The sequence below is a fragment of the Uloborus diversus genome, chromosome 5 (assembly GCF_026930045.1).
Source record: "Uloborus diversus isolate 005 chromosome 5, Udiv.v.3.1, whole genome shotgun sequence".
NCBI classification, from domain to species: Eukaryota; Metazoa; Arthropoda; class Arachnida; order Araneae; family Uloboridae; genus Uloborus; species Uloborus diversus.
In genome coordinates, this window is record NC_072735.1 from 99762044 (window position 1) to 99834132 (window position 72089).

The window sequence follows — 72089 nt, forward strand, 5'->3', positions numbered from 1 at the left end:
AAAACAAATTTATTGCAGTGGAAAAAAGAGAAAGAAAAATTCCCGCGAAAAAACCCCATTGTCCAACATTTTCCTCATATTTATGTCATTATTCCACATTATTACAAGGTCGTCGAAATCCGGATTAAATAAAAAACGAAAAGCGGAAAGTGGATTTACCTGTTTTCCAGAGATTTTCACCTGTTGAATATCATGTTCTGGTCGCTCTCTAGAACTATAACGTTGAAAACATTAGGTTTCCCTTGTGAATTTATTTCACAAAATAGAACAGATGACAGAAGCACGCACAGAATACGAACTGAACAGCTGCTCTTTCGAATACGGGACGTTTAATTTACGGCTAGTCGAAACAAATGCAGCAAAAGTTGACTTTCATTGAAACACATTCAGCGCCATCTTTCGGTCAGTCAGCTTCAGCAAGCGATATGGTTGTAAAAAATCTGCTGGCAAAGCATGAAATCCGACTTCATAAATTGCTGTTAACATCATATAAAACAGCATGGATTCGGATTCTCAACCGTTAAAACGGTTGAATGGCACCGGTTCACGGAAAAAAAATTGACTGGCCCGCAAAGATACTTTTTTCGCCCGTACATAAATATTTCCTTTCTCAAAAAATAATAACAATGATGTCCGAATCGCATTCTTCACATCAACTTTGAGATTAAATTTCATTATTTTCTATGATTTCCACATTGTATATGATGTTTTTTTTTTTTTTTTTTTTTTGTATACTCATTACAGTAACTATTTTCATTTTCAAGCGCAGCAAAGTTTTTTTTTTTTTTTTTTTCAAGGGAAGGAAAAAAAGACTCATCAATCCGTGAAACAATTCCACAAGTTTTTACGGTTTCCATTTATTTATTTATTTATTTATTTATTTTACTTTATTAATTTATTTTTTTCTTGGGGGGGGGGGGGGGGGGGTACTAAAAGAAAAGAGGAACTCACGCGCAGGGCGGTGGAGACGGAGTCGGACGAAGTTGAACTGAAGGGATAATAGCTTTTCGAAAACTTTCAATAGTATTGAATCTAGGACAAGTTGTTTTCTCTGCATTTTGTATGTGCTAGGAGAGAAACAACTTTTACAAAATTCATTTAATTTTATTGAGTTGGCGACCGTAGGTTGATTCATCCAACGACATGTTTCTTGAACAGCGAAAGGTCATCTTTTGTTTTCAACTTTAGGTTTTTAACAAAATCTAATTTGCTTTTTTTTTTTTTTTTTTTTTTCATAATCAAGTTGAGGATTGAAGTTGTTCATCATAAAATGTTGTACGGACAATAACAGTAAAATTACTGTTCCCTTTCTTATCTTCTCTAAGGCAGTAAGTAATCACAAGTTTTAGAAAGCAGAGTTACAGTATTTAAAAAAAAATTGAACAATATTTTTGTTGTCATTTTTGCTTGTATTTACCCGCAACATTACCTGAAAGTCATTTGAATTACACAACACCAAAATTTTTAAAGGGCAATGTAAACCATAGTATTTTTGATTGATAATGATATAATATTATGTATTTGGGAGTAGTATATCAAAAGCCAGTTATACTGTTGACGTACATTTGATTTTTGCCTGAACAAAAATTACGATTGGGGGAATAATCAAGATCTTTCTTTTTTTAGTAAAATAATAAAAGAAGCAAATGTCTAAAATAATATTCATTCGCCACTACCACTATCAAATCATTACAATAAAGCTATTTTCATGTTTATTTATCGTTATTGATACTTTTAAGTCCCCCCTCCCCTTAAGCATTGTTTACAAAAGGTGTTTGTCGGTTGAGTAAATGCTTTGTAATCAAAATACAGTAATTACTTCCTTTTACAAAAAAGGAAGTATTGTATTCACGAAAAAAATTTCACTCAAAAATCGACCTTAATTTCCATTTTGCTCACCCCGAATGAATGTTGAGTTTTTTTTTTTTTTTTTTTTTTTTCCGACTCGACCACACGTGGAAAGTGCCTAAGAACGTATAGACACGCGAATTATCCATTTTGGCGATTCCCGAATTAGTTACAACGAGTTTTCTCGTGACGTCTGTATGTACGCATGTATGTATGTGCGTATATGCGGATGTGCGGATGTGCCTATATGCGTATGTGCGTATGTATGTCGCATAACGCAAGAACGGTAGTCCTAGAAAGTTGAAATTTGGAACGTAGACTCCTAGTGGGGTCTAGTTGTGCACCTCCCCTTTTGGTTGCATTCGGGTGTTTTCAAGGGGTCTTTTGCCAATTTTTAGGGGGAAATCGTTGTTAATTTCGATGTAAACTCAAGTGGTGTTACAATTTGGCGGACACTTGGCGATATATCGCCAGTCTTTTGGTCGCCAAGTTTTGTTGCCAACTTGGCGACAAATTTGGCGTGTGTTTTTTAATTATTTTTTTTAAGTCTGGTTTTAATTTGGCTATTGTTAGTAGGGGTAAGTGGTGTACCTCGGACATATGTGTACCTTGGACCTAGGCTAATTATAGCTCTGCTTATTAAAATATTTGAAAAGCAACATGTGCAGTTTAAGTACTTACCACTAGACGTCTCATTGCATACCTTTCTGTTTTATTGAAAGCTCATCTGATGGAAGTATCATTAAAAAAAGAAATATACCATTCAAAAGTAAGTTTTTCCAGATACTTTTATGTATTTTTTATTATGAAACAAATATTGTTTATTCTGAAATGAAGGTCATGCATTATACAGTCATGTTCCAGCTATAACACCATGTGCTTGAAACAAAGTTAGGTTTAACTGTAACATGATGGTCAGCTATTTTGTTTTTTATAACCAAGTAGTGTACCTCGAACCCAATACAAGTGGTGTACCTTGGACTGGTCCAAGGTACACACTTCTGCATAGTTAATACAACTTCTAAAATTACATGTTCTCCAGTTTGTTGGAATAGTTGGACGAGCATTCCCACTGGCCTTCATATTATCAAATATAATCAATGGCTTTAAGGTCACTGGCTTACATATACTGAATGAAAATATTTCTCAGGATTTTGATTTCCTCTTATCAAATGTCACTGATCTCTCAATGCAATGGTAACGAGAAAATAACATACAAAATGATTTTACTGGTGTGTCAACATCAGAAGCTAATATTTCTTTGCCAAGCCTTGTCACTCCTGAAGAAATAAGGCCATATCCAAAGGCACTACCGAGAAAACAATTTCATAGGAGGAGACCTAAAAGAAAGTTTTGTATTTTGACCGACACACCAGAGAAAGAGAATCTTGAAATAGAAAAGTAAAACAAACTAAAACAGTAAAACCCCCTACCAAACCCCAGGTAAAAGAAAACTTTATTATTCCTCAGAGTCTGAACCTGAGAATATCAAAGATTTATATGAGGATACCGATATTTCAGATGATCATTTTAATGAGCTAGAAGATCCAGATAACGTCAATATTCACATTGGTGCTTTTATATTGGTGAAATTCTCTGGCTAGAAAACTATCAAATATATTCTTGCAGAGATTATTTCTATTGCTGATGACTTATATGAATGTAATATCTGAAAAAAGATCCAAACTGTCAAAAGTTCACCAGAGAAGATCCTACCCTTTATGAAGTTGACAAAAAGGATATCATATTCAAGCTACCACACCCAATACTAACTGGTGGATCTTAAAGGCAGCTCGAGAAGTTAACATTTGGGATTGACTTATCCAATTACAATCTTAGTTAGAAATAAGTGTAGCTGAAAAAATAATCTTTAGTATGGTTTTCAGAAGCTAGAGCGTCTTGTCATTTTATTAAAAAAGTGAACCGTAATAAGATAATAAGATCTAAATTTTTATTTATCATTGAAACAAATAAAAAATGTATTTCTGAAATTATGTGTAGTTTACTGATTGATAAATAGTGATGTTCCTACTGAAAATCATGTTTTCTTTACTTGTTAATCATTGGTCCAAGGTACACCATCCCAAGACCCAAGGTACACCACCGGTGGTGTACCTCGGTACTAATTGCATTCTTTTGTTTTTTCTTAAAAATGTAATTGAAATAAGTTAAATAAATTTTTAAGAAATTTATATGTTGTGTAAAAAATCATAAAGTTTTAACTAAAAGTATTTGGATTTGGATTTGGCAAATAATTATGAAATTAAAAATTGAAAAGTGAAAATAGGTTCGAGGTACCCCACCTTCCCCTAATATTTAGAGAGTAAACTATTGAATCACATTAAAATTACCAATAAGGGGAAAATGACATTAAATTGGAGTAAAAGAAAGTCATGTAAGGTACACATTAGCTCGGTTTTTTTTTTTTTTTTTGGAAAAAAAAGCTTTCTTTTTAAATATAAGCGCATAAGTTACTTTTTCTTTACCTTTTATTTAATAAAATAATATAATAATAGTAGTGATAATTATATGGTACAATTTGTACAGCTGTGGGAAATAATAGTTGCATTTAAATTTTTCAATTTTAATTCTCATGAGTTACAAGTTTATCACTTTCGTACCTTTTTTAAGGTTCTTGTCTGCAATTTTCCTGAAATTCGTGCGACTTGACGTTGATATGCTTTCCTTTTTACATTCGCACAGATATTTCTTAAATTCTTAAGTATTTTATTATTATATATATATATATTAATTCCATTCATTTACTATTTGGAATAACTTTGGATGGCTGAAAGTTAAGTTTCTCAACAAATTTCTGTTAACGAACTTTTTCATAGAGAAATTGTCTTACAAAACATTACTCTATATTTTCAGTAAGTTACATCCCTACAGCCCAGGCAGAAATACATAAAATACACCGCCAGCTCAACTATTCCTGAACTGGCGGCAGAGCATTTTTTAAGGAATTTTTACTAGGCGACACAAGTTTATCATAAGAGTAAAAATTATTGAGAAGGTTACAGCCTTTTTCTCAACAAATGTATGCATAATCGGTGCCTCAAAGTGGTATAACTGTAAGTACTGTTTGTTCTGTGGCGGCTGTATAGATCTTCTGATTTAAAAGGAAGCCGATACGAACCAAACTTTAAGAATAGTATTAACTCCGAAGTAAAGGGGGTCCGGGGGTTTCTCCCCCGGAAATTTTTCGAAATTTTTAGTCTTGAAAACGCATTTTAGACGATCTTTGGTAATGTTAGAATTGAAGAGGTTCGGTGTCACTCACCTATCTATTTTTCGAACTTCTAGCTCTAAGAATGCAATTTTAGACGATCTTTTTGATGATGTTAGAGTGAGGAGAGATTTGAGGGCCCATATCAAAAGAAAATTTTCTTTATTTGTAATTCTAACTGACTTTCGTAATATTATGCGCTCCGGTGCGACTCTCTCCCCACGCCCGTTTTTTGAAATTGAAACGTTCAAAACGCAAACATTATGTCCAATAATGTTCAGAAGAGGGTGGTTCGGGGTTGTCAGGCGGATTTTTTTCTGCAATTGCAGTGTTAAAAACGGAGTTCAATACGCTCTTTTTGTGATATGACGTGGAGGAGTGATTCAAGGGCCCGCCACAAGAAATTTTTCTAATTTGCATTCTTAAAGATGCATTCTACTTGTCTTTGATAATGGTAGGAGAGAAGAGGTTTGGAGTACTCCCTCGGAAATTGTAGCTCTAAAAAATAAAAGATGAAAAAACTGAAACCCGACTACGGCAAAAAAAAAAAAAAAAAAAAAAAAACCTAAAAGATAAGAAACAAGGTAGGAGCTGTTTAATATCATCGTCCTATTGAGTAAAACCAGTAATTTGATAGGTTAGATACTCCTGTTTATTTAGTTCTATTGAAATCCTCTGCCACTTTCGCATTAATAACATTATAATTCAATTCAAATGCCGTTGTCGTGCGTTCTCAACTACAGTTCTACAATACCGCACGACTACGGTATTTGAATTGAATTATGTTATTAATGCGAAAGTGGCAGAGGATTTCAATAGAACTAAATAAACAGGAATATCTAACATATCAAATTACTGGTTTTACTCAATAGGACGATGGTATTAAACAGCACCTACCTTGTTTCTTATCTTTTAGGGTTTTTTTTTTTTTTTTTTGAGCAATCACGATTGCTTATTGTTCTCACTTGACTGTTTTTGACGTTCCTTTGATTTTTTCCCCCGCCACCCTCCGAACCATCACCGTCGACAGGCTCCTCACGATCCTGCTCATATAGCGAAAGCCGTCTCCAGGTTGCATCCATGTCCTACACGCACGCGCATACATACACATCTACACACACACATACACAAACACATACACCTACACACACCTACACACACATACACAAACACATACACCTACACACACCTACACACACATACACAAACACATACACACACGCATACATACAGACACCCACACATACACACACAACAACATACACACACATACACACAACTACCCACACATTCATGCCTGCACACAGACACAAACACATATGCCTACACACACACACATTCATACACACAACTACCCACACACTTATGCCAGCACACAGACACAAACACACATGCCTACACACACATACACATAACCCGTACACACAAACACATACCCCCACACACAAACACACACGCACATACACACACTCGTAATTGCGAAAAACATAATTTGAATTCAAGATGTCAAAATTCAAATTAGTTTTTTTTATTTATTTATTATTATTATTATTTTTTTTTTTTTTTTGCCGTAGTCGGTTTTCAGTTTTTTATTCTTTTATTTTATTTAAATATTTTCCGTTTTAATCTAAGATGGACAAAAAATAATAAGCGTAAGCAATTTACGGTAAGCATTTTAGTTTGATATACAAGAATATCATTAACTTAAAACTCCAAAGGTAAACTTAATTTATTGCTATTACATGAAGCTGATAGAAAATTTAAACAATAAAAGATTGATTTAACTTAATAAGACTATAATAGTAATCAACACCAAACTTGTTTCTTACCCTTTGTTCCCTTAGTCGGGTTATTAATAAATTTGTTTAAAATCCACGCTAAAAAAATCATTGAAAATCGAATTTTGCAAGGTACATATTGATTTGTTTAAGGATAATACAATACTAAATTATATTTCCGATGCAATGATGTCGTTTTAATATAAATTTAGTATTTTAATTGTAAAACTGTTGAAGATTGTACTTCGATAATACCTATCTCATTTTGTTATTTTCTGTGCTGTTTATGTATAGAAAATACTGATCGAAATTTTGTTTACTGTTACGGTATTATTACTTGAAAACTTATTAGCGAAATGCGCAAGCAAATTGAAGAAGAAACACCAATGGTGATTTCAATGCATCCCTCTTTGCAGGGTGCAATTTAAGAACTACTGAAAGACAGCATTTCTTTTTCGTTCGGCTTTCTTGTCAAACATGCTATACGTTTGACGCTGATCGACATTAACAGCCATTGTTGAGGATACTTTTTGTGTTGATTGCATTTAAAATATCTCCTGGTGGTTATATGTTGTTAACCATTTTCATTTGCTTTGAACCAAGGTTCACAAATACCGATATAGTTGAACCGAATTACTTAAAGATTCGACGTAAATCAAGCAATAGTATAAAGAAAATTTACAAATTCCAAATTGGTTTGATAAGGATCATAGAACATTTAATAAAATTTCTGTTGCAAGGATGAAATAGATGTGGTTTTAATAAAAGTAGTCTAATGTTGAAACAATCGAAGATTGTACGTCAATATTGAATGCAATACTATTACCTTACTCATGTTTGTATTTTCCTGCTATTAACGGGATAAACACTGATCAAAAATTACACGAAGCTTTACTGTTGTGGATTTTATAATTAAACAATATTTAAAAATTATAATTAAACGGTAGCATTCAAATTAAATAGCACCATGAGTAGCATCAATGGACCCCTGGGGCCTCGTAGGTCGCAGTTTAAGAAACGATGCACAGCATCATTTGTTATATCTATGGCTTTCTCGCCAAACATGCTTCAACGCTCATCTCTGAACGGCATTGACGGCCATCGTTTAGGAAACGTTTTGTGTTGATTGCATTTAAAATAGCTCTTGGTGGTTATATGTTGATAACCGTTTTCATTTGCTTTGAACCAAGGTTCACAAATTAAACGATTAAAGTCAATCTTTGAAGAAACTTCATCTAGGGCAGTTTTTTACGGGCTTTTCATTTAGACTAAATTCATAACTATACAAAAATTAGTTCGTGCAGAAAAGAGCAATTTTATGACTCAAAATATGAAATTACACCTCTTTGGGTGTTTTTAAAATTCCAAAAATCGCCTATATGACTTCCTGAGCAACAATTTACCTTTGTGCCAAATTTGGAAGAAATCCGACGAAAACTGTGGATTTGTATAAGGAACACACACACATACCTACAAACATACATCCATTTATATATATATATATATATATATATATATATATATATATATATATATATATATATATATATATATATATATATATATATATATATATATATATATTTTTTTTTTTTTTTATTTTAAATTTTAATTAGCAAAGTTAATGTAACATAGTGGACATTTTGTTACTCAAATTTACTATCAGAGACAAAGAATGAGTCTTTCCTTGCTTTTTGATTGTTGAATCCACTAGGGTTAACTAAACATGGAGTTTTTACCATCTGGTCATTTCAAAAGTATTGCTAGTTTTTTTGTAAAAATATTTTTTTATTCTTTAATAACTGTAACAGAGTGGCTGGACATTTCCAAATTTGTAAACTGTAGGGACAATTGTAAATTCCCTGCATTTTCATTGAAAAAATATTTTTCTGAAAAAAAATTATTGTTTATATTGTTATAATAAAGGTGTTGCAATATAATTGGAAATTTTTTTGTTATTGCATCTGAGCAATTACTTAAATCACTTTTTAACTGTCACTGTTTTGAAGCTGGGACATCAAGATTTTGCCTTTTTGACTAACATAATTTTTTTTAAAAAAATTCCTGAATCAAAATATTAAAAACAAAAAATACCTCATGATACAAAATTGCATGAAGAATAAAGAAAAAAATGTGATTAATTCACATTAACTATCAAATTTTCTGTAAAAAATCCAAAAGTGTCGGACATGAAAGGTACCATTTTCGTCGGAATGACCCATACATAAACTAAAATTTACTGCATGTGCTAAATAATGTTTCGTTACCAGATCTTCTGCGTCAAAATAAAGCCATGTCCCCAACCGGGGAAATATCAACAACAGTAGCTGATTTTGGGGGCAGGGGGCCCGTGCCCCCCCCCCAAAAGGATGAATTGATTTCACTATTTTATTTATTACATTTTGATTGATCTTTCTTTTGCATTTTTTACGTATTTAATTAAAAAGAACACAAAACACACACGGCATATTTTGAATAAAAGCATTTTTGTTTGCAGAAGAAGTATTACTGGAGTCAGAGGCCCAGAGTTGAAGAATACATTTCACTCACTGGTTTCGAACTCAAGAGGCCGTATTATCGCTATTCGTCTTCTTTGATAGAATCAATAATTAACTTTTTTTTTCTTTTTTTAATTTTTTATATATAAATATGTAGGCGCACCTAAAAGAGTCTTTTTGATCCATGAAGCTATTTGCGAAGTATAATAGATTTCTTTTTCAGGAAAATCATTGACCTGAAGGAACCCTTAAAATAAATAAATAAATAAATAAAAATAATAAATTTAAAAAAAACCACGCACATTTAAAAATAAAGTCATTAAAACTTTGTTATGAAACATCAAAGGTGGCGGGGGGGGGGGGGGGGGAGATCAATTCAATTTTCAGTGCCCCCTCCAAAAGATTTTTCTGTATACGCCCCTGGAACAAAGCACACCAGAGGATAAGGGGCAGGGCCCCAGGTGCCTCAAGCAACGAACTTATATTTCCGTGGAATTATGTTCTGAAAATTTTGACATTCTGCTTTTTTATGATTTCAAGTTTTGGTTTCTAAATTGGAAAATAAAATAAATATTTTTCCCAAAATAGTGAGGAGCGGTTGTCCCCCCCCCCCCCGAATCACCGCCACTGATTTTAGCAAAATAGCTAACTGATTTACTGATCGAGATCGAGAAGCAATCACAAACTAGTTTTCAATTCTTAAATATGCGAGTAATATTTTCATAGAGAGATCGAAACCACCGTTAATAACCTGCATTTGACGAAGCGACTTTACTTTACTATCTTTATTTTGACTTAATGTACCTTGCGATTGACTAATCATAAGAGGAGGTTTTAAATGAACTCGCTTACAAAACAGAGAAAATGGATATAAGATTAAAATAAAGGGAATGATAAATATACTATGCTCCCCTCCACCCTTTTTCTTTGTTTTAAAGTCATTTTGATATCAATACGAATTATTAATCACTTTTACGTGCTAGGAAGGAATGAGAAAGAAAGCAATATTTTTTGATTTTGAAAACCCCTACGAGATAGTTTTTCTGACTGTGCTACTGGTTATGCCACAAAGCATGAAAAAGTAATCGAAAAATGAATCGTCTATATGCTGATGACTAAAAGAATAGTCACTTTGAATTACCGATGTGTTTAAAGTTGAATAATAAAATAATAACGTGCAAATAAACAATCGAAAAAAATTGCACAAAAAAAAAAAGAGAGAGAGAGAGAGAGAGAGAGAATGACAATTATCGTATGCGAAAACTAATTCAAAACTAATTCAAAAATTAATACAGAAATAGCTAAAAAATTAGCACAATGAAAAAAAAAAAAAAAAAAAAAGTCGGAAAGCGAAAAAGAATTTTTCATGAAAATATGCAAATATGCTCCAATGCAAAAATGAGAATCTTGAACGGTGAAAATACTCAATCGGCAACAATAGGGTCGTTTCCGAAATTAAAAAAATATTATTTTAAAGAGCATTCTTAAAGCACCATTAAAAATATGACCATTTTTTAAATAATTTGACAAATTTTAATATTTTTTTAAATAGTTTAATCGGTGAGCTTTCATTTTTTACGCTTCTGCACATGACGTCACAAATGATGAAATGCCATTCACTGCTGCCATTAGCGCAGAGCGCAGTATTTAATTTGCTTCTTTACTCACATGTACTGACAACGATATGGTTGATAGCAAGCGTAGAGCGCAATATTTAATCACTACCGTAGAGGAAAGAAATTACGTAGAGAGGTCCCACTATACTAAGAAATTGAAGCCGGAAGTTGCACCGCTGTATCCCAAGATCCTTAGCTTCTTGCTAAATATCTTGAGATATATTTTAATTCAAAACATTCCATTTCTTAATCTCAATTGATAGTTAATTTAAACTGAGATATTGTTGCAAGTTTATGAAGCACGTTTTTGAAATTGCATTAAAATATGAACTAAAACGTAGCCCAATCCGCCAGCTACTTTATTCAGTCCCTTCGTGAGGTTGGTGAAACACATTTTCGCAAAGCGACCAAGTTATCATTTCATAATCCCGCCTATCAATGCACCGCTGTATCACATAACTCCGGTTTCAATTGCCTATGAATTTTCATAACCTGGAAACGCGGTAGACAGCAAGGGGGTAAACATTCAGCCCGTCAGTGAAACGTGCTAAAGTACATCACTTCTGATGGCATAAAGACCACGCCCTGTTTGAAAAATCGAACATTTAAAAAGATTAATTAAAAATTAAGCCTTGGGAAAATGAAAGTTTTTTCTCTCTCCATGTTTTTTTTTGCTCATTCTATTAATTTCAATGATTAAAAGTATTACTTTTGACTGAAGGAAACACCCCATTGTATTAGATAAAGTTTCAAAAAGGTGTTCCGTTTGATACTGGTCGATCAAACTTTACCCAAAATTGGCTAATATTCTTTTCCGACATTGACCAAAAATGGATTCAGTATTTGCAGCACAGCACTCAGGCATTCGCCAAAACTGAACACAAGTACATGAAATACACCGCCAGCTCAGTCAATTCCAGCCGAGGCCTGCAGTTTCGTACTTATTAGCACTCATCAGCCCAGCATAGGAGTGACTGAACTGGAGGTAATAAGCAGGAAACTGCAGTAGTCGGCTGGAATTGACTGAGCTGGCGGTGTATTTCGTGTATTTCTGCCTTAGCCCTGGCTAAGGGGCAGTAACTTTACTGAACACAAGTATCTGCCATTATTGCAAAAACTCAGTATAACCCGATATTGACCAATCTTCTAAATGTTTCGTTTTTGACGTTGTTCAATATTGTTGCGGAGCTAGGGCTTTGGAACAGTTAGAGCAAATCATACATAAATAAATAGCAATCATACGCCAAACAAAAATTTTATACAAAATTATAACTCGTAGGTTGCGTTCGACGAGAACGACCACGAGCGACCGGTTAGTTAATCACGTGACAACTAATGATCACGTGCTCCAATCAACCAATCAACAGCTTAAAATGGTAACCGGTGAGGTAACCAATAGATGATAGAACGCTGCGGTTTTTAACCGGTTGCTTACCGGTAGACTGGTGAGGTTTGTCGAACGCAACCTTAGAAAATCCGAACGGGCATCTGAGCACAAATTCAAAAAGAAAATGAAAGAAACTTTTAAAAAAAATATAAGTAGTAGTTTCAGTGGTTGTCTTAGAACATATGATTTCGATCGTTTGATAGAAAACTTATAAATTTTCTTCTTTCAAAAAATTTCTTTTTAAAGTTTTCATTTTCCGCGTAATTAACTGTAGTTGTACCTACAACCGGTCAGACTGTAAAACTGCAAAATAATCGCAATGGCAGACAGCGATCGTTCTCATTTAATTGAAGAATTTTGCAAAGTTACGGGTACTGATCCAACCCGAGCACGCATGTATTTAGAAGCTGCGGGATGGAACAGTAATGTAAGTGTTAAATTTGCTTCATAACTTTTATTGGTTGAATTTTTATGAGTTTGTTAACTCTCAAATCGAAGCATTGGGATTAAAAAAAAAGACAGAACTTTTCCTAACTTATTGACTGAAACATATTGCTGCTCGGTATTTTACTCCTCAAAATTTCTCTTTTTGGGTTTTTCCTATAAATCTTGAATTTCAAGAATCTTCATTTGTTCCTTATTGCCTTTAAATCATCTGTCAAAAATCAGTGATGTGGTAGAGTGGCAATATGTGTTTCAGCAGATAATGATGATATTATATTGATTCAGTGTATGGATGAGTGAAGTATAATTCGTAACGGAGTAGTTGCATGCGTATCAGAACTACTGTGCCCATTTAATATCAGCACAGTTTTAAAACATTGTTTAACTGATGTGTTACTTTTGAAGTTAATAAATTTATCAAATAGCTAAAAAGCTCTAACAAAAAGAAAATATATACCATCGTTCCTCTCAATTGTTATAAAACGTAGCTGGAATAATGAACGTTAGGGTACAGTGTGTTGGAGGATTGGAGGCTGGTGTTCTAAACAAGATAAGCGTGTGGTTCAAAATAAGTGAGAATAGGGGACGGCGCCTTGAAACTGTTTTTTTTTTTTTTTTGTAAAATCGGGCTATATAGTTTAATTTTAACATTACTGATTAAGTGGCTTCTAAAGAACGTGGAATATGCTCAAAAATCTGAACGGATGACCAAAAAAGACTTTCAGCTTGACATTCTAAGTTCAAGTCTTATGAAATAACATGATAAAAGTCATTTGTTTAGAGTTTTTAATATTGTGGGGTAAATCAATTCATCGAGAAAAAAATATTTTTTCAATCAACCATTCAAAGAAGGTTGTTGCTCCCCCCCCCCCCCACCACCACCTCCGTACAAGTCCCTAATGTGTAGGGAGCTCGTTTAGAAGAAAACTTTATACCTGCAGTTAAATTTGATATGTAGCTTAAATTAATTTCATCACAATATTCTTTTCCTATTAAACTTTACAAACAAATAAATTTAAAAAGTTTCAGCATAAAATATCCTTTACTTATCCTTTATGCAGGGGTGGTCCCCCTAAGGACAAGAGCCCACCCCCCTCAATATTTCAGAACCTCCCATCCCCAATGCAAGAGCCCCTCCCCTCCCCCAAAATGAGAAAAATACCCTCAAAACAACCCTCTGTAAAAATTTCTATGGAAGTCTGCGCCATGACCCCCTCCCCCCCCCCCACAGGTGGGCCCTGCTTTATGGAACTGTTTTGTTCATATTCGACTGTATCGAACGACTGAAAAGTAATGTCATGTTTTTTAGACAACTTTTTGAAAAGTTTTCATTATTATTCAATGATGTAATGGTCCTCATTATCAAGAATTTTTGCCATCTAGCGTGCAAATGAGTAAAATGTTTACATCTTTGAAATTTTCAATAATGACTTAGTAGAAACCGAAAGTTTCAGTTTTTAATCATGATGTGAACATTACTTTGAACATTGTAGGAATTAACAACAGAGTAGTAGTATATCTGATAGGCACGCAATTGTTCCATAAGGAACTAGACTTCTTTCGACTAACTGAAACACATGTTGTCACCTCTGATTTTACTGAGTAACAAAAATAAAGTAGTAAAATTTGTCAATACGTGTGAGTGCTTATTTTATGTGACACAATTTTTGATTTATTTCAGCTTTCAAAAATAAAAAGAGAATTCTAATTTAAAATTGCTAATTTTTTCTTAACTTGAGCTTAAAATGTTATCCTGGTGTCTTAAATCTTAAATCTGATTTGAATCATGCATTTTGATTGAAATTGGTTTATCATTCTATACTTGTCTTTAAAAAAATAGTCATTGCCTTGAAAATAGTTTAAAATATTTTTTTTCGTATTGATTAAAATATCAGGTATTTTTTATAAAAAGTGTAACAATTAATAAAAATCAAAAACCCTTTCAGTCTTTTTTGGATCTTTTAAATTTTAGGACAAAGTATTTAACACTAAAATTACATTGTGACCCCAAGCAAACTTTTTTTGCCAACTGCTCCTCTGTATTTTCATAAAAAGCTTAATTCGTCCTTGACTTTTCCTAAATACTTGTTGTATATAATAGTAAAGCTTTCAATAAGCATATAATATAAAACATATTATTTTTTTTAACTCAAACTACCGAAGAGTGTGGGCGGGTGTCGTTCTGAACCTTTTGTGAAAGGAAGAAATGCAAATACATTTACTGATGCAAAACCTAAAAAATGCCTCATAATATAGCATTGCAAGAACTTGAAGCATTTATAAAATTTTTGTACATAAAAAATGGCATTGGTCACTAGTTTCTGAAGTGCGTATGAAACAGCGCTGATTATTATAAGGGTTTTTAAATTTTTTTAAATGCTTCATTATCAGGGTTCGCCTATATATATCAGTCGGTATAGATCACGATATATATCACAATATATATCCATTATTTATTTTGAAAATATCATGATATTTTGATATTTATTTTTTAAACTATGGTATTTTAAATGTAAAAATTATATTAATCATAGTAATATTGCTCATTTATTATTAAAAATAACCAAAAATATATACATTATATTTTTATGATGTGTTAATGCATCATTAATACAGCAAAGTAATAAAATATATATTTTTTATTTTACATTCATTTTTGCTATTTGTAATGTAACAATTTTAAATTATATTAAAAGTGCCTAATTAAATGTTAAACGTTTTTCAGAAAAATAGAAAATGTTTTATGACTGTTCACCAACTAATGCATATTTTTTTATTTCTGAATCATATAGCTGTAAAAGTAGCTATCGGAAGAAAAATGGGTAAAACAGCTAAACTCATTTCATTAAAATTGACAAAAATGTAAAATGAAATAATAGATATAAATTAGGAGAGAAAACTTAATTTTAAGTCTATATATTGTCACGACACTCGTTAAGCATTTATGAAAATGGAATCATTTAACTTTAAAAACACGTAAGGGAACTTGCATCTTTCATTCCCATTCCGGAATGTTCCCTCTATTTGGTCTTGATAAGATTAAACTCGTAACCTTCGGAAGCTCATGTAATTCACGTGCTGGGAAAGTCACGTAGAACTTTCCAATCAATTAAGGAATGTTTGGATTATATACACGTGTAACTCGCCGCACCCTACACGTAATCAAGGCGAAGTTGAAAGTTCGGGAAAGATTGAGGTGACAAGGGTCGCTTTTCTGGGAATAAAACTCCACGTATTCAAATTAGAAGAGAGATTCCATTCCACTTTTTCCGAGAGAGTTAGGTGAGGAGGCTGAACTACGCTGGAGAAATGCAGCGGCTTGAAAATATGGGTGAGTAAATCTCCATCAGCTATTCCCCCTTAACTTTAAACTTTAAATTGAATTGTGAGACCAACATATGCACACTCATGTCCTGCCCTATTTGTCCAAATAAAGTATTTATTTAAAACTATACGATCGGCCTATTTCCTTGCTAGTTCAAAAAACACTAAACCGCAAGAGATGGGGCGGCGTGACAACTTGGTGCCGTGTCCGACAATTTGCCCCATAAGGGACAACTTGGTTCCGAACCAACAAACAAATTAATAACTTGATTGTCAATTAATCCTGTAACGGACACTTTCTGCCGTTATGAACAAATGTGCATGTGGTGTTTTCACTTTTCAATATAATTTTGAACAGTTAGACAATTTGAAAAATTGCTATGGGTCACCTAAAATCTTTTGAGTTTCTCTTATGGTTTTCTTTTGTTATTTGTGTATGTGTTAAAAGTGTGTTTAGATCGTTCTGAAATGCATATTTATTTCCCCTCGCACGAGTTTTTTTAGTGAGTTTTCGGTACTTTTCCTTCTTAAATTGTGAATTTCAATTATGCCAGACACGCCAGAACAGAACCAGGTTCCCGGAATGGAACAAAACCCTATTCTACCTAATCCAAATAAGATAGCCGGATATCAAAATTTAGTAACTATTTTTGACGGAGAAATTTTTACTAATGTGGAGTATTTTGTCAAAAACTTAGAGGATATTGGGAAAATTGCACGATGGAATGATTCTGAACTTATCGCAGTTTTGAAAAGTAAATTAAAGGGTCCAGCTTTACAGTTTTTCATGAACGATCCAGAATTAATTAATGAGGAGCTATTTTCAAACATTAAAGAGAAGTTTATTAAATTTTTCGAAAATAGAACGACCTTAAGTCATAGGCAGCAACAGTTCTCCAACTGTCGCCAAAATCCCGGCGAGTCGGTGCGAAAATTTTCTTCGAGGGTCTCAAACTTAACGGTGAATTATTTTGGCCTTCAAAATTCTAGCAAAGAAGACGCAGGACCAATTGTAAATCAGACAAAACTAGCAAAATTTCTAGAGGGATTACAAACCCCTCTTAAACGGTTGGCGCTCAACAGAAATCCATCCACATTTGAGGAAGCAGTTGAAAATGCTCTCTTGGATGAAATAAATATGCAGTTCACTGATGATACCGGAAACTGTAATAATTGTGCAATAGAACCCCAAAGTGCAATCCAAAATAAGCTAACAGAAATCCTTGATAAGCAAGCAGAAATTTCAAATCATATGATTAGTACACTAACAAACCACATACAAAAAATGAGCATACAGGAGCAATCGCCTCCTCCCCGTTACCCAAGCCCGCGTAACCATCAGAGAAATTATCTGAGACATCAGTCATGCATTCACTGCGGCCGCGATAACCACCCATCGCGTTCTTGCTGGTTTCAGCCTAATCAAACATACTCAAATAATTATCGCTACAATCGCTCGCGAGTAAGGGGAGCTAATCGAGGTGCACGAAACATTGCAAACAGATCTTATGAAAACTCGCATCAGCCGTTTGAGTTGGACAGGGAAAATTTCAGCCCTTCTTATCAAGCTAGGTCATTCACCCGTGGTGCAGATAGGGGAAATGCGAGAAACACAGTCTCCGGGGATAGTAATCTTTTAAACTACCCAAGGAACCGATAAATCCCCGCCGGCTTCCTGAAACTTCTAGGGGTTGTTTTATTTCAGCGGACTATGAAACAAGCAGTTCTAATTTACCTGTCATTGCTCTGAAGGTAGCGAATACTGAGTTTTGGGCGCTTTTAGATTCGGGGGCAAGCAAATCCATTTTGAGTAGCAAAGCATTTCATTTATTGTCGCCAAATTGTGTAAAAACTGCACCTACTAGTCCTAATATCAAAATTCGAACTTTAAATGGGCATGAAATTAAAATTAGGTCCTCTGCGTTAGTTTCAGTTTCTATAAGTAACAACACCTTTCGTCATGAATTTTTAATAACTCAGAATAATTTTTGCTTTGACTATGATTTTATTCTTGGGTTTGATTTTCTCACTGCATTTCAATGCAAAATTAATTTCCATGAAAAGGTTGTTTCTTTTAAAGGGGGTGAAACTGAGATATACAAATATGCTAGTCAAACCGTTAATGTGCTCTTTAAGGATACTTATGCTAAGCTATCGAACAAACTCAAGCTTGAACCATTTCAATCGACGGTAGCAAAAGTTAAATTAAACAATGAAATTCCTATTGGCACTGATATAATGTTAACACCCTTAATCACTCGTCACGATATTGAAATTCATCATGCAATTTCTACCGTCACTTCCGATGGTACGGTACCGTTGCTAATAAATAACTTGTCCCACAAAACCCTTCATTTGAATAAGGGAATGAAAATTGCTCAAATTGAACCGGAAATCGATGTTCAGACGGAGGAAAATATTACGGACAAGCGAAGAAGGGAACTAAAAATAGAGGATTTTGATTTAACTAATGTTCCTTTAGAGGTGAAAAAAAAACTAACTGACTTGATATTCGAATACGCGGATATTTTTAGTACTTCACTGAAGACAATCGGCAAATGTACGCTGGAGGCTCCGCCTATAGAAATAACTGATCCCACTCCAATACAATGCCGACCATTCCCAGTTCCAGTCGCTTTACGTGATACTTTGAAAAAACAAATTAAAGAGTTAGAAGACGCGAAAATATTGGAGAAATCAAAAAGTAGATTTTCGTTTCCACTAATTTTAGTTAAGAAAAAAGAGCAAGGCGAGTATCGTTTAGTCATTGACTACCGGAAACTAAACCAAATTACGGTTTCCTCCACATATAGATTGCCTTTAATATCGGATATTCTCAATTCTCTTCGCGGAGCAAACTTTTACAGTACATTAGACGCTAATTCATCCTTTCACCAAATTAAATTGCGTGATGAAGATAAGCATCTAACAGCATTCTCGAGTCCGTATGGAAACTTTCAGTATAAATATCTTTCATTTGGAATGAAAAATTCTCCTCAAATTTGGCAAGAGATAGCAGATAAGGTGCTAAATGGTTTACAAGAGGAAAACATTTCAGTCTACATTGATGATATCATAGTACCCGCTAGTACAATTTCAGATTCTTTGCGAAAACTAGAGTTGGTCTTTGAACGTTTCCGTCAATACGGTCTTACCCTAAATCCAAAGAAATGCAAATTTCTTCAACCTAGCATACGATATCTAGGCCATGTAGTTGATAAGGACATCATAAAACCTCTCCCCCAAAATATCGAATCGATTAAGCATTTTCCAATACCAAATACAGTACGAAAACTGCGACGCTTTCTTGGATTAGCGAATTACTATCGTGATTTTATTCCGGGATTTTCTGAAATCGTTGTTCCTTTAACGGATCTCACGAAATCAACACGGAAGTTTAAATGGACTTTTGAGGCACAAATCGCGTTTGACAAAATTAGAGAAAAACTCTTATCGGATGTTATGTTGGCACACCCCAATTTTGACGCCTTATTTTACTTAAACACCGATGCTTCGGCTACAGCCGTCGGCGCGTCTTTACTGCAAAAAGATGACAAAGGTATATTGCGACCGATTAGTTACTTCTCGCATAAACTTAAACCTCACGAGAAAAAATGGCCCGCTATACAACTCGAAGCTTACGCAATTCTACTCGCTATTCGACATTATAAAATGTATCTGTTTGGAAGGAAATTTAAAATTATTTCCGATTGTAAATCTTTGAATTATCTAGTTAAGTTGGAGTCGCCGGCAAATCGTCTTTCTCGTTGGCTTCTTGAATTGTCGAATTATGATTTTGACTTTGAGTATATTAAGGGATCCGAGAATTTCTTGGGAGACCTTCTCTCAAGGGATATCACAGAATCAATTAATGTAGTTAAAGTTGATGTACCAGATTTGGAAACAATTAAACAGGAGCAGAGGAATGACCCCTCCTTAAGAAATATAATTGATTACTTAGAAGATAAAACATCTGATTGTAAGGTCCAAACTGATAATTATTTTATGGATGATGGAATTCTAAAACATTTATCACCTCGGAGTAAACACGCAGTTCGCGATGACCTTCTTGAACAAATAGTTATTCCAAAAAAACTCATTCCGTACATTTTGGAAGGTTCTGAAACAGTGCATTTCGCATTTTCAAAAAATTATCGTTCGTTAAAAGAAAAGTATTTTTGGAAAAACATGTTCCGTGACATAAAGAATTTTTCTACAAGCTGCAAGTTATGCATTGAACGAAAAGGTTTTAGGCTAACAAAGTCACCTCTACAAAATTTCACGATTCCATCACAACCGATGGCTCGTATAAGTTGCGATATTCTTGGTCCGCTTCCGCTGTCCGAGCAAGGAAACAAATATGTACTTACGGTAATTGATCATTTTTCTAAGTACTCTGTCCTTTTTGCCCTCAAAGATATTAGAGCTGAAACTATAGCTCCAAAACTTATGGAGGTTATTGTTACTTTTGGTGTACCACAAGCTATATTATCCGATCTTGGGTCAAATTTCCAAAGTAAATTATTTTCAGAATTAGCAAAAAAATTGCAAATTAATAAACTTAAAACGACGCCATTTCACCCGCAAACTAATGGCCAGAGTGAATCTATCAACTTGCCCCTGAAAGCAAGCTTAACATGTCTCGCAGACAAAGTTAGCAACTGGGATACATATCTGAGTTACTACAATTTCATCTATAACAACTCATACCACGATACGACCCACGAGAAACCGTCATTTTTGATGTTCAATCGCGACATTAACCTGCCTTTCCACCAACTAGAGCAGTCACCAAACATGCATTATTTTCCTTGCGATAATTACATTCAAGAAAATCTAGCGAAAATGCGATACGTATATCGTAATGTGTATAAAAACTTGGAAGATTACGCGGAAAAACAAGCTCAGGTTCGAAGTCGCATTGCAGTATCTAAATCCTTTGTGCCAGGTCAAAATGTATATTTACATACCCCAGCAGCAACCCAGAAAACCGGTCGGGCGTTAGCAAAAAAATTTACAGGTCCTTACAGAGTGGTTGAAAAACATTCCGATTTAAATTACTCCATTCTGGATCCTAAGAAACCCTATGCGAAGCCAACTCGTGTTCACGTCGATCGCATGTTTGCTTTCGTCGAAAGAAGGCAAGACCTTCAATTACCAATAGAAAAAGACAAATCATTACAAACTACCCACTCCCAATCGCAAAGTTCGCCCGGAAATCCGAATCGAGAAGCGCATCATCCTACTTTCTATTCTGAAACCGAAAGCGATACTGAAGATTGCGTCTTGTTTACTTATCCTCAGCCTACCATCCAACCGCACCCTGTGCAACCCGCCGCAACCCAAAGCGATAACAGCCCAATTCCGCAAAAACTTACTTCTCCCGATAGTGGAACAGGAGAATCAAGCACTTCGGAGACCGCCCGGATAGAAAAGAGTGAAATCGTCGATAATTCAACAAGTTTGAATTCGGAAACAGAACCCCGTTATCCACTGCGCTCCCGTTTAAACAGAAACGTCGCGAATCAAACAACCAGCGCTCCTAATGCATCCATTTCAAATAGAATACTTAATTGGGCAATGAATACGTCCCCAAACTCTGATAAGGGGTTGATAGATAAAGTGGCAGATGCTCTGTCTAATTCTTTAGCTGCGAATCTTGGAAACAATACTGATCAACAAATTAATAATATTGTATACAAACCGCAGAAAACTCGAATTTTCGTAAATAGCAGTTTGTCTGTTTAATTCACTACCCATTGCTCAAATATTACAGATTTTCTGTACATCGTATCATCATTTCACTAGTAGCAGTTTAGTTTACTTTCTTTTGTGTGTATTTTTTTTTTCTCTCTCTCTCCCGTCTTATCTCGTACCGAGCAAGGTGAGTCGACCGCCTTGTACTGTACGTTATCCAGCCTGAGCTTTAATTCTGGTGGGTCGCGCGGGCGCGCTTATCTCTTCTTTGGCACAGTTCTTGATAACACATAGTAAAGAGAGAGAGGGAGGAAAAAACTTTTTTTTTTCATGAACTAATCAAAACAGTTTCTCGACTAAACTAAACCTGAGAAAAAAAAAATAGAGAATGAATTTTGTTGGTGTTTTTTTTTATATTGAAAAAAAAAAAAAAATGAGTAGCTAAATTAATGAGAGAAGGAAAAAAAAAAAAGCCTTAAGAGATCTCAATGGATGAGCCTCACTTACAGCAATGCTTTTTGAATGATAATGAGATAGCTTTTCGGCCAAGATGCGCCATTCTTTCCAAATCGCGGGGCAAACTAGGAAGTTGCGCTTGGCGCTTATTAGCGTCGATACACATATAGAAATATATATATGTATATTAACAGTTTTTTTTATAAGCATCTTAGTTTGCAAAAATGAATTATGAGGAAAATTAATATCTCAGAAGAGAAAAAAAAAAACTTATGTCCTTCTTTTTTTCGATGGAGACACTCCCCGTATCTTTCTTTCCGCAGCATTCCTACTACTATGGATTCTAGTCCTCACCGTCGCCGATGCCGTTCGCATTTGCAGCAGGCCCCCTGGACAAGCAGCCCTGGTCTGCAGAAATGCCACGTCCGCAGAACTAGCAGATATCGATCTGCCTCAAGATGCATGCACTGCTCACCGCTGCAGAAGGTGCACCGTGGTCAAAAGAACATTACTGTACACCGAGGGGAGCCTCAGCCAGCCGTCACAGTTTTTCGACCGGCCCACGGAAACAAAGGGCAACTTAACAGTTTTCAGATGCGCCGCCACATCGGAAGGGAACGATGAAACCTGTGATTGTGCTACAAACTGCACCGGCACAACAGAATTCTGCGCAGTTTATCCGGCATGTGACGCATCTGCGTCATGTAAATGCAAAATCGAAACAGTTAACTACGCATTTTCCCACCTATCTCCTAAACGGTACCAAGAAAATCCGATCCTTGTAACTTTTGACTCATGCCTTTTCCAAAAGCCCACTTTTTCGCCCAGACACCTATTAGAATTTGAAAGTGCAACATTTAGTAATCACAACCTATCCATACATTACAATGATCCCATTGTCACGGTTCCAGGACCTGGGAAACTACTTGTCCGTATTTCAGGAAATGAACTGATAGTTAATATTAAGGATGACTTTAATATAATCCTACCACCTGAGTTTGTTTCCTATAAAACTAAGCTAACAATAATTTTTATTTCCGAAACCGGAAAAGCAGTAAGCGGAGAAGTCCTGCTCGAGGGCAAAACCATTTGCCGCTCTACGAACTGTTTTTTTTGTAGAGAATTCTTTTTTCAAGTACAGTGCTGGCCATCATATCTAGCATACACCCTGTACATTGGGCTGCTATTTTTAGGTCTTGTAGCCTTACTCCTGTTACGATATGCCATCCGAGGACTTGTATCTCTTTTAAAACTTTTTGCTGCAATTTTTATTTTTATATTCAAATTCATTAGGGCGATTTTTAGAATTTGCCTATTATGTGGTGCTCTTATTGGCTCAAAATTTCACGAACACTTTCATACCTTATATGCACATTTGGAGGAGCACGCCCCCGCAGCGAGACCTAACGTCTCTTTACTCGTCATCTTTTCTTTACTCGCCGTGGTTACTGCAGACTGCACCAGTCATTCGATTGTAGTTTCCAACATCGAAAACTGCAAATCCTTGAATGACCAACAACTATGCAAACTCTCTACTACAGCAGCTGTGACATTAAAATCCCTCAATTACGAAACGTGCCTTTGGTTTCAAGATAAACAAAAAAAAAACTTATTCAGTTTAAAAATAAAACTGATATCGGCACAGTGCTCCTTTTCATCCAAGAGGGAATATTTTACATTTCCTGTCCAGGCACGAACAATTTCGCAATTAGCTTGTCCCCAAAATTATTACTGTGCATGGGGCGAACACTGTAAAGCAGGGAAAGATTTTGCCGCCTTAACAGAGGAAAGTCTTAGCTACCCTGGAGCTAACTTTTGCCATCCTTCCAGTGTTGGCAGCGGCTGTACCATTATCTCTCGAATGGGATGTCTTTTTTACCGCGTGTACTACATCCCGGACCTCCTTCATTCCTACGAGGTCCGTACCATTTCGGGACACCGCTGTTCTTACACGATTTCGGTGGAGCGATCGTTCAACAATTCAGTCGAATTATTGACTCTGCGTTCAACCGCCCACACGTCAGATGGCATTCACATGGAAGTCCAAGGAGCCTTACACCAACCTCAACTGCACCTGAGTGAGTCTCTAGTACTTAGAGTAGGAGACACATCCGAAGCCTACCTAGTGCCAACAAGCCCACGAAATATGCCTATAGCAGGTTTGATAGGACAAGTGCAGGCAAACGTCAGTTATTCTACTGATTTCCTCACGGCTCCATCGCTCACAGAGTGCGACTTCTTTGAAACAACTCTACGTTGCCGCAATAAACCTGATTACCTGCAGGTTCTCTACACTACAAAGGATAGGGCCTTGCCAATTGCTCGCTCTATGCATCTCCTTTCAATGCAGAAAGGACAATTAACGTCCAATTTATTATCAACCGCACCCGTAATTGTGCACTTGCATTTCACGGACTACAAAATTCTCCTGCAGACTTCAGATGTGTGTCCAAAATTGTCAGACGACAAAGTAAACACAAAAGGTTGCTATCAGTGTAACATTTTAAGTGAACTGTCCATTACCGCCCACTCAACGTGCCAGAAAGGAACGGTCACTGTAGAATTTCAAATTCTTACTCTTTTTACACAGACTTTAATTTTGGAAACTGAGCCAAAGGAATTCATTATAAAGTTTCAAGCCATGGTTCAATGTTATGACGAAAAAATTTGTCTCGTATCTCATAACATGAAAACCTGTAAACTGGTTTCTTTTTGTCTTAACGAACCAAGCATTGAACTAATTAAATTTAATACCTCTTATACAACTTCAATTCTTCATGAGGATTCCTTGGGCTCAGGATTTTTTAATTTGTTTACCATGCCGACTTTAAATGGCATTTTTTTTTCAATGAAAATGCTTGGAGCATTTCTTTTAATCATTTGTCTTAGTATAACTGTGTTCTCAACTTGTTTAACGTGTTGCCGTAAATAGTGCTACTATATTATATTTATTTATTTTTAATTTTATTTATTTATTTATTTTTTTTTCTTCACTTTTTTTTTCTCTCTCTCATAAAACTTTTTTTTTCCTTTATTGGAACTTTCGGAATTTGAGAAAAGGGAAAAAAAAGCAATATATTCTTGCATTTAATGAACTTACTTTTATGCATGATGTTCTGGGAACAAGAACGTGGATATTGTCCATTTTAAAGAGAAGAGAAGGGGAAGAGAAAAAAAAAAAAAAAAACTCCCATTTCCTTTATTTTATTTATTTTTTTTGCTCTCTTTTTCCCGCAGTGTTTTTTCTGTGAAGTATTGAATTCAAATACAATTTATTTTTTTTTTCATTGATAGTTAATACTTCTTTTGTTTATATAGATACATATTTTATTTTATTCATTATTATTATTACTATTTTTTTTTTTTAACCTTTCCCTTGGATGGAATTTGTTTGTGTGTTTTATAATTATACAAGTTTTATTTATGTCATTATGTGCATTTTATCTTTTCACTATTCATTACAATTGTTTCACCCATTCTGATGTACATAGCTGATGGAGTTCCGCCACCTTTTTTTGTTTTACCTTGTGTCAACGATTGTTTTTTTTTTTACCTTTTTTTTTTCCATGGTTATTGCGGAGATGTCACGACACTCGTTAAGCATTTATGAAAATGGAATCATTTAACTTTAAAAACACGTAAGGGAACTTGCATCTTTCATTCCCATTCCGGAATGTTCCCTCTATTTGGTCTTGATAAGATTAAACTCGTAACCTTCGGAAGCTCATGTAATTCACGTGCTGGGAAAGTCACGTAGAACTTTCCAATCAATTAAGGAATGTTTGGATTATATACACGTGTAACTCGCCGCACCCTACACGTAATCAAGGCGAAGTTGAAAGTTCGGGAAAGATTGAGGTGACAAGGGTCGCTTTTCTGGGAATAAAACTCCACGTATTCAAATTAGAAGAGAGATTCCATTCCACTTTTTCCGAGAGAGTTAGGTGAGGAGGCTGAACTACGCTGGAGAAATGCAGCGGCTTGAAAATATGGGTGAGTAAATCTCCATCAGCTATTCCCCCTTAACTTTAAACTTTAAATTGAATTGTGAGACCAACATATGCACACTCATGTCCTGCCCTATTTGTCCAAATAAAGTATTTATTTAAAACTATACGATCGGCCTATTTCCTTGCTAGTTCAAAAAACACTAAACCGCAAGAGATGGGGCGGCGTGACAATATTATAATAACAATGTAAGAAAAATAAAGAGTGATTTGAGGATACATTTACTATTTTGAAGACTTTAGTTTGTGCTGATTGAAAACATTGAACAGTCTCCCTTAACGGACACTCCCCATTTGCGGACAGTTTCTGAATCCCCCTCGAGATGAGCGTATAATGTATTTCACTCCTTGTTAGCGGACAGTAAATCAGCCGACTTTTGTTTTATTTTTCTGTGTCTGGTAAGCTTTTGCTCAGCACTGCTTTTGTGGCAAGCATTTTTTCTAGTCCTTTACGATGTTCTGGGGCTAACCGGTACCGATAAAACCACTTTTTCTCGGAAAACAGAAGCCATTCAAGTCGGAATTTTTTAGTCAAAGCTTATGAAAGTTTTGTTTTCATTTCATGCACGAAATTCCAGCAAAAAGCAAAAGAAAAAAATTTATTTCTTTACGCCATTAAAAAGGGGATACATTTGCATTTTAAGACTTCAATTCGGAAAAATTACCGTTGCAGGGTCCCTCAAGGGAGGGGCAATCGCCCCTATCGCCCCTCCCTTGTATCCGTCCTTGCCTGCATGACATCAAAATGTAATGAAATGTCGCTCAATTTATTATTATTATTTATTTACGTAATATCTTTTGCAGAATTTTCCTCCAAATCTAGTTCAAGTGTTCATGCTTATTCTGCATCTCATATACATATATATACTAAGAATCATTAACATAATCTGCATTTTAAACAACAATTAAAACAATTCAACCTAAATTGAATCAAGCTTCACTACTCAGTTCAACAGGCGCCACAGGCAGCACTTTGACACTGGTAGACACAGGGTTCATACTCACTTCGAATAAAAAAATTCCATGACTTTTCCAAGACTTTTTCATGACTTCATAAAAATTTTCATGACCTTGTTATACAAAGAGAATAGTACTATTTAATGTCAAACTTGACAATTATTTCAATGTATTGCCTGACTTAATTCTTTATTTTCTAAAGCCTTCAACAAATTAAGATAAACTCTGAAACATTTAATGCTTTTTTTTTTACGAGTGGTTGAAATAAACTCAGATGCAATTGAATTACACTTTTTGAGTTGGTGTGGTAAAATCAAAAACATGCAAGGCCACTGCTACACAATATAACAAACAAGAAGTGCTGAAAATAATGGTGAATTCAAAATTAGTGATGTCCCAGCAGTAAAATCTCATTACAAAAAAAGGCGGGCCGCTATTACAGAAGTGGATGCAATAGGATTCTTAAACTCAAATTTGTTTTTGTGATCGTTAAATTTTCAAGTATTAATAGCTTTTACTAGCAATACTTTGATGTCCCTCAAGATTTCTAATGCCTTTTTTAGCTACTGTTACTTTATTACTGTCCAAGACATTTTTCCATGACTTTAAATCAATTTCCATGACTTTTCCAGATCTGAAATTGGTTAATCTTTTTTCCATGACCCATACAAACCCTGTAGACAATAGATTTAATAGCAAATAAAATTTGATAGCAATATAAAATTTGAACAAAACAGAACGTAAAATTGAATCAAAATCCCGAAACACCCTGGCATCTCATCAGGGGGCTACTCCCCGAGTGTGGGGGAAAACCATGAGATGTTTCGTGAATGCTGCAAGCAAAATGCCTAAAAAACAGCACTAGTACCCCGACACCTCACAAGTCAAGCAAAGGGGATACTGGAAGTCAAAAATATAAGCATGACAGAAATTAAATAATTTAAACATTTCCAAACCAAAAATACAAGCATCACAGTTATTAATTAGAACAAATTCAAATAACAAGAAAAGGCAAATGAACTCAATTGCAAGAGGAAAAACCTGGGAAGAACATAAACATGGAACAAACAAAATGACCTACTTCTCTTTCATAAGCTTGTAGGCTAAATGAGATTTTCGTTGAGATGGACTGGATATTTACATATCCAGTTTATCTCAACGAAAATCAATGAATAGTTCAGTTTTTTTGACAAGATTTCATTAAGCCTTTCATTAAAAAAAATTAATACATAAATTTTTATATTTTTAATTTTTCATTTTACGGTTTATGTTTAAAAAAAAATCATCACCTTTGAGACCACCGAATTTTTTTTTTTGCAAAATGCGCAATTACTAGGGGATTTATTCTGCCTTCGTATAAATATCTAAAAAGATATTTACCTTCTCACCCTACATGACTAATTGAATGTGTTAAAAATAGTTTGAATAAATTTTCATCATGAAGTACGGGCAAGCAAATGCAAATAAGCAAGGCAACAAAAAACTATTTTGATTTTTTTTCTTTGCTTATTAATGTGAAAACTGTTTCTATATTTGCCACGCTATCATTTAAACAGCAATAAAATAAATAAGATCATAGTGTCTTAATAACTTCTCAGTTTATTCTTCCAAACATCCCCCATGCTTCTTTTTTTTCCCCATTTTGGATATGACTAACCTAGATTGTGATTTTAAAATCCTGAAGTTTAATTGAATTGCTTATTCTTCTCCAATTATGACATTGTAAAGAAAGATTCTTTGGTTCACGATATGTTTCTTTTATAATTTCATCAAGTCTTTCAATAAAAAATATTATAAACTGTGTAATACATATGTATGTATCAGTTTTACCAATTATTTCATATTTAGATTTTTAAAAAACAATTTCCCATTCACTTTCTGCATTTTTTTGTAAAATACCCAGTTTTTGGGTATTTACCCGGGCTTTGGGTAAATACCCAAAAAATATTTACCTACCCACTGGGTATTTACCCGATCCACATCACTAATTCTAATTGAAAGTTTGAGACTAATTTCAAGTAATTTTACATTCACAGCTTGCCATGGGTAATTTCTTTGAAGATTCGGAAGACGACAGTGAACCACCTGTTAACACACTCTCTCCTCCTAGACCTACCAGTCCAAAACCAAAAGTGCCTTCCTCTTCTGCTTCTTCCAAGTAATTACGTTATTTTTCAGCATCTTAATTTTAAACTTTGCATTGGTTAAATTTTCTTGGTAATTTGATGCTTTTGCTATGCTAGTTTGACTGCATATTTTTCAGCATTAAAAATGAAGAAACAAGATGTCTGTTATTCTGTCGACTATTTTGAACAAAACAAGACAGCCCCCGAATGAAAATTAAAATCATATAATCTGAGATTATATTGGCTAGATTATCTCGCCAAAATTATTAATCCGAAAGTTTTTGAAAGGAAATAGACGCCTTCAGTTTTTTTTTTTGGCAGTCTATCTCGATGGCTCTCAAAATTTTCATTACTGAGGCAGGCCCGTCATTTCAAGAGTTCAACTGCTCTCCTCCCCTGACTTTGAGAGTTTAATGTATTTACATGTAAGTGGACATGGTTTTTGCTGTTTTTTAGAAAATTTACATCGAGTCTGTGGCATTCCGAGTATAAAATAGCAAGGTAAAATAAAACAATTTATTAAAACATTCTCAATTCTAAAACAACACCAATAAAAAAGTTTAAAATAAAGCTTGTAAAATCTAAACATGGCCCACACCTTCACAAGCACACAGCAGTTGATAGTCATCACATCTCAGACATTTTCTTCCCGTGTTTTAACTTGGGTTTGCCATTTTTCTTCGTCACCAACTGGCGGTAGAATGGTAACAGTTCGCTGAACTTGGTTTCTCCTTGCAACGTCCGGCGGTGGGACGCTGCATACTCCCCTCACAGTTCCATCGAATATGTCGTATCTAGCCTTTTGCCAAAATGTCCTTCCAAGGCGTGTAATCACTACATTAGATGCAGATTGTTTGGCCCTTTTCTTAAACATATGTAATCAGTCTGTAGACAAGAAAGCTGGTTTCAACCTGTCGATGGATATTGTCTGTTTTTGTCCTTTAACTTTCCAGATCAAAATTTTTTTCTTTTTTCGATATCACTCTATAAGGTCCGTCGTACTGTGCTTGTCCGTGGCACCTAGTTGGGATAGGTTGCATGTTTTCAAAATGTGCCTTGAGTTCCTCCACCAGCTCCTTTGGGGTGCCATCACTATCTTTACGAAGAACTCTCCTGGCAGTCGGAGTGTCCTCCCATATACAGTAGCCCCTCGTTATATCGCGTCTCGTTATATCGCTCATTCGGATATATCGCTCTTTTCTTCTGTCTCCCGAAATATTAAAGCCTTGAAATAAAAAAAAAACTTTTCTTTACGTTTGAAACCATTTGTGAAAACATATGATATTGCGCAGAGAAGGTCTCTTTCTTCTCTATTTTGCCAATGAACAAAAGGAAGCATTTCTTCTGAATTCGCTGGAAAAGCAGCAGCAATTCCTGGCATCCAAATGTACATACCCGCACAGTATATTTCAGTTTAAGATGGTCTGCAAACTACTTGACATCTTCTTTTGTATTGATACATTGCCTTTACAAGGAGTGAGAGACATCAAGCGTCATAGTAGCCCATGTAGAAGAGAACATAGCCCTTCTTTTAGTACAGAAAAGATTTGTACTTGGTTGCACAAACCAGGATTTGCATCAAAGAAGGGAATAATGATCTGGATGGGCGAAATAGTCTCCTGGAAACAATCTGGTTTCTTTTACTTTTCACATCCTTTCTACAGCAAGTAAAACGGATTAGAAAACCTACTCGGAATAGGAGGGTATTGGAAAGCTCATTCTTATTTTGCTACCGTCTGTGCTGATATATCTGGGGATCTGCACAGCCTCTGGCCAACGTGTACACCTATCTATCATAGTTAAGCAATAATGGTTTCCCTGCGAAGGGGGTGGAGGACCCACGAGTTTGAGATGGACATGTTCAAATCTCTGTTGACTGGTCCGAAAACTTCCCTATTGGTGCTTTTGTGTGTCGAGTTATCTTTGATCTGTGGCAAGGAATGCAACATATAGCCCATTTAACACAATCTTTTTGAATAGAAGACCACATAAACCTTGATCTTATTAATTTTGATGTACTGCAGGTACCCAAATGTGAAAAATTGTGCAAGGCGGAAAACACATTCTCGCAGAACTCCTGGGGTACAAATGGCCGAGGCGTACCAGTTGTTGTATCGCAAAAAAATAGGTATTTCACATTCTGGTATGGTAATTCTCTTTAATTTTAAGACTCCGATTTTTCTATCAAAAGTTTTACCTCTGGATTGCTTTTTTGTGCCTGAGAAAGTTCTGTGTAATGAATGGGGTTCGGCATGGCTATAGCGTCTATCTGTGAAAGTGCATCTGCAACAACGTTATCAGCTCTCTTTATATAGCATGTATCTGTGGTGAATTGGGATATAAAATCCAACTGCTTCGCCTGTCTTCCTTGGGCTACATTTATCCGAACTTTGCTGTAAAGCAAACATTAGCGGCCTATGATCAGTAAACAAGGAAACCTTTCTCGCCTCGACCATATGCCAAAAATGTTTTATGTTAGCATAAGCTGCCAACAGTTCCTATCATAAGCGCTATATTTTCTTTCTGCCGTCGACAGCTTCCTAGAGAAAAAAGCAAGCCATTGTAAATACTTGTTTACTATTTGCGATAATGATTTCCCAATTGCAAAATCCGATGCGTCGACTTGTAATATCAACCCTGCATCCGTCTTTGGGTGTTCCAAAAGAGCCACATCTGCAATCATTTTTTGCAATGTTGAAACTCTACGTTTGCTTTATCTGACCAGTCGAGTTTAGCCATATCGTTTCTCTTGGCCCCTCTTAAATATGCCGTTAAATACACCCGATGCCGGGCTATTTTTGGCAGTAATCTATGAAAAAAGTTCAAGAATCCCCAAAAATATCTGCAGTTCCTTAACGTTTTTTGGTTGTGGGTACTTTAAAATTGGCTCAACTTTATCAGGCAGGGGTCTTGTGCCACTACTCGTAATTAAGAGTGTCTTAAGAAAGAAATCTCTGCAACCCCGAATATAAACTTAGACACATTTATAGTTAGCCCGTAATCGTTTGGTCTTTCCAAAACCGCTCTTACATGTGTCTTATGTTTTACCTCACTATTACTAAATGCAGTGAAACCTGTGTAAGTTGACCACTTGCGGTGCACTACTTTAGTGGTCAACTTATAGAGGTTGAACCATATGAGATAGATCTAATTCTGTGCCTTCAAATAGCAGTCAACTTAGACAAGTGGTCAACTCACAAGGGTGGTCAACTTTACAGGTTTTACTGTATCAAAATATCATCCAAAAACACATAACAAAACTCTAGGTCACTGAGAATACTGTTCATAAATCTCTGGAATGTTTGAGCAGCTCCACACAATCCAAAACTCAAAAAAGGAAACTCTAAAAGTCCGAACGGAGTACAAATAGCAGTTTTTTGGATGCACTGGTATATGAAAATACACTCGCACTATATCAAGCTTTGAAAAAATAGTACTACTGTAGAGTGCATTAGAAAAATCTTGTATGTGCGGTATGAGATATTGATCTGGTATAGTTTGAGAATTTAACCTTCTATAGTCTCCAACTGGTCAAATACCCCCTAAACTTTTGGACACAACATGAAGGGGTGATGACCAAGGAGATTTTGATGGCTGGCAGATGCCTTGATTAACCATAAGTTAAAACTCCTTTTTCACTGCCTCATGTAATTCTAGGTTTCTCCTAGGTTGGCTGGACTGGTGGACTGGTAGTTTCAATATAATACCTGGACGACCGAGCATCATTCGACTTTAAAAGAATTATTTTTTCTCAACTCGTGTTTTTTTAAGGTTCAATACCTTCCCAAATATACTTTAAAAGCTTCACATTAATGAAATATTAAGCACTCAACCTTCTTATAACACTAAAGTACCAAACAAAGAAGATTCTGAATAGATTGAAATCAACATTTTGCTTAAACTATCTGTTACATTTGTTTCCACTATACAATTTTCTTGTCAGTGATTAAAATATTTTGACCTTGGAGCCAGTTTTGCTATGGTGAAATCAGTTTTTAACCAAATACTTCCTTTCATACTATGCTGCATTTCACTATTTTATTCCAATCAAGATTTTCTTTTTGAATATGTACTTTTAGTGTAGTTGGTCACTTTACGCCAGAAAATGCTACATACAGCATGATATCCATCAAAACTGATGATCCACAAACCATTCCAACAAATGATAACAACTGTCTTAACAAAACATTAACAGTCTTAAGACATACATTTCTTCGAAATAAAATTTAGATGCGTGATTTAAAAACCATGTTAAACTATTTGAAGTGTAAAAAGAAAATAAATAAATAAAATAAAATAGGACGGTCAAGCAATAGTTTCACTTAAAAAAGAAAAAACCTTACATCGACTTACATAATGCTTTTGAATTTGTTTTCAGCCAAGTGTGATTGAAATGAGCCAAAGTGGCTATCAGCCAAGCCTGGCAACCCTAAGCAAATTTAAAATTTTACAGCGAGAAGAGACAAATTTTCATTGTTATGGTTGCAAATCGTCTGCCTGATGCTTCAATTCACAGTTTAGTTCAAGGCTTAACTTAATTAGACTTTATATTAAAAAACTGTTTTTAGTAAAAAATCGCGTTTTTACAGAAAAAACACTGATGTAGATGAACTTAGAATGCAAAACTACAATTAAATCCAAAATTTCATCCAAATCGTTAGAGCCGTTTTCAAGATACGAAATATATACATACCCACAAGAATTGCTTGTTTAAAGATATAAGAGTACCGTATCATGTTTAACCAACTTTGCCCCGGGGGCCAATTTCATGAGTTCTGGAAATTCAGCTAGGATACGATGATACACTGAATCGTTCGAAATAAGTTTTACAGAATAAAAGGTAGCTGATTTATAAATTATACTTGCTTGCATATAGTGACTAGTATTATCAATGAGTTTGCATCATTTAAGGGTGCTCTTCACTGAGAGTCTGAAAGATTCGGATCTAATGTTAACCTACGGGGAAAGTTGGAGCTTGTTTTACAAATTCCTGTAAAGTTTTCGGATCCGTTTTTTTTTCTGAGTATTTTTCAAGACCATGTCTGTTTCTTTTAGTTTTTACTTTTTTGATGTGTCCATTCTCTGATTTTTTAAAATTCGAGAAAAAATGAATTTCTTCGAAAACGAGGTACTGTTGGACATTTCGCTCTGTAAAACATCTGCAACTCGTGCTATCGAAATTTTAAGAACGCCCTGACACGCAAAATATTTCCAGCTCTTTTTTGAGATCTTGTTTGAAATAATGCGACCATTTTTTAAACAAATATCATGTTCTAACTATTGAAAAAAATTTCAAAATACGTTCACTTTTTGCATTTGCCCCGCCTTAGAATAGTAACCTCCCCTTTTTGAGGGGTAAACGCTAATGGGGTGTAAGATTTATTACCCTCTCATTAGTTCCCCTCAATGACCTTAGCTGGACGTCCTTTCTTCTTTCCTCTTTTCCTAAGGCTTTCGTGAAGAATCAAGTGCTTTTGAAAGTGAATCCATGTAGATGCGTGCTATTAGCTGTTAAATTAGCAACATTTGCTTTTTTTCAAATTTGTGGTTTGAAAAGAAATAGATTTGAAAGGAATATTTCTGAGTCAAATTGTTTATTTACAATATAATGAATATTGTTACAATGCTGTCGAATGCGAAAAGTTGACATTTTTCCCTTCCAGTAGAAAAATATTTTTATATATAGATTAAATCGTATTCCAGATACTAGGTATTTTGCATCGTTTTTACATGTGTTTTATGTTACTACAAATGGTACACACATAAAGTGCTTTCCACAGCTCAACAAACATTTTTGAAAATTATTTGTGTCTTTAAAAGCCAGACTCGTCAAATTTCTTTAGAAGGTAGATACACATTGAACATGTAATTCATAATATACAGTAAAATCCATCGAATTTCGGAATCGGGATTGGAAATTTATTTGGTTGAAACAAGTATTTCGTTGCATTAGTATGCGTTGTAATAGGATTTTACTGTATTTCTCATTAGAAAATTCCTAAGGAGGAAAACGATGCATAATTTGATCCCAAATAGAATCGTGAAACGTTTCTTATGGGGTCGCAATATTACTCCTTCTTTTAAGACATGTACGATATTATACCGTTTTTAAAACATTACGTGAGAAACAAAATAGGATAATTTTTATTTTCCAGCGCAGCAATGCAAACCGTGGTTAATTTTATTTTTATTAAAGACTATTTCCTAGCTTACATTTTGTGTCATAATTCCTGCATTTTACCCCAAGTTTTTATTTATTGCCAGAAACAATGAAAAAAAAAGTTAAAACACTTATTTTTAATTAGCTGTTTTGGAAATAGCTTAAATATATGGATATTGTGATTAACTGCAGGTTTTGAATGTTTTAATCAAGCAATCATGTACTTGTGTTATTCCATACTTTTCAGGGCGAATCAAGCTTGCACAAATAGTATTTACAATTTAAAAACATGTTTTATATTTTTTGAAGTACGTTGCTTAAATATTATTTCTCCAACAGTGCTATCATTTTTGGAAAACTACTAAAATTCAGGACAATATTTATTCTTCCAGAAAAAAAATAAGTTTTTTTTTCTTTTTCTTTTTCTTTCTTTTTTTTTTTTTTTTTTTTTTTTGAGCAATTGCGAATGCTTATTATCCTTACTTGAACAAAGCTGATGTTGCTCTGATTTTTCAGATTGTCATGATGACAAGAATAACTCTAGCTCGTTGTTTTAATATTTACTAAGAAGTCAAATTTTCGTCGCCATGGTTACTAATCGTTTGTGTTCATTCAATGTTTAACTTAAGTAGATTTTACTTTTAAAAGGGGGGTGGGTGTAAAATTACATTTCAGGAAAAAAACATCAATGTGGATGAAATTAAAAAGCAAAATTTCATCCAAATACAAAATTTCCAGATTACTAATACCGACATTCAAGACTGACAAGAAAACAAAAATACAGAAGGCTTTCTGATGTCTTCAGAAAGTTTTCACAATAGAAATAGTTTTTTTTTTTTTTTAATCTTTATAAGAATTTGGAAGCTGTATTTTTGGAGAATAAAAATACTTTTCAAAAACATTTATTCAGTTGCGGAAAACATTCCGTACACCAACATACTCATTAAATACATAGAAAATCATGAAAAACATATTAGCAATTTAATATGATTCGGTTAATATAAAAAAACGCACCATGGTAGAATTACTAAGCATTGTATGTATTAGTTTTAATGAAGTTTTCAGCCTTATGTTGCTGACAAAGCTAACTAAGATGTGAACAATATACAATGAAGGTTACAAGTTTTCACTGTTTTCTATTTTCATTCTCAGAAGCTAGATCAGCATTTTAATGCAATGTAGAAAAAATTAATTACAGGCATAAAGGTTTTCAGGTCACATAAGCACCCCCCCCCCTCCCTTCAAAAAACATCATTAAAGATCGTCTTAAATTTCGTTTTTATGGCTTTAATTTCAAAAAATTTCGGGAAGGGAGTTTCTGAAAAGTCCTTCTTTGACCATAAAAAAAAGTCGTCTAAAATTGCATTTTTGGAACTTTGATTTCAAAAACCTGAATGTCCCCAACGTTACTAAAAATGGCCTACAATCATGTTTATAACACTTTGAAAATTTTGCCTCCCCCCAACATCACACTAAGACTGCGTTTTTAGACTATTTCGAAAAATTTCGGGGAAAGCTTCCGAACTCCCCGTTTCCTAACATAATTGAAGAACCTGAAATTGTGTTTTTGGCGTTTCAAGTTTAAAAATTTGCTGGTGGAAGATCACAGGACCTCTTACTTACTTCCAAATACTACCAAAGTTCGTCTAAAAGTGCATTTTGAAAATTTTATTTTCGTGAAAATTAAATGGCATAGCCCCCAAACAGAGTGCTTGGGAAAATAGGGAGTATTTCTGAGTAAATAGTATGCTTACGGTAAAGATCATGTTAATTAAATATAGAAATGGTTCCCTCTCCTAAACAAGAAGCTAAATCCTTTCTCTCGCTGTATTTACATATTATTAGGAATTAGGAGTCAATAGAATAGAAAATGTGGGATCTCAAAAAAGATTTTTGTTCTATACGAATGAAAATTACTTGATAATCATTTGATTAGAACATTCATTTTATTCTGTGACTGAAGACACGATACGATAATTTTTTGGCACAGAAGTGCGTAACACAGAACTTAAAAAGAAAAAGTTTGTCTTGATTTTTTTTTTCTTTTTAAATTGTGAACCCTTACTTGCACTTATAATTGCTTTCCTAAATGTAAGCTGTTCATTTTCATTTTTGTTTTAACTTTATGTATTTCCTGCAAATCTGTTTCTTGCCCTTTTTTTATTTTTTATTATTGATTCATTAAATGCAAGATGCATAAAAACGAGGCAGAGCGATAAAAACTTTAAAATCTGGCAGAGCGAGGCGTGGAGATTTTTTTTCACCTGAGTATTTCGAGGGTTTTTTTTTTTCTTTTTTTCAGGCAGATATACATGTAGGTAATATTTTCCTGCCTCCTGAGAAAAAGGACAACCCTTAATATTTATTATGACAACTAACGAGGATCAGACACTCACAAGACTTATTAGGAAATTTTAATAAAAACTCAATGTGTTGAAGTAGAAGCACTATATACACTATATGACCTAAAGCATTGGGACACTTTCAAAAATTCACATTTTTAGGGATTTCTAGAGAAATAATAGACCAATTGCTCTATAATTTGTTTCACATAAAATGTATACTCTAGTTGTCATTTTCCAATAAAAATTAAGTCTGCTATTCATTTAGGGGACCGACAACAAATTGAGGAAAAAAGTTTTTTGATCATTTTTCATTGCAAATTGCTGGGAATAAGCTATAATTTTCAGAAATGAGTTAAAAATCTATCAAAAACTTATTTTTATATTTTTGTGAAAATATCTCTTATACCCATGGAAATATAAGCATTTCTTCCGAAAATGCAAAAAAATTTTTGACGGTTTTCGCCTCATATTACGCAGAGTATTTCGTCAGACGTTACTAAACTTTTAGAATATTTGACAGCATTTTAGAGAAACATAATAATAAAATTTGAAGTTAAAATATTGAAAATTTGATGAAATATGAACAATTAATGCTATTAATTTTTCACTGCGCATGCACGAAAGATAGCAATTTATAACGTTCATAATTCAAAGCTCAGATACATCCTACAATCCATGAAAAAAATTCCACCGCAATTTCTTTAAATTTTAAAAAGTTATCAGCGATCTAATGAGCCGAATTTCTATAATTCTAGGATAGGTGACGAATGGTAAGGGATTGTTAGCAAACTGGCAACACTTTCCTGCCATCGTTACAGAGTGATTCATGATAAGAACGGATTATTTGTTGCTGGTCCCCCTAAATGAATAGCAGACTTAATTGTTATTGGATTTGACGTCTGGAGTATACTTTTCATGAGAAAAAAAATTACAGAGCAGAGAGCAATTGATCTTTTATTTCTCGAGAAATCCGTAAAATTGTGAATTTTTGAAAGTGTCCCAACACTTTTGGTCATATAGTGTATGTAATACCTCATGTATTTTGCCGAATTTAGTAACTGGGAATCTGAAACTCTTAAAGTGCTAGGTTTAGCTTTATTTCAAAATTTCAGAGTAAGATAGTTTGCAAACATTGAGAGTGGGTGAAGGGGTGATTTTTGCCTTTGAGCTTGGAGCAGGGTGAGCACCCCTGCATACAAACAAAGATCACAGAAAAATCTTTAATTTTTCAAATTCAGGAAATCCTTATCCGTAGCCGTCCGCGACTTTGCCGTTGTTATGCTCAATTTGAAAGAACTTTCACCATAACAACCCCTTGAGAAATGCTATCGTAGCCTTCTCATCTACATATAAAATTAGATAAATAAATAAATATTTTTTCAAAAAGAAAAGGATTCAAAGATAAAGATTAGAGGAATTTTCTGGTCACCAGTGGTGAGAAAAGGCAATTATAGTAGCCACATTTTTATCTATTCGCCACTGCATTTGTAAAACAGGTAACTAACCAACAAAGTAGTATTTAGTTTAGCACTAAAATTATCAGTTCAAATAAAGGTTAATGTAACTAATTAGTGGCACTAATGTTTATTGTACAATCAAGTATTAACTATGCAAAGAGGATCTAGGTAGTTTCATTTTTAAGAAGAATGTTTTCTGGCAACTCGGATGGGGTTGGGGAGAGTGGCAAACAGGCAGAGGAAGCGAAAAAATTTCGCCAACCGATAACTAGTTAGTCCCCAGTTTTATTCGGCACTCGATTTTTCAAATATATTAAGTAGGATCATCCATTTTTAAAGAATATTTTTTGGTTAGAATTTGGAGTTCATTTCGTTAAAATTCAGTGTGGTCATGCAGGCTATCTTTTTTTTTCCTTCCTTTTTTGAAATCATCAATTTTCAATAACGAACATTTTTCTAAAAATAAAACGAATTTATGAATTTATTTATTGCAAATATTCATTCATTCGTTAATTTTTCCTAGATGAGATCTGAAACCGTATTAATGGGGGAAAAAATCTTTGTTTCAAAATTAATTTTAGCGCGAATACAAATAAATAATATCACAAGTAGGATTGCAAAATGCGCGGCAATGTAAAATTTCGCGCCTTTTACATTGAGTTATTTTTCTTTTACTTATGTAGTCAAGACTCAAGAGGGAAAGAACTAGAATTTCCTTGGAAGGGTCTGTAAAAAGCTGCGGTTTCATTTCGCCGACAGCTATACCTCCCTTGACTTGCACAGCAGGGGGAGCGTCCGGTCTGTCCCCCTGCAAAATGTGACAGGTCACATGATCCACACTTTCATCGGTCACCGTTCGTTCTATTGGCTGTTGAAGTGTCAATCATTTCACTGATGTACACTGCTTTCGTTTAAAGAAAAGGCCCATTTTCAAGCGAGATCGTTTTTCTTCCCCACTGAAGAGCAGCCTTAAGGTCTATTAAAAGATCAAAATGTTGCAAAAAATCGGCCCCTATATAGGAACAGGAAGGTTAGCAATTAAAAATTTCCAAATGAAAACTCTCTTCAGGCCCAAATCTAAGTTAATTATTTTAGATCCATAATAGTAAATTTTTGAATTATTAGCAGCTATTTAGTTGGAGAAAATCAAGTTTGCAGATTTTCCAATTACTTGGAGGAGGCAAGCAGGATACATTGCTACCCCAATCAATAAGTAACTTATAATTGTACTTTCTATCACAGACATGCAAACGAGGCGATTGAGCGACTGTCATTGAAATACTTCAATCAGCAGCTGCAAGTTTCCCTGCCTGCAACCAGCATCAGAACAAGGGGATTGGCATTTTCGTGCCTTATTCCCAAATCGTGCATGGTAGAAACAATAATTCTCATTGCTGTTATAATTCTCCCGCGACAGAACACGCACCTGTAAGGAGCTCCTCCAGTAAAAGAGTCTTGTTTCCCCCCATTAGTTAGTCGTTCCATCCATTTGCTCAAAGCCGTGACCTCATTTCGTAGCTTGCAAAAATCCTCCTCTGCTGTACACCACACTGTACCGCACAGCCAATTGTCCAACACCAAAAATACCATTGTCCGATGAGACAGCACGCACCTCTGCAATCCTATCTGCCCTTTCAGTCAACTTGTCCAACGTCTCTGAGCTGATTGCTAAAATAGCATGCATTTCCGACAGTAGTTTTTGAAGCCACAAGTTTTTTATAACATTAGCGGTAACATTTGCACCCCTCAATTCTCACATCTTTCACAGCAGATAAGATGGTTTGTCATCTCTTAAATGCAGGCCTGAGACCAATTGGCAATCTGTTCCCCCTCGGACTTGGAATATTCCGCTATTAACGAGATTTTAATGCAACATATTTATCTACTGCCGACGGTGCAAACAAAATATCTGGTATGACCAATAAAGTTTCTGGATCAATAGCTTCAACAATGTACAGGGGTCTGTCCAGGATTTTTTCACAGGGTCCGTTTTTTGTGAAAAATCAAATAATTTTGTGAAAAATCAAATAATTTTGTGAAAAGTCAAATAATTTTGCAAAAAAAAATTTTTTTTTTTTTTTTGAAAAAACGAAAGTTTCGACTCTTGAGATGGTGGAAACTGCATCATTGACACTTAAAGTTGAGTGTTTTCCCTCTTTTCTGTTGAGAATATCATTCTTTAGTACTTTTCTAGTATTTGGGGGGGGGGGGGAGAGGCATCGCTCACTGGGAGAGTTGGCACCCCTCAAGTATCAATATTTATCTACCATTCTACATCATGTTAAATTATACTAGAAATGTTATTTGTATAGTATTTAAAACAACTGTAAGAAAAAAAAATTCAGTCAGGGGTTCAGCATTTAAATTTTTAACGCAAGACACTGTTTAAGAGCACAGAGTTTCGTTTAAAACTTATAAATTCCGTGATTTTTACAAAAATAAAAAAAAATATTTTATTTGTTTACTTCTTAACTAAGCGTACTAAACATTGAAAATGCGAAAAATCAGATTCCCATAGCGGATGCAAAGAGATTGCAGTCCTCATAGTGAAGGCATCAAAAGTATAAAAACGGCTTGTAAAATAAGTATTTTGGATAAAATTATTTTAGAATTGCATTTTAGAGCCCTATGATAAACATATCATTAATCTCTGGACACAGGTGAAGCAAAAATAATAATAATAATAAATAATTAAAATAAAAAATAAACGATCGATTCAGCATTTTAATTATTGACTCATAAAAGAAAATGGAATTCCGCTTTAAAAACCTGAAATAAGCTTTGTTACAAAAGTAAAGAACCCTTTTCATTTATTTGCATCCAAATAAAGTGAAGTTAGCTAAAAAAAAGAATGAAATATGATTCTCATATCAAATGTAAAAAGATTTCGTTTTTCAAAATGTAAGCATCCATAGAAAAAAATGGTAAATAAAAGAGTTTATTTTAAGTTAATTATCCTTTTTAGCATCGAACAATCAAACCCATATAACTTTCTCCCAAAATAACAGTTTAACATTGCACCGCCAGACGCTAAGTGGCGATAAACAGTTAAACATCGCACCGCTAGACGCTGACGCTAAGTGGTGATTAGTTTGAATTTCCGAAACTCTATCCGAAGCGATCACATCCCCCCCCCCTACTACCCTTTGCAGTTCTAAGTTCATTTCGCTGTATATTATTGATTATTAAATCATGAGTGGGGAGAAAAGTGCTTACTACGCCTATTCAGAGAATGTTGACGCTTTTTCAAAGAAGTTTACAACAACACCGCTGCATAAAACAAACAAGCAAAATTATAAACCAAACTGACTTTCAGCTGTTAATTTCTTTCAAAGAAACCAACAGGCATTATATTTATTTGGCCGTAGTAATTATTTATGGCTTGCAGGAACATCACAAGAGTGCCGATTTTTTTTTCTTTTGCGAAATTAGCTGATTTTGTATAAGTTGATTCCTCTAATTTAACTTTAAAAAAGGTTCCAACCATTATCGTTTTTATACAGGAAATATGCTGTATTATTTTAATTTGAGATTTGCTCTTTCAATAAACAATTTGTGAAAGATCCGTTTTTGTTTATCAGAATTTTGTGAAGGGTCCGTTTTGGTTGATCAGATTTTTGTGAAAGGTCCGTTTTGGTTGATCGGATTTTTGTGAAGGGTTCGTTAACGGACCCAAATTTGCTCTGGCCAGACCCCTGATGTAGTTATATTTAGTTGTGTCATTCATGATTTTTGCGAGTTAAAAATTACTTTCAACCTGAATAAACCACAACTTAATTCCAGTTTTCCATATTGGTGGAATCTTCACTGCTAAATGAGATATTTGCGTCATTTCGCTGACACTATTGTTGTCTACAACACTCATGTTAACTAATTTATGCGACCAAACTCTATCTTAACTAAATGCTATTAGGAAAGTTTTTTGAGCACGAGGGATATCCTAAAGCAAAACAAGACAAACAGCACCAGAAGTTAACACAACACTTGCTAAATTCCTGCATTTCCTCTAATATTACCAAACAGGTTGACCAACCACAGAGAATGAAATAAAAAAGAATCTCAATCGCATATGTACCTCTTTAGTAAGAATTCCAAATCTATATCATATTTCTCAATTAGCTTCTGTCTGGGTCACCAGTTTGTTACACTCTGAATATAAAATAGCAAGGTAAAATAAAACAATTTATTAAAACATTCTTAATTCTAAAACACCAGTAAAAAAGCTTAAAATAAAGCTTGTAAAATCTAAACATGGCCCACACCTTCACTAGCACACAGCAGTTGAGCAGTTGATAGGGATCACATCTCAGAATGCACTGACTCTAAATCATTTTCTTCCCATGTTTAAACTTGGGTTTGTCTTTTTTTCTTCGTCGCCAACTGGCGGTAGAATTGTAGCAGTTCGCTGGACTTGGCTTCTCCTCGCAGCGTCTGGCAGTGGGTTGCTGCAAGCCTATATATCCTTTGCCCCCTGGAAAAATTCGAAATGACAGGCCTGTACTGAGGACCACTTGATACTCTAACGTTATCCTAAGCTCGCCACATACGATTGAATAATATTTTCATTTCCATGATAATTATATTAGTTGAAATGATGGATGAATTTAAAAGTTTTCTTTCATAAAGTCAATTACAACTATAAAAATGTAGATTAGTTTTCACTTGCTGTTCGTGGACTAGATAAAAATTGCTCATTGAGCACTATTGGTCCCCAGACCACAAGTTGAGAATCAGTGGTCTATCTCATGTTTGGTGAATTTTTGGTTTTGTCAAAAATAGTCGACGAAGAAATACATAAGTACTAAAAAGTCATTTATTGCTCCCTTCTGATAATTTAGTTTAAAATTATCCTATTGTTTACTGATATTAAGCTTGCCTAAATAAAAGTTTATTTTAATGAGTTATGTTTGAATTTAGCCAAGGTTTTTTTCTTTTATTTCATTATTTATTTATTTATTTACTTTTGTACTGATTGTGAACATGCAATGCTTATATATTGTTTTTCATATTCTTATCTGATTTTTGTTTGTCTCAGGATACACACTTTTGCAAGTTTAATGAATGAGCAGCCTGATGATGAAGAAGAAGAGGGTCAAGCTTTTTATGCTGGTGGATCAGATCGAAGGCAAATATAGACTAAATTCATTTATTCTTTTCTCAATACAGAAGCTGATCAGTTGTTCAATAATTAATATCGCATGCTCCATTACCAAAGATACAGCACAAGTTAAAGTGAAATAGTGTAAAAAATAGTTTCTTGAAAATGTAACAAATAATATAGTATGACTGATAGAAACATGTAACTTACATGCATAGCCATGTAGAAAAATGATCTATATTTTTTGAGATTTGCTTTCTTCACTTGTGTCTGTTTGAAGAGGATGTAACTATATCAGAATGAGTTGATACATTTCCTAGAGTCAACTGATTAGTTTCTTTGAAAAGTTAATGATCAAATGCTAAAAGCAGGCCCATCATTTAGAGAAATCCCAAATATGCTTATCTGTTAGCAAATAGCCTAGAGATATCAATACTGTTACATGTAAGTGAGCATGGTTTTTGCTGTTTTTTGGTATAATTTGCATTGAGTATATGCCCTTTAACTCCTCATGCCTGGAAAAATTCAAACTGACAGGACTGCCTGAAAGTATTAGAATTAAAAATAATTATCTACTTCAATCAAGTTAGTAGAGTTCACAATTTGTAAAATAAGTTCATCCTATAATCCTGAGCTTGAATGTAACCTTTGGACATATTTTGAAGAGAAAAAACAGTTTCTTAATTTTACCTGTAAACTTGAAAACTTACTTATTTACCCCTTTACTACATTGTTAAATCATTAATCCATAATTAGCTTCATGCTCAACATGTAATAGTTTAAGGTATATACCTTTTTGCTTTAAATTCTTTTCTACCTGCTTTAAAGGACTGTCAGATCACATTACAACTGCTGACTCTTTCTGGATTTGTACTAATTGTAGAGGTCAGTTTATGCCGGTTTTTGAGTCACAAAATGGATTTCACTTTATTCCTGGTTGCAAAAATATACTTTCACAATCTTCATCAAAATTTAAGCTGCAAAGCGAACCCTTCATCAAAATCAAATTTGTATCAGTGATCCTTTCAAAGTGAATCCTTTACAAAACCCCAATAATTGCTAATATGTTGTGGCCATCACCATTTCATTTATCAACTTTTTTAAGAGAAAAACTGAATTAAAAAAAAAAAAATCTTGTTTGATTGATATTATTAGGTAAATAAATAACATTCAGTCCAGTTTTTATCTTTTGTTTTGATATGGTTATGTATTTTTTATTTTACATGGTTATGTTGTTTGTTTGTTTTTTTAAAAATTATTTTACTTATATCTGTGTTTAAAACTGGTTGCAAATAAGAATAATATTTCACACTTAAACAAAAAGTCCCATGAAAGATTCAATTTTTATTTATTTTCTCATTGTAGTGGACAGCAAATTTTGGGACCTGGAAAGCGCAAAGTTGCTAATGAAATAGTTCAAGAAATGTTTAAAGCTGTCAGAAGGTAACTTTGTTTATCTGCAAACTGTTAATAATTTAAGTCTTTATGCATATTGCTTTTTTTATTTAATGTTCCAGAAATGTACAATCAACAGTAAATAAATAAACTAAGGGTGGCACCCCCTAGTTTATTGTACCCCCCTACCCCCATATGCTCGATAGGCACCTGCTTTGCATTTGGCTATGTATTTGCCTAACCCTTTGTACCAAAGGTCTGAACCTGCTCAATAGCTGCATAATGCACTTAAGTACATTTGCCGATAACTCTTTAAATTTGTCCCCAACCTAAATTTCAATGGTATCGACTTTAATCAGTATTTCTGGCTCAATAAGGTTTAAGGGATGGAAACTGGCAAGAATGGCTCTTTCTGAATGTCTTGAATCCAATCATACCTGTTTCAACTCTGGACAGCCTGACAGTTCATGGAAATAGAGTGCAGACAAATAGGCAAGACGTATACTGGTTACAATAATACAGAGCTACCCAAAGCTTAAAAGCCCTTTTTAAATTGATGAAATTATTTTGGCAATTAATTTCAATGGGTGAAAACCTTTCAAACTTGACATACATTTACAAGAACCCCTATAAGTCGACCTTCAGTTGCTGCTCTAGTTCACTTTTTGCTACTGATACTCTTTCACACTGACGATTTCTGAGAACTTTACGTTGGGTTTCTTGGTCAGTCAATCAATTCTTTTCTAGAAAGAGTTCATTTCGAGAATTCCCGCTTGTACCTTTGGCAGTCAGCGACCTCTGCTGTTGGTACACTCCTAAAACTAGGAATGCTTAGGAGAAATGTGCTCAGGGGAGTCCTCATGAAAAAGAAGACATCAAGCCAGGATGCAAGTTTTTCTATCGTGTGTGAGCAGGACTTTTCTGTTTAACTTGACTAAAAAGGCAAATATTCAAATTGATACTTTATTTTATGATGTACTTTTAAATAAAAAAAGAAAATTCATTTACTAGAATTTTTTATAATGTAGATGAAAAGGAAGTAAACGATACAGAAAACATTTTAAGATTTGAAATCAATAAACCTCGTAAAATTGACAACCTTATTAGCTCGATTTTTTTCATGTTCTTTTAGGGTGGTGAGTTATTGCGGTTCTACTGTAAAAAAATGAAGTAAATCCAACATAGTAAAGCACAAAAATCTGCTATGAAAATAGCATGCATTTGTTCTGACAGATTTTTCAGTTGTAGGTACAAAGTGTCTACTTGTCACCTAAAAAGTACCTTTGTTCAGAATCAATTGTAAAATCAAGACTTGAAGCTGGGCATATGTTGTAAATGTAATACTATCTTGTATAATCTTAGAACCTTACTGTTTGTGTGAAAAACTTTGGTAAGAATTTTTTGACAAGAAATACGTTTTAGAAGTTGTATGTTAAAAGCTGGATTATTTTTAAAAATTATTTAACATTTTAAGAGTTTTCCACACACAAAATTAATTTATATCTTAAAATTTCTAATGTCGCCTATTTAAAATGTAACTTAGGTAAAACTTCTGTTATTGCCTAATAAATACTCATATTCGATTCAGTTTTGGAGCTGAAGCTGTTGATTCCTCTGAAAGCGGTCATAGTACTGCTAAGTTGAAAGCTTTTCGGGGTGCTGGGAATGTCTTGGGATCAACAATGGATACAAGTGAAGCTGTTGAAAATCCTGCCGATGATGATGGTCCTTCAGAAAGTCCTGATGTTTGTCTACGATTGTGGCGAACTGGATTCACAGTAAATGATGGTGAGCTTAGAGACTATCTTGATCCACAGAATAGGGAATTTCTCAACTCTATACGTAAAGGGTAAGATTTTAATTTGCTTTCCTCCAACCACAGCTTAATACTGTTTACTGATAGTTTTATTATTTTTTATTGTGGAATTTTCAATTTCTGATTTAAATGTTATAAAAGTGACAAATTTGTAGAGCTATGTATAGCTTTACCTCCCCCCCCCCGTCCCATGTATAATATATTTATGTACCATGAGGTATTTATACCACAGTACCGTTCTGCTGTTGATGCATATAGTAATGAGTTTTTTTTTGTTCTATGGAATCTAGTTTAAAAATTTCCATTGTGTTACAAGTGAGCCTGTTATAAAAGTGTCAGATTACTATACAGTCGGGCCCCGATTTAACGAACCTCGATTTAATGAATTTCGCGATTTAGCAAATTTTTTTTATCCCCAACAGAAATAACCCCTATTTGGTTAATAAACCCCTATTAACCAAATAATAAACCCTGAATTAACAAATTATTTTAACAACCAGAATTTTCTTTTTTTAAAAAAATATTTGTTAGAAATATTGGATTGTTTACCAAATGATGTATCAATCTTATCTGAAGCAGAAAAACTTTTTTTTTTTTGGAATCGGCAGTTTTTGACGGGTGAGGAGGCATTTAATAAATAGCAATTCTGATGCAGAAAGCGATAGATAATTGAACTCCCATTAAAACTTATTTTTCTAATACTTTACATGACCTGGAAACTAAAAACATCTCTCATGCAGCAGGCTGTAAATGACACAGTATTTTCTTCTCTCCATGAAGTTGAAATAGAACTACTTCGAGGCAGGTAATTGCCAAACCTGTATTATTTACTCAGTACTTGAAAATTTCAAATTAACTAGTGTGTAATAAGTCATGGAATGTTGAATAAAACGAGTATACCTTCTAATTATGAATATGTTTGTGCAGTTGCATATTAAGACTTTTAGATAAGTGCAATTTTTATGTACTTTTTCAAGGATTGGAGTCGGAGTCGTTTGGAAACATGCAAAACTCAGACTCTGGGTTTCTTTTTCATCTACAATTTCCAGACTCTCTCTACATTTAAAAAAAAACTGACTACCAATTAAATTTATTACATGTATAAAAGCCTACTAATAAGAAAATAACTGTCATTGTGATAACCAGCTGACTTGATTGTTATCGAACTTTCTGTAACAGCTACCTACGCCGTCTACTAGTTTGCTTATTTTCTAACTTTATTTAACTGATAGCAACTGTCAACAAACAGTTTTGTTGCCTAAAATTTTCTAATCACTTTCAAATAAAAATAATAATATATTTTTTGACCTCGATCTCAGTTATAAAATAGTAAAAGGAATGTATGTATTGCTTGAGCAAGACGGGAAACTTCTGAGAGTGCTTGGAAAATTCAAATGAGTGTTGGCACGAAAGCGCAAATACAAAAGATCCCTTAAAAGATAAATGTTTTTTTTTAATCCAAAGCCTTTTTTTAAAAATCCAAAAAAGATGCAAAATAGAATTAGTACATGATTTATTCGTTACAACACTCAGTAATTGTAGTTAATCCTAAAATCTTCATATTAAGGTTAATTCTGAAGTTGCCAGTAAAATTGAAATAAAAAATTGAGCCAAGAAATGCAGGTATAGTAAAAGCTGTTCATACAAAGCTGTATACTGCCGTGTGCAGGTAAACGGCAGTATCTGCAGAAATGAATTTTCGAGATATTTGAAGAGAGCGTTTTGGATTCAATATTAGCATTAGAAAAATTTTAGAATTAGACATCTTTTTGCGCCTTTTTTCCCAACGGAAACCAAATAAACGAGCTTGTACAATAAAGATAACGTACAATAGATGACAGAAATGCAAAAAAGTGCAAAATGAAAAATTTGCAGTTACTGCCCTTTACTTGCACACGGCAGTATACCGCTGCATTTTGCGTAAAATTTACTCCAGATGTACATGTACCCGACCTCTTTCCACAATATAGTGAAACATTTTTGTTGAAATTTTTAAGATGAAATTTAAGATTTATTATCGTGGAAATTTTTTAGAATTAAAGTATTTCAATTTTTATGAACTCTGAATTTAATTTGAGGTGTCATTCACCAGATGGGTGTCCCCCAGGAGGGGGGGGGAACTGCCCCTCTCAAAAAAAGTTTTCTGACTTAGCAAAAAAGTTTTCAAAAATTAAAAGAATAGGATTTGATCAACATCTATTTGTTAAACATTAAAGGAGAGCAAATTAATATTTTTTATTTTATTTTTTATTTTAAATGGGATTTTTAAGTTATCTAATTTTAGAAATCGCAATTATTGGATAATTTGATTTTCAAATTGAATTTCTAACGTTGTACCCATCTTAGGTTTATAATAAAATACAACGCGGAAATTTCATTAAAAGGAATTAATATTTCAATCTCTGTTTGGGGGTTTTTTCCCCTCCCTATAAGGGGGGGGGGTGGAAAAATAAGAATAAATAAAAAAGGCGGAGTTGGAGCCAGAGTTAGGCGTTTCAAAATCTTGGAGTTGGTGTTGGCATATTTTCTTCCACTCTGCAGCCCTGCTTTTTTTGCAACCCAATATTACGAATAACCTAGATATAATGCATAAAAGTGTCGGTCCCATTGAATTCGTTAAATCGAGGTCCGACTGTATAGATACAACAAACTCCAAATTTGTATGTTCAAAGTAACTCGGAAATTACCCCACCAATCAGGTTTAAATTTTCAGCTGGGAAGGTTTATAAGCTCTTGGGGAAAAAAATTGTGATTAGTGCTTTTTTTAATGTGAAGTTTTATCTTTTGACCCAAAAATGGATTTTTCTTCATGAAATAATTATCCACTTGTCTCAATTTTGGTTTCATTGGAAAGAGTGAATAAGATAACATTTTTAGAACATTTTCTACCTGCGGTAAAAAAGAAAGGAGTACGTTAATTAATAAGGATTCTTAAGGATAATTATTATAAGTAAATGATTAACTTTATATTTGATATTTTTGATTAAGCTTTAATTTTTTATTTTATTTTATTTTTTTATTTTTTATAATATAATTGTCGAAATGTGAATGAATCTCATAGCTTATTTCCTTTTTATTCCAGCTCACATTTGCTGGTAAGATGTGCATAGTATGCAAAAATTGCTATAAAAAAGGATTTCCCTCTCTCTCTCACAGTTTAAAAAATTTATTTTCTGTATTACATTTTTAAAAAGTGAAGAACTTGTAAAAATGCTTTAAAAAACCACTTATTCTATCCCCTAGAATGTTCTTTGTTGTACAGCAATGTTAACACTAGATTAAATCCTAGAAAGTCGGAAGGAGTCAGTTTGACTCCCCCCCCCCCCCCCCCGTATCAATGTCTGCCTGAGTTAATCCTTGTGTTTCTTGCATCTTATTCAATGACCGAATAAAAATTAAATGCATGATGGTGTACCACGGTCTAGATGTCAACAACTAGATGGATGTTAAAATGAATATCTGTTACAAGTTAGGAAGGTCTGATTTAGAATTCAGACAAGCTGTCAAAAAACGTAGATCAGGGTCATAACTAAGTTGAATGGCAACTTTGATCTTACAGCCAATGATCAAAATGAAGAATTTTGATTTTATTGTAAAAATACTTTGAGGGGAACTCTGGTGCTTCCTGTCATTCAGGTACCTGATTGCCATCAGATATTTTCATTTTCCATGCACAGTATGTGCAGTTTTATGAGGCAAATACATAAATAATTAAACAAGCAACAAAATAGGATCATGTTATGAATAGTCAGAAAACTAAACTATGTTCAATTCATTATTATAATTTAATTTATTTAACAATGAATAACCAGGGGCCACACAAGCCATTTCTATTGTTCTAAATCATCTTAAATTATATTGACTGTTCTATTCTGATTCAAAAGCTTAACCACAACTTTTGACATTGTATTCATGATTGTTGCAGAGAAATTCCAATGGAGTTGAGGCGTAGAACTAGAAGTGAAGAAGTTCCTCTGAAAATTGAAGATCACAGTCATGAAGATTACATTCCTAAGAAACCAACTGTTCATGCTTTTGCTGGTACGGGTTTTAGATTAGGAAGGTAGGTAGATGTCACAATCTGTTTTAATTAATGTCATGTGAAATGAAAAATCAGTGGAGATAATAATGAAGTAATCTTATGTAGAATCATTGCAAAATATTAATTGAAACATTTTTTATTGAATTAAGTGGGTTTTTCAAACTATTCATCGTTTGACTTTTTTTGCTAATCAGTTATTTTAGGCATAGACTTCTTTCTGTACAAGGTAAGTATTTTGTCCACTTTTTTTTGTGAAATGTTCGGGATGCCAGAAAAAATTGGACCAAATGAAAATCCATTGATTTTCCTTTGTTAAACATGTAAAATTGTTACTATGATGCATTATGCACTAGAATTATTACATAGCTCAAATGAATTATAATTTTATTGGAATATTTATTAAAAGTTAAATATAAACTATTAATACATATTCCATTTTTATATCACATAATTAAAATGAAATGACTGTATATATTTTTTACTGTAAAAGTAATCGAGATGTTCAACAAAATGAAGCAGTTGAACATAATTGTACTACAGTATTATTTCATATTAAAAGAAAAGTTTAATTTCTCATAGTTCAAACATTTGAAATTAAGCAAGATTAATAACTTTATTAATTAAAATCAATCTTGCATTAGTGTTTATGAATCATAATGCAATCCAATGTAAAAATTGTAAATGTCTGTATCATTGTATTTTTTATTTGATGCTTGACCTTGATAATATTCCTGTATTCCCTCTTGGGGTAATTGGGGAAGGGTATTTGGAATCGAGTGGAGTTGGGTTGCTTTTGTAGAAGTTTTGCAAAAGCATTCCCACTTATCTGTGCAGCAATAACAACCTTTATCAGAGGCACACTATAACATTTTCTTTCACAACACCAACTTGTTAATTAATTTTATGACTTTCAGTTCTAGACATAAAACTTCATGACTTTTTGTCTCTTGTTTTAAATTTATAAATGCATTATATTGGACAGATGAAGATATTAATCTTCACAGAAAATACACATTATTTATAATTATTTTTTCAATGCATTTTAACTGAATATCAATAATTCATTTTTATATTATTAACATCTTATCATAAAAAAGCTTCAGTTCTTTCTCCCATTTTCACTTTAAGTATTCTCTATATAATATTAAAATTAATCTTTAAAAAATATTCCTTAAATGAAAAGAAGCAACATATTTGTTAATCATTGTTTTGTTCAGCCTTTTTAATTTAGAAATTTTAATGTACTGAAAAAAGTGGGCAAAATGGACAAAATTATATTTTGTCTGAGGTGGTTTTTTCTCGGCGTGGAAAAAAACAGGCACTCCTGCGTCCTTAGCAGCCTGTTTCATTGATAATTTCAATTTTTGAGTTCATCCAGGCACAAATCAAAGTGGGACTCATCTGTGAAAACAGTTTTACTCAAGTCCTGGCAATACAACAAATAAGCTTGTTTGTGTACAGAAGTCAGTAGTAGTCGCCAAAGGCGCCCATATGCAAAATTGTAAGGAGGGGCTCAGACATTTTCCCCTTGGTTTAACTAGGTAGTTTCCCCATGGAAACCGATTTCAGGACAGATTAAATTCATTAAAATTTGAAATTTTTAATAACTTATTCCTTAATGACTGGATCAGAAATGTTTTTTACATTTTTAAAAAGAAAAAAGTACTAAAAGCAAGGAATTTCTAATTTCGAAAGGGATGCTCGAGCCTCCCCTATATGGGCGGCCATGGTAGTCACAGCAAGTGGTGTTGTGAGAACAGCCCCCTTTTTCGGAGCCACATAGTAAAGGTCATGGCAATTACCGAAGCACCAGTTGCACATAGGATCGATGATGGTGCACCTGGGACTCTGCTCTGAGTACTACTCTGACAATTGGTCCTCACATTCTGTCATAGGACTCATCTGCTTCTTGATGCTTTGTGCAACCCTAGTTCACATATCCAGCTGTCGAGTGTTTTACCAGTGGGATTTAAGCCCAATTAAACATCTGTTCTCGAACTCTACCATCAGCACATATTGTTGGCACACCTATATGCAAGGCATAGTTACTTTCTAATCGAATACATGAAATAAAATGCAAAGAATTTGACTTGAAATCGAAATTTTCCTCTTTGATAACTTACCAGTTGCATTGAAGTTGCCTACAGCGTCGCATTTTCTTGCATTGGTAGCTAAATTTTATTGTTTTTTGTCTTTTGCCAATAATTACATATCAAACTGTATATTAGTGAATCCTATAGTAAAACCCTGATTTGATCTTGTGATATATAGTTAAATTGTAATTTTTCTGGGATGAATTTAAAAAAATAAATAAAAATTTTGTAAAGTTATTAAATTTGCCTCCTATATTTGATCTATATTTCCAGTGCAACACCCCCTGTTGCCGCTCCAAAACCATCAGGATCAACTGAGGAGAATGTAGCAGAGGCTCAAAAAAGTTTAAATGTTGACGATTCAAAGCCAGTAGCAAATGTCCAGATTAGATTAGCTGATGGCTCTAGGTAAAATATTTTTTTCTACTATTATTATTTTTTAAGTAAAATGTAGCACACAATATTTTGAGATATAATTTATATTATTTCTAGATTGACTATGCAAGCAAACCCTGCACATACTATAGGTGATGTTAGAAGGTTCTTGGTGCAGTATCCTTTAATTTCTTTGTTTTAAAATTTTTGCAATGATTTTTGAGCACTCTTCTGATCAGTTAGTTGATTTTATAGAAATGTCTGAATTGTATGTTTTATAATTTTATTGCATATTGTTTTGGAATAGGGATCTTTTAAGAATTCCCAAAAGACAAAAGCTTAATCCATACACTGGAAATTTAAGTACATTGACAAACTATACAAATGAAATTAAAGCGATAGAGACCATAAACAAATAAAACTATATAAGTAAATCTGGTTTATTAGAAAAAATTAGTGAAATATAACAAAGCAAATTCTTTGGACTTATTAAAATATTTAAAAAGGAATATTTGTTTTTAAGATTTTTTTTTTAAATTTTTCCAAATATGTCTAATAGATAATTTGTTTTCAAGAAGTTGTACTCTTAACGATTCTGTTAGAGCTCGACCTGAATATAGCGCTTCTGTGTTCTCGTTGATGACTGCTTTTCCACCTAAAGAACTTTCTGACGACGGCGCTACTCTGGAAGAAGAAAACTTGTTGAATGCTGTGATAGTTCAAAAACTAAAATAATGTCTTTATAAAAAGTCTAATATTTCATTCGGTTCATTGCAAACACTGTAAATAATGTTCAAAAAGTGTCTGTCAAAGAAATATATTAAAGAAAGCTCTTGATTTTTTTAAATAAAATTTTCATTTTCATCATATAATGGTATTTTTATTTACCATTTTAAGTATCTTTATCTTAAATGAAGTTAAACCTGCCACATTATTTATTTGTTTTGTATTTTTGAACTTGATAACATTTTTGGGATGCTATGATTATTTTGTTTTTGTTGTAGGCTATTTATATCCAATCCGAGAATTTGGGGGATCAAATGATAAGGATGTTCAACTACAAACATGTGTTTCAGGTGATATGCATAAAAACAGTAAATGCTCAGTACATATGTTTTCTTAACAAAGTTTTCAAAAACTATACAACACCTCCTGCTGTTCCTGTGTTGCCATTTGTAATAGATTCTTAGATGTCTATCGTTTTGCGCCAACTTCGAAAATTGTTTAATTGTAATACCAATGTTATTTAAAGAGTGGATTTACTGTTGCATAAATGGGAGTTTGATTCTTTCCTTTACACAGGGGTCGAAGTAGTCCTATATATCCTATATTTTCAAAAAAAGCATCAAAATCGTCCTATATTTCCTATATTTTTCAAAAATGTCTTATATTTCCGTTTTTTATCCTATATATCTCTCTTAAAAAAGAACAGCAAATAAACTTTCTGATATCGGATTTTTCGCCGAAAGTACGTGCCCCATTGAATTTTAAATTAAAAAACGCAACTGACTAAATCCTACAACAAGCATCTGCTCTCATTTCTCATTTGCTACGGAAGTGTGACATCACTCTATAGTAGGTGGAGTTTCGAGAACTAAGTCTGAAGTTGGTTTTAGAATTTTGCGTTTGGGGGGGGGGGGGCAACAGCCGTTTCTTTTGTTTTCCATTATAGTTTTCATTTGCGTTGGTATATTTTTGTACTCAGTGTAATATTCTAATATTCTTTTTGCAATCTTTTCTTTTTGTGGAATTTTGGGATCGTGGAATGTTAGTTCCTTATGATGTTAAAATGTAGTTTGTTGTAATAAGTGGAATTATAATGGCGAAATCGCATCACTTAACAAAATGTCGTGTGGAGTAATTGAACCAGGAGGACATTAATTGTACAAATTTTGGTGCATGGTGCACTAAAGGAAAAGAGGATTTTACCTCTTTTTGCCGTTTTTGCAACTGTTCAGTGCCCCAGTGCAATAGTGGATTTTCGCAATTGAGGCAGCATGCTAAAACATTCAAGCATAAAGTAAAACTCTAAAAAAGGTCAGAAGGATCCTTCTCAAGCACTGTTTGTTCTTAATACAAGTGGTAAGGGGTTCAGTTTAGATCTAAAATCAAAGAACAGTGGAATTAGTACTTGGGTCATGAGTGAGGAAGAAAAGGTAAAATTTATCTTTGTCCAAATTTTGTTTAGTTATTAAGTATATAAAGTACACTGTTTTTTCAAAAATTCATTCTTTCAACTACAGGAAAGTCATTTTAGATGTAAGTTATAATTTTGTTTGAGGTTTTTTTTTTTTTTTTTTAAACAAAATCATTGATAAGAACAACTAAAAATATATGATATGTATTATTTCGTTTTTCATAGCAAAATTATTCATATAATGTGTCCTATATTTTTTGTGGAAAATGTCCTATGTGTGACAAATCGGTCACTTCTACCCCTGTTTACATTAAAGGCGACTTCACAATTACAGCAGCTGTTTTTCAAAACAGCAATAATTTAAAGCTATTTAGAGGGCAGTTCTATTTTTTCCTTTTTTTCCCCCCAAAATTAATGTAAAAGAAATTAAAATTGTTGAAGAGGTTTTTCCTTTCCACTAAAAAGAAATACCTTATTATTATTCTTGAGCACATGAATGTTAACAAATTAATCTATTGATTTAATATTCACCAATTAAATTCAAATTAACAAAATAATTTCAACACATTTAATAGTCCAGGATCTGACAGCACTTCTGTAGGAAAGTTCGAGTAGGGAGAATTTCTTTTCAAAAATGTTTAGTAAGTGTCCTAGAAAGTATTTTGGACTCGGGTGGACATCCACTACCTGGTCACTTCTCCTGCTATGACGTCATCAAAGATGGCGGCCGATCGCTGTCATAAATGCTTAGTACTTCGATAGGAAGATTGAGTACAGAGAATTTTTCTTCAGAAATGTTTAGTAGGTGTCCTAAAAAGTATTTATAGCTTATGTGAACATCTGCCATTTCGTACATTTTTTAGCTATGATGTCATCAAAGATGGCGAGCGCACACTTTCGTCCCCATATAAGCATAAATTTATGTTAATACTTAACTAACAAAAATGAAAATTTGGCCAGTAAGTTACAATTAGTGTTTTTAAGGCAAACAGCAATGTATTTTTACTACTGCTATAACTTAATAACTATTTTTTTTATTTTTTTGTTGCATTTGATAAAATTATATTTAAAAGGGGTTGTTACAAGTTGGTTGCAAACCCGTACTATTACACTTAGAGAAAGAGCAGCAGGTTACTTCATTTGCTCTACAAGTACAGGAAGATTTGGCACATTTCAAGCCATTACATGCTCCAATAAAATCAGTTGGAAATCTCTGTAAGTTCTTTTCTGGCATCAAATCATCATTTACCACTGCAAAACCAAATTCACAAGGATCTAAGTCAACAGCAACATCGTCAATACAATGTCGTTGTAGGTATGTGTTAAAATATGATCTTAATAAGTGGCCCTTAGCACTTCTGCTAGTAGGCGGCAAGTTATCAGTGTCGATATTTTTCGCATGATGATACAGCCATAACCTAAGTTCATCTAAAGATTTACAGATGACCCTTTTCGCAGTCTTTGAAACCTTTCAGACTTTTTAGGAGAAAATTTGCAATAACTGTCAAAAATGTAATCTACTCTTCCACAGTTCTTGGTGATGCTCCCGATGTATGACGAAAAAGCTGAAACAGATCCACCAAAGGTTTTATTTTCATTTGTCATAACCTTTCGTACAGAGTTCATGACGTCGACTATAAAACAGGTTTTATCGTCAGACTTGAAACAGGTATCATCACTGGTGCTACCATAAGATGTTTCCAGCTCTTTTAACAATGCACTTTTTTGTGGTTTTACCATTAGCCCTTGGTCATTGAACAGTAACAGTTTTCAGATAGCTCATAACGAAAGAGCTCTGCATGTCATACGAAGGAGCCTGAACTATTTGTATCATTCTGTGAGATGATGAATGCTCGTAATCAACAATAACATCAGAGCTGTGTAAAAGAGGTTGTGTAATTCTTCAAAACTGCGATAACTTGTCTGAATTTACGTATTTCTTCTCATCCTCATCCATTCTAAACAAATCTGAGGAAACTTCATAATCGCTTGGAAAATCAAGACGTTTTGCCGGTTTGAAATACAATTGTATCTTCTGGCATGGAAGTAGTTCTTGAATTGCTTTCAAACCTCATGTGATGCCAGTTTCCGATAAGCATAGTTTAACTGATATTTTATCTTGGAATAGTATGCACACAGTGTCATGAGAGCCTCCTATACCGGATTAAGTAGATTCTTCGTGGTCAAAGTTATCGAAAGCGCCAACCGTATATGAATCAGTCTTAAAATGACTAGGCATTGGCACTGCAGTAGGAGACTGTTTAAGAGCATATTGTACAAGACTAGGGTGGTGACGAGTGACCTCACTGTAGCCGACACTGAAGTCGAGATGATTCAAGCTTGTTATCAATGTTTTACTTTTGCATTTCTCATGTATTGCTTCGCCCATCATCATATGTAAAGGAGTTTTTTTAGTTCCACGATGCATGTTATAGTACATTATTTGTAATAACACTTGTGCCTTAAGATATCACTTCTGAGAATACTTCCTCTTTTCTTCTCTTCTTATTAATTGTCAACTTCTTTCATGGAGTTTGGATCTATGTCAAATAATGTACTGAAAATGTTTATTAAAACATCATGTATTTTACTTTTAGTCCAAGATCTTTTAAGGCCTTGCCCATCACCAAATTTATCGCTGAGCTAGAAATCTAGCCCCTGCAATGCCTCTCTTAGTAGAATGGCGCATTCTGTTACAGGATTGCAGCTTCTAAGGACATCTGCTACTTCTTCTGTGTGAAGATTCACAGAAAAAAAGATAATCGGCTTGTTTGCCTCTTTAGGCTTGGCGAAAGTAATGTCATTTTGAAAGTAATCACACAGCATTAATTTAAGCTCCTTGTTACTGATTTTGAGGCTATCATTTTGAATATTAAACTTGTGTCGAATGTAACTGAGTGTGTTTCTGTAAGTTTCATGCAGTTCAGATTCGATGTCATGAGCTATAAGCGAAAAGGCTGCCACCTTTTCTGAAACTGGAGGTGTACTCTTGTCATCTGCTTCAAGTTTTCGTTTGTACTTCAATAAATATCCAGAAATACAATTGTCATGGCACAAAAGATCGGCGCCGAAAACACTTGATACATCCTCCAAATCACAAGTGCGAGTGAAAACATCATTTTGTAAGTATAATGTGGCTTTTAAAAACTCCTTAGCTCTCGGATACTCACTTATTCTGTACTTCTCGCAAATGCGATTATGTGATACATGGCTACAGATGATACACAATTGTAATCGATGAGGAATACCTAATGCTTGAGGACTGTGATAACGTGCACGCTTCCTTCCAGATTTCCTCAAACTTTCCTGCACATTCGACTGAGCAGTAATGATGCCGTCATCTTCATCTTTTGATTTTTCTTTCTCATTTTGAAGCTGTAAAAGAGGTTTCTTATGACAGTATTGCTTATAGCAAGCATTATTCATATAGTAGTACCACAACTCTTCCTCACTTAACGCGTTCAAACGCTTAGTAACTATGTCATTTCGCAATTTTGCAGCTGCTCTGATTTTTTTACGACCATTTTTTGTACTTATCACACTATTTTCGCTTTTATTACATATAATGCAAATCTTTTCAACTGGTTTAAGGTCTCTTATGCTGTCTTTTGACACTCTCGACAATTCAATAATATCTCAATTTTATTTCGATAAATCCTGAACAAAAGAATCATTCAAATTAACAGCGTTTCATCATCTCAAAAACCACCCTCTGTCGCACTCATAACACATCATATAATTCAATAGCTGCCAACTTACTACTTCGGAGAATAACAACGCGCTCGAATGTTATGGTTGCACCGCCTATAGTGATGCACCAAAGTGGAGCGACTAATAATCATTCTGATGGATTAGTCACACCAGGTAAAAATGGCAAATAAATATTTTTTTACGTAAATAGTTTTTGAGCATAATTTTATATGGTTATTCAACGAATGACAGATTTTAAAGAATGAATTTTTAAAAAAGAAAATAAATAAAAAAACAATAAAATAAATTGTTTTCAAACTACTTTTTCGGGAAAACTTTAACACTGTAACTTAAAAGTAAACTAGTTAATATAAATTAGTATAAAAATGTGCAAGAATCACGCAAAAAAGTCAAGTATTAAAATAAATATGAGCATTTATGTGATCGAGAGGCTGCCATCTTTGATGACGTCATAGCAGGAGAAGTGACCAGGCGGCGGATGTCCACCCGAGTCCAAAATACTTTCTAGGACACCTACTAAGCATTTTTGAAAAAAAATTCTCCCTACTCAAACTTTCCTACAGAAGTGCTGTCAGATCCAGGACTATAAGGGGAAAACCAGTTTAGACTGGTCAAAAAATTCACTTTTATTTTGTCATAAAACGTTAGTAAAACTGTTCAAGACTATGTTACCCAAATTTGAGTGAAAAATTCCAATTAGTTCCGATGCTATGAGCACTTAAAGTGATCGTAGAGATTCGAAAATATTCACAGCATCTTTTTCCAAATGAGTTTTTCTGGAAACAACTTTTTTCAACTGGTGTGCATTCTAACTCAAAGAGTTTTTGACCAATTGTTCTGAAAATTTGTGTGAACATTCCTTATTCAATTATACTCTATATGAGGCAGTGAGAAGCAAAGTTATACAAGTGGACATTTTCAAGTTTTGAGAAAATCGCATTAAAAGATAAATGCGGTATGCTTTCCCTAAGTATGCTTTCATTTTCATTGAATTTTTTTCTAAATCATGCTGTATAGCAGCAACCACCAGGGCTACTAGTACTGTCTCTTGTCCAAAGACAAAGGAGAGGTTCACCTACCATGTGTACTGGTTATCTCCAAAATTTTTAATTTTGCCACTTGCATCCTTTTGCTTCTCACTGCCTCATGTGAACCTGAGAATATTTTTTTTAATGCAAGAAATGTGAAAAAATTCTAGAAAAACATAACATTGTAATCCAACACCTCAAAAACAGACAATTTTCAACTTTCTTAATCTCAATTAAGTTTATATTTTAGGGAAACATTTTATTTATGAGAAAGAAAAATTGTAATGATTACTGGCAAAAATTGGCTTCGGTAATGCACACCAGTAACAAGCTCTAGTGGCGACCGCTCATGGACAGCAGCTTCTAACTCCACTAATTCTGGTAGAAATGACTCCAAAAAATTACAAGGTGTATTTCAGAAGATGAATAAAATATCCTCTAAGTTTAAAGAAATTCTGATTATATTTCTTTCTTGTTAGAAAAAAACACTAAAATTTAGGCCTCCTAAACTGGTTTCTACCCTTAAAGAGCAGCAACATAAACAGAAAATATACAAAAACGTAAAATATAGGATTGGCAGGGCCATACTTAAGGAATGAATTTTTAGGGTTCAAACCCCCTCTAAAATTTTTCAAAACTATTCTAAAAAATGCAAATAATTTTTAAAAATCACTTTTTTTTGCTGAAAAAAAATTTATCATTTTAGTTTTTATTTATTGAATTATTTTTCAATTTCACTTGAAAAATGAGGTTATTATTGAAGAATCATCCTTCCTAAATTCTTTGTCTGCAGTATTTATTTTTATTGTAGTTCCTGTAAACATCCTTTCTCACGAAACAATACAGGGTTTTCCTACAAATGTTTAATACCCAACTAACCAAAAACATCAAAATTCTTTAAATTTGAAAGTACCAAACTTTATGTGAAAAAATATGAGTTAAATAAGTATTAGTTCGAAAATGCGAATATGAGTATAGTACATGTATCAATTCTTTTGCGTTGCCAAAAAAACATGAAATATTTGCCTGGAATGAAATTATACAGTGTACACGTCAGATTTCTTCCCTTTATTTAATAGAAAAGTAATTTTTTACATTTGCTCATGTGATAATGCCCTTAAAGCAGCACTCCCTTGCTTAAATGACAAATTGTAACAAAAATCACACAATTGGTCATCCTGATTCTTAAATCAGCAGATCCTACACTAATGCATTGACTGAGGAGAGCTCATTTATCGATATGTAAAGGACTGTTTTTCGCCCAGTACTGTACATTTCGTTTGATGATCAGCTCAGCGAATGAAAGTTTGTCATGCAACAGTTATATGGTGGGCTTACAGTAATGTAAATTCCATTCTATGGCATTAATTAAAATGGTGGACTATATTCTAATCAATGTTACAGCAATGATTAATGCCACATCATTAGTGCCATAGAAACCGAGGTGGCAAATGTGGAAGTTATTTCTACCGCACTCTGTACCTTAGAGAGAGTTACTTTGTATAGATAGGTATATTGATTAACACAAGGGGAAAATATTTTATCAAGTTTTCTTGAAACTAAAAGAATTAATATTTCTAGAGATTGATAACTGATAATTTTACTGTAAAAGCACTTATTTTTGCAAGCTGAAAATTTTGTGAATTTTATATGAAGGGAAGTAGAAAAATATGCTGCTGAAAATATTTTGCAAGGCCCAAATTCTCACGATTACGTTGAGCTCTTGAAAATTGGTGAAAATGAGTGCTTTTTTACAGCATATAGATTGATAAATGTAAAAAGATTAGATAAATATACACATTGAAATAATTTTTATACCGTACTCAAAGGCCTCACTTTTGGCTTTAAAAGGTGAATTTAACCTAGAAGTGTGTAACAAAAGCACACATTTAACATTCCTAAACCTAAAATTTTCAATCTCATCGCTTTGCAAAGGCTTTGTATCAAAAACTTGTAATTTATCATGCATTTATTTATTAAATTGCTTTCATTTTCAAATTGCTCGATACATAAAGTTATATCAGCTAAAAGAGGGGTTGTACGATAGCTGCGATAGCGGACTGTATTTTTATGCGGAAAGGTGCTGGTAGATGCAGGGTTGTTCATATTTATGCGATGTGATGAAATTTATGCAATATAATGAATAAAGTAAGACAACTGACCACACATCATACTTGTTCCACCATTTATTGCGACTTAAAACAAAACAGAATGAAAAATGCATGCCAAAATAAACTCGTCTGCAGATAAAAATCGTCTGCGTTATTATTCAATACAGAGCAAGGCTAAACTTAAGCAGCGGAACTTCCCTTAACGCTAAACACACAACATTCCGTCCGGCATTGAAAGAATTTTCAATAATTGTCACATTAAGTGAGATGAGTTTTTTCACAAAAGAAATTGTTAACACTCCTTTTGTCCTGGCAGGACACATATCTTTGATATCCCTCTTGTATAAATATTTGATGAGGTTTTTACTTTGACCACCCTAATATTTCCATCTGAACCAGGTGTAGTCTGTATAATTCTGCCTAAGGTCCATTTACCTGGGGGTAAGTTATCTTTAAGAAGAACCATAGTACCAATAGGAATATTACCTTGTTTGAAACACCACTTAGTACGGTTTTGGAGATGATTTAGATAATCTCTTTGCTAACTTTTCCATATCAATTGCGAGTACCTTGTAAGTTTTTGCCATCTTGACAAGTGATTTTCATTAGTATCAATTGTGGCTCTGGAATTGCGTTAATTGGACGACCAATTAAGAAATGGCCTGGAGTGAGAACTTCGTATTCATTAGAATCTGATGGCAAGGGAGTTAAAGGACGCGAATTTAATATGCCTTCTATTTGAATAACGATAGTCAAAAATTCTTCTATTGTAAGTCTAACATTGTTTAAATTTCTTTTCAAATGGTATTTAACCGACTTAACACCAGCTTCCCACAAACCTCCAAAATTTGGGGAATTGGGAGGAATGAATTTCCAAATTACTGATTCAGAAGTTAAATAATTAGAAAAACTGCTATTTTGCTTAGTAACAAGTGATAACCATCGTTTTAACTCCGAATCTGCACCTTTAAAATTAGTGGCATTATCTGACATAATAGTTGAACTTTTCCCTCTGCGAGCAAAAAAACGCTTTAGAGCAGCTATGAAAGCTTCTGAAGTCAGCTCTGTGACTAATTCAATGTGAATAGCTTTTGTAGCCAAACAAATAAATAAAGCTAAGTAAATTTTGGAATAGATTCCCTTTCTTTGGTTCTTGTATTTAATTTCAAACGGATCACAAAAGTCAACTCCCGCAACATTAAATATAAAATTAGGGTTGGTCCTTTGAGATGGAAGATTACCCATAATTTGTTGTGCAGTAACAGGTTTATTTTTGAAACACGTAATGCATTCATGAACTATCTTTCGTGCAGTACTTTTACCATTAATTGACCAATATTGCATGCGAACATGATGCAGCAATGATTGTGGACCGAATTGTAAGTACTTTTTATGGAAATATTCAAAAATTATTGAAGTGAGTTTATGGCTCTTAGGTAAAATATTATTTAACGTACCTCCCACTCTAAGGATTGAGTCCTTATCTAGAAATGGATTTAAAAATTTAAGTTTACTTTTCCGAGCTACTGATTCGTTTTTCTTCAGCAGTTCTATTTCTTCTGCGAATTCCACTTGAACAGATTTAATCAAGAATTTAGTGGATTGCTCCAACTCTTGGATACTTATCTGACCCTTAGAGCTGCTTCGGCCCTTAACAAATCTGAAAATAAAACATAATGTGCGGATAATTTTAGAAAAACTGTTAGAAATATTTAGGACTGTCTCAATAAACAAAGTGTCTTTCGTTAATGTCAAACAAATGTTCTTTTTGAGTTCAATTTCATAGGTGTTAAGAGTCTAGAGAATTTGTAGAGGTTTCTATCATTTTCTCTTCCGACATGTCTTGTTGTAGAAATTCTGGACCCTTAAACCACAAAGATGACAGTTGAGAGCTGCTTGCTCCGCGTGAGATCAAGTCTGAAGGGTTCTGTTCGGATGCTACATGTTTCCATTGGTAGGCTTCAGTAAGTTGTTGAATGGTAGAGACTCTGTTGCCAACGTAGGTCTTTAATTGATGCGAAGGAGTTTTGATCCACGCAAGTGCAATGGTGGAATCTGACCACAAGATGACTTCCTTGATATTCATTTTCAAAGATTTTAAGGTTTTTTGTGTTAATTCTGCAAGCAGATGACAAGCGGAGAGTTCTAAACGGGCAATTGACATTTTCTTCAGTGGAGCTACCCGAGATTTGCTACATATTAGATGCGAGGACACTTCATGAGATTCAGAAATGCTCTGAAGATAAATAGTTGCTCCGTAAGCAGCTTCGGAAGCATCTGCGAAACCGTGTAATTTTAATGTGTCACCGTCTACATTTTCTAGGTAACGCTGCACTTTAATATTTTCTATCTCCTTTAAGGATATCACAAAATTACGCCATTCGGTTGCGATTGAATCTGGTAACTTGTCTTCCCATTTTAGTCTAAGTAGCCACAGTCTTTGCATAAAGATTTTTGCCTTGCATATTATGGGGCCAATTAAGCCAAGAGGATCATACAATTTTGCAATGTCAGATAGAACGTCTCGTTTGGTGTAACTTATCCTGGGTTTCAAGGAAACCTTGAAGGAAAATTTGTCTTCTGTTGCGTTCCAATTTATCCCTAAAGCTTTTTTCTCATTTTCCGATTTCTCGTCAAAACTATGATTTTCTCTAGCCGAATTAAAAATGGAATTACTGACATTTGAGCTCCATTTATGAAAAAACATGCCACTGGTTTTAAACATTTCCAAAAGTTGTTTTTGAACCTCTTCAAATTCCTTAATGTTTGAGGCTCCTGATACCACATCATCCATACAGAAATCACTTAGAGTTACAGCAGACGCAAGAGGAAATTTTGATGCTTCATCATATGCAAGTTGTTGAAGTGTTCTAATAGCTAAATAAGGGGCACTTGATGTTCCGTATGTCACAGTCTTTAACTTAAATGTGAGAACAGGGTCTTCTGCCGTCTTTCTCCACAAAATTCTTTGGAGATTTTGCTGAGATGGATGAATTCCGATTTGCCTGTACATCTTCTTAATATCGGCTATGAATGCGTATTTATGTTTGCGAAATCTGACCATTATGTCAAAAATATCTTCTCGGACGTCACCTTTCAATAAAATATCGTTAAGGGATTTTCCAGAAGTTGTTGCGGCCGATGCGTTGAAGACGACACGTAATGGAGTTGTCTGATTTTCTGGTTTATATACTCCGTGATGCAGCAGATAATAAGATTTTTCTTTGATATCTTCATCTGAGATAACTTTCATGTGATTTAGATCTCCGTATTCTTGCATGAAGTTTTGATATAATTGCATCATTGTTGGTTTGTTTTTCAATTGCTTCCAAAGGCTTTCAAGTCTTCGTTCTGCATTTGCTCTGGAATCTCCTAAGCAGGAAGGTTCTTCTTTAAGAGGCATAGAAACAATGAATCTACCGTCATTATCTCGATTATACGTTGACGTAAAATATTCTTCGCAAAATTTCGCTTCATCGCTAATGATGCGTTTATCGTCTTCCACGTTCTCAATGTTCCAAGATTTCTGAATACTTTGTTCAAGAGAGTCCAAACCTTTAACAAAACCACAAAATTTAAATTCGGATGCGCTTGTGCTTGTTCCAGTAGCTATATAGCCAAAAACTGTCTCTTGAAATCTTAAATCCGGTGAAGGGGTTCGAAATAGTCCAGTTTTTATGATTTCCCAAAACAACTCTGCGCCAATTAATAAATCAATTTTATTTGGAGTGCCAAAACCCGGGTCTGCTAGGATTACGCCTGGAGGCAATGTCATATTTTTTGTACTTATGACATAGGATGGGATGACATCAGTAATTCTTGAAAGAATTAATAAATCTAATTTTCTATTAAAAGTGTGATTTTCATTCGAAATTACTGCTTTTATTTTTGAAAATAGTTTCACTGAACTACCATTGATGCCCGAAACGGACGCGTGTAACCTTTCTTTCCTTAAATTCAATAAATCAGCAAATGCAGCTGTAGTGAAGCTGCTTTGGGAACCACAATCTAAGAGAGCACGTCCAATAACTGGATTTCCAGAAGCATCTAAAACTGAAACAAGTGCAGTTGACAAAATCACATCTCGCTCTGCTGAGGGAGTGTAGCCAGCGAAAGTCCTAACGTCTTGGACAGCGGGAGAACCATTGTCAGGGGCATTGTCTGGGAACTGCAATTTTTCAATTGTATCCAAAGACTGGAGAGGGGGTGTGGGTTTCGTAGTCTCTCTGACTTTGTGCAATAAGCTGTTATGCCTTTTCCCACAAGTAAAACAGAAATGTTTGGATTTACATGAATTAAGTTGATGCTGATAGCTCAGACAATTAGTACATGAATTATGTCTCTTTACTGTGTTCCATCTTTCTTGAACATTAAGCTGTAAAAACTGCTTACATTTAAATATTGCATGATCGGGAGATAAACATAAAATGCACAAATTTTTATCACTATTTATCATTAACGATTTTGAGTTAAATTTTTGTTCTGACACATTTTTTGAGGTTTTATGATAAACATTCCTCGATACATTGTCCAAAACTTGACACCTTTTTACTAAAAATGATAGAAGCTCTTCCAATTTCGGAACTTCTTTGGAGCTTGCGTTTAGCTCAAATTGCTTGCGAGATTCTATGTCTAGTTTTTCTAAGATGATATTTATTAATAAAATATCACTTAAATGATTTCTCTCATATTTGAGGACTTTAAGGGCACGAATATTTTTATTAATAGTGTCAATTAGATGTCTAAGTTCTTTAGTAGATTGTTGCTGAATTTTAGAATACTTAAGAATAGAATTTACGTGTGTGTCTACAATTATTCTTTCGTTTTCATATCTTTCTTCTAAAGCTTTAAATAATGAGTCGTAAGTGTCTTCTGCTGACATTAAATGTTTTGCTTCACCGACTAAGCAAGATCGTTAAATATTGAAGTTTGTGTACATCTGATAATTGGTTGTTACTATTAATTATACTATTGAATTGCATTTTAAAATTGTTCCATTCTTCAATTTTACCTGCGAACTTTGAAATCGAAAGTTCCGGTAATCTAACTAATGCATTGTTTTTACTTTCATTGGTAGAATTATTTTCTTCATGCATTGAAAGAAATGTATAAATTCTTACCTCTAATTCTTCAGTTTTCGATTCTAATTCATCGAGATCCTTTTCAATTGGAGGCAAATCTTCATCTTTTTCAATTAGCTAATAATACTGAGAACGCAATTCTGAAGCACTTGCTTGAATTCTTTTCAAGGCTTTAAGTTTAATATCCAGTTCAATTTTTGAAAATGTCCATTCTTTGTCCTCGAAGAATAGTCCTAATTTAGTTACTTGCGTTTTTAGTGCGCCCTTTTGGCGGTTTAAGGCAGTTATTTGAGCCATTTTCTACTGAGAACAACTGTTTTGAAGTTCTGTAATGCGATGCAAATAATCAATGTTCTGCTGCGAAGATGGACCAATTTGTACGATAGCTGCGATAGCGGACTGTATTTTTATGCGGAAAGGTGCTGGTAGATGCGGGGTTGTTCATATTTATGCGATGTGATGAAATTTATGCGATATAATGAATAAAATAAGACAACTGACCACACATCATACTTGTTCCACCATTTATTGCGACTTAAAACAAAACAGAATGAAAAATGCGTGCCAAAATAAACTCGTCTGCAGATAAAAATCGTCTGCGTTATTATTCAATACAGAGCAAGGCTAAACTTAAGCAGCGGAACTTCCCTTAACGCTAAACACACAACAGGGGTACTATGAAATCCAGTTACAACAAACTTCAAAGGACCATAATTTTTGTTTGTTGAAACGGGAATTTCAATGTAATGGAATTTAAACATTGTTTCAGCAATTACAATGGGACTAGAAATTCATTTTGTTAAAACGGAAATTTCATTGTATTGGTATTCAATGTAACATAATTTCACTGTATTTTTATATGTAATTTGGCATTCTTGCTGTTCTATGACTAAGGCACAAGTTTAATTATAAAATGGATATTTCAATACATGGAATATTGCATCTATTTTAGCCCAACTTGAATTTTATCCTTTGCTGCAAGATACTTTACTCCAAAAACGTGAAGGGTGTAGTTTTTATCTTCCAGGTTTTCAGGCGTCAAATTATAAACTAATGCAATTATGAACTTTTTTATTATTTCATCAAATAAGAGTTTAGAAAAACATTTTAACCAACATCTTGTAAAAATACTTATATATATATTTACATATTAATATTTACATTGAATCATACATCAAAACTATAGACTTTTTCAATATATAGATTTACAAAAAAAAAAAAAATTTGCAATAGTCCACATTAATCCAAATACAAAACAATAATAAGAGAACTAAACCTCACCCAAAAAACTAAATTCAACTTCAGTAAAAAGCATTTCTCAGTGGTAGCTTTGTGAAATGAGGCAGTGTACATAGATGGAAGCAAGCAAAAATAAATATTTCACTCTAATTGAAGAAGTTTTTTTACATCAGTTCTTTCTATACAAGATAAGATGCATCTACCCTATTATCTCGCATGCCAAAAATAAGTGAGGTTAACCAGCTTTTTTTTTTTCGAAGTTTTGGAGTTCTTTGTAAGGATGATGAAAGAAAAGTTAACTAACTGATCATGAAAAAAAGCAGATTGAAGATTTTTCTTTAATGGGGAAGAGTAGCTGTAGTATTGTAAAAAAAAAGAACAAACACTGTAGTCAACAATTGTTTCAAATTGAAAGACAATTATGGTAAAAATATCACCGGGACAGGACCTAAAGCTTTGTCCTCGCAGGACAATACAAAAGCTGGCAAACTTACATCAACTGCAAAGTACTGAAGGAAACTTATTCAGATGACAGGTTTAACTGCTGTCAAAAAAAGTAATACATAATATAAATAGATGGTGTGAAAGTTTTCTTTATGTAGCAAAATTGGTTAAACCTCAGTTACTGTATTGGCACAAAATAAAACATTTGAATTTTAGCCGGGGAGTCATGACCTGAGGTGGTAGCCAATAGATACAAATATTTTTTCTGATGAAAAGAAGTAGAATTTGAATGGACCAGATGGAAAGAAGTACTATTGGAATAATTTACAAAAAGAAAAAAAAAATCTCATGCCTTGGGGATATTGCTTAAAATAGTGTGGGTTCAGTTCCGTTCATTTCAGGCAAAATGAATTCACAAACATGCATATCAAAATGTTCTTCCAAGTCATACTTTACCAAATGCAGAGTTTATTGCTGGAAAAAATTGGAAATATCAGCAAGACCTATCAATTTGAGTAACAGTGCAAAAAATTGGTTTCAAGTCGATAATGTTCAAACTTTAAAATGGTCAGCTAAGTCTCCGGATATTAACTCAATTGAGAACTTAATAAGACGAGTTACCAAGAAGAGTTAATTCAAATGGGAGGAAATTTTGCATCATCAATAGATCTGAAATCTACCATCCAAGATGAATGGTTTGGTATAAAACATCCTGAGCCTGGTCGAAAACTAGTTTCATCAATAAAAACAAGATTATTAGAAGTCTTTTGAAGAAATGGCTTTTAAATGTTTGTAGTTTTTTCTTCTATGCTTTTTTTAAATGTTGGTCCTTAATATTTTACTCAGGCTAAAAACATTAATCTGTAATATATGCTGATAGTGAAATACAGTTAAACGCTGCTATAATGAACCCAGGATATAGTGGATCTTTTAAATGATTCGAACTGAAGTCCTATGTCATTAATGCAATTTCAGACACTTGTTAGGATCCCCAAATGCTGAAGAATTGGCTATAACAATTCAAAATTTTCTAAAATTTCAAGCTTTTTATCTACTGATGAAAAAAGTAAGAAAGAAGCATTCGTAAACAAACCTCTCTGATTGAAAAAGTGGATTTACTTCAAACAAATTTTAATGGACAGAATTTTTTACTTTGAACATGTACAAAAAAATGCTTTTCTGATGTTATGAGCTTCGTTATTTTCTGATTAATTCATAAACCTTCTTCACTGCGCACTCATCTTCTAATATTGGACCTGCAATTTCAGCTCCAAAGACTCAAATTTTGCACAGATATTTTTTTATTGCAACTGAAACTAAAGATCATGTTGCGGATTTGTTTGCAATGGTTGAAAAAAGAGTTGGTGAAATAGTGCACACAAAATCCAAATTCTTGAAACCAAAAATAACGTAATTCTTCCATGCTATAGAATTTTTTGTTTTAAAGGTAAATTTATAGTTTGCTTATTATTGAGTACAATATAATTAAAACATTTCACTTGATTGCCCTAGTTACTAATAGAAACAATGTGTAGTTAAGATGCTCATTATGGAAGTATCTTACCAAATTCTGACCTTTTTTGGTAAATCCGGATGTAATGAACCCTCGGCTATAGCAATTTCTCAAGTCAGTCCATTGAGGATTCGTTATAGCAGGGTTTGACTGTACTAAAAAATGAATGTCTTTTCTTTTTTTTTTTTTTTGTCTTTTTTACTTGTACTTAAGCTTAATAATTATCACTCAAATGATTTTTGATCTTCAGCTTAAGATATGCCCAATTTCACAAAAAATTTTACAGACCTTAAAGTTTTTACTCATAGTGTAGGCAAGGGTTGTTGGAGCTGTAAAATGGCTGTTGTTGGAGCACATTCGATTTTGTGCTACGAAGCTGCCACTCCCAAATCTGCACCAATAAAATTTTAAATCCTTGTATTGCAAGAATGTATGATCAAATGAGACAGTGAGACGCTAATAGAAGGATCAACAGTCGGGGTCCATTCAAATTTTACGGGGTTCCTTGAATCATAAAGGAATGGGCCCTGACTGTTGATTCTTCTATTCTGCTTTTGAATTTATGATTTGTCTTATCTGGGTACAGTTATAAAACTATTTCAACGGTGTAGTTATTCAGTAGTATTTAATAACATTCTAAACTACTAAGCTTATACATTTTTCTTTTTAGTTTTTTT

The 72089-nt window shown here is 33.9% G+C and overlaps 1 protein-coding gene across 1 annotated transcript; it reads left to right on the forward strand.

Moving 5' to 3' along the window:
* Positions 1-12653: 12653 nt before the first annotated feature.
* LOC129221864 (NSFL1 cofactor p47-like) lies at positions 12654-55036 on the forward strand. The gene is made up of 9 exons (XM_054856219.1): positions 12654-12783; positions 29278-29399; positions 44365-44454; positions 45793-45870; positions 47411-47671; positions 51564-51701; positions 54047-54181; positions 54266-54325; positions 54751-55036. The coding sequence occupies exons 1-9, from the start codon at positions 12676-12678 to the stop codon at positions 54881-54883; spliced, it is 1125 nt and encodes a 374-aa protein (XP_054712194.1). The 5' UTR covers positions 12654-12675; the 3' UTR covers positions 54884-55036.
* The last annotated feature ends 17053 nt before the right edge of the window (positions 55037-72089 follow it).

Coding starts and splice junctions, on each gene's coding strand:
- LOC129221864 (XM_054856219.1), top strand. CDS start 12,676: ATGGCAGACAGCGATCGTTCTCATTTAATTGAAGAATTTTGCAAAGTT. Junction 45,871..47,410: donor ATGTTTAAAGCTGTCAGAAG/GTAACTTTGTTT, acceptor TATTCGATTCAG/TTTTGGAGCTGAAGCTGTTG. Junction 54,326..54,750: donor GTTAGAAGGTTCTTGGTGCA/GTATCCTTTAAT, acceptor CGATTCTGTTAG/AGCTCGACCTGAATATAGCG.